Source organism: Pituophis catenifer, unplaced genomic scaffold, assembly GCF_029215685.1.
Source record: "Pituophis catenifer annectens isolate HBS135680 unplaced genomic scaffold, rPitCat1.0.hap2 SCAF_7, whole genome shotgun sequence".
Classification (NCBI taxonomy): Eukaryota; Metazoa; Chordata; class Lepidosauria; order Squamata; family Colubridae; genus Pituophis; species Pituophis catenifer.
The window spans coordinates 38270350-38342438 of NW_027256887.1; the positions used below are offsets into that span (position 1 = coordinate 38270350).

A 72089-nucleotide genomic window follows, 5' to 3' on the forward strand; every position below is an offset into this window, starting at 1 on the left:
GAGCGACGTGGCGCTCCCATGTAACACCTCTCCTGCGCGAGCTGCACTGGCTCCCGGTGGTCTTCCGAGTGTGCTTTAAGGTTTTGGTTATCACCTTTAGAGCGCTCCATGGCTTAGGACCTGGTTATTTACGGGACCACCTGCTACCACCAATAGCCTCCCACCGACCAGTACGCTCCCATAGAGAGGGGCTCCTCCGGGTGCTGTCGGCCAAACAATGTTGACGGCGGCTCCCAGGGGTAGAGCCTTCTCTGTGGGGGCACCTACTATCTGGAACAAGCTCCCCCCGGAGATACGGAAGATCCCGGATCTGCGTACCATCCGTCGCGCGCTCAAGACTTTCTTATTTCATCAAGCTGGCCTGACCTAAGTCTTTCCCCTTTTTAAATGGAAATTTTAAATTTGGTTTTAAATTATTGAGGTTTTAAATTTGTTCAGCCAAATTATTTAATTCGTTTTATTTTATTTTAAATTTTGTATTTATATGTTTTATTCTATGGCTGTTCACCGCCCTGAGTCCTTCGGGAGTAAGTATATAAATTCAATTAATTAATTAATTAATTAATTAAATAAATAAATAAATAAATAAATAAATAAATCAGAGGCTTTTTTTTTTTTTACTTTTAAAAGCATTTTTTTGTCGGAAGAGGTTGTAGAAAAAATGCTTTTAAAAATAAAAAAAAAAGTCTCTGATGATCCTGCAGCTCAGCTGGGCATGGGGGGATGGGGCGCGCACGGATTTTTGCTACCAGTTCTCTGAACCACCCACCATCGCTACTGGATCGGGTGATCCGGTCCGAACCAGGAGCATTTCATCCCTGGTCTTGAGTATGTTTCTTATATTGCCTGCTTTATAACTGGGATTTCAATCCTTTCCATCACTACTTCATTAAGTTTTTCTTTTTTATTTCTTCTTTCTCTTTACTCCCTACATCCTTATGTGACTGGTTATCTAGTGGTTTTTGTTTGGAATTAGGTTCTAAAGGTTGTGAAAATTGCCCCCCATCCCCCCTCAATCTTGGTTTACCTTTTGATAAGGTGAGCCAGTCATTTTCTGAATATATTCTTTCCAGTTCAGGTGTGCAAAAGCTTGAAAAATCTGATTTGTTTTCCACTAAATTTTCTTCAGTGTACAGTATATTTGCAATTTTCATTTGAATACATTTACCTTCACAATACTTTATAATCATTTCCCATTATTTAATGTACATGCAACTTTTATACTTAACTCCTAGGACTTTGTGATCCTGTTGCAAGATGTTGTTCTTGCTCATTTAAGTTATATTTACATGAAACTTGGTAAATCAATGTATAATTTAATTTCTGTGGGAATAGCAGTTTAGATTACACCTTTCTGAGGTATCCACTAGTATCTGCAGAATAGGGGAAGGTGCAAGATCATGGGCCAAACCTTAATTCCTTTTTAGGTTTAGTCAAAGTCTTGTATCAGTTTGAACTATTATGTAATAGATATTTTAGATGGAAGTTATCACTCCATCTAAGAGTGGATGGAGTCATTTAGAGTCATTTATTGGGCTATGTTGGTGCTGCATGTCAAAACAAAATTGAAGTAGACACACCTATCGCATGATGTAAATAAATCTCACCAGAAATCCAATCATTTAAAAAAGGAACTTGTGATTTTTCTGTAGTTTAATTGTAGTAAATTATAAACATGGTTTTACACTCTTTTTCACAAATGGGGAATTGGAATATCTGAAACCAGCAGGTTTTTAAACAATAGTCAGAATTTATAGAAATTCCCAGAATTGCATGATTAAGTAAGGTGACTGAAAAAATAATTTGCTTCATCAGAATTTTTAGACAAATATACAGCTTTTGAACTTGCTAGATATAAAGAAGCTGGAAGAATGCATATATCAAGAAATATAGCTGAAATCTGTATTAGATGTATTATTTCAGACTACAGCTGAAAATAGAGCTGAACTCTGTTGGAGAAAATAACAGTTGTTTAGAGTTGAAAAAAAATTGCTTGTAAAAATGGTATTTGGTAAAGATCATACAAAAACATTTGCCTTAAGAGAACTGCACAGATACCATGTAGAAATACTGAATATATGTTTGCTTACAATTCCCTTGTTAGGCATTCTCTGTATGTTCTTCATTTTGTATGAAGAACAGTGAAGTAAGAAATGCAAAGAAAAAGAAAATTGACATAACCAGTTTCCATGTATGCAGATGTCTGGAAGTGTGCATATGTCAGTCAGATCCCCAAGTGTATGAGCATGATCCAGAGATGCACATAGACAAGAAATGTCCATCTTCTCCTGTGAAAATAAATATTGAACACCCAAGTGGCATATGAGCCTTACCTGAGGAGAATCATTGTACCAGAAATCAAAATATATTTGGAAAACAGATTTTGTGAGCAGGAGAAAGGTATTTTGCAAAGTTTTTTTTTTCATATTGCTACTTTATTTAACCTAATTTGATCTTTTGATCTCATACTCACGGCACTTGGCCCCAAATTGGGAGAAATTGGTGAGAGACTTAAAATTACAAATATTTCCTCCCTATTTTTATATTGTTTATACTATATCTTCCCTCCCCTCTCCCCTCCCCTCCCTCCCTTCCTTTCCATTCAGGAACAATTTTCTCAGTGTTCACAGTTGGACACTGATGAAGGCATGGAGTTGGTCTGAAAACTGACGATAAAATTGCTTAAGCTAAGTTTGGGAATACTTGCTATTTTACTGACTGATTTGAAACAAGTCAAACTAATGTGAATGATGTAGGAATAGTACAGGGTCAGCTATATGACCACTGAAGGACCCTCTTTATTCACATTTTTATAAGAAACAAATGTGCTTGTTTAGAGATTACACTAAATCAGCTAAATTCCATTCTTGGTAATATATATCTTCTGAGGGGCCTAGCTGTCAAGGATGCAAGGACATCCATATGTAATATATATCTTCTGAGGGACCTAGTTGTCAAAATGCAAGAACATCCATATGGAACAAAAAGGTTACTTATTATCCAAAGCAGTCATGAATCTACGCATCAGCAAACACAGAACTGAGGAAGGTTGTTTAGCTAAGATAATCTTATGAACTAGAAAATAATGAAAGAATTTAGTAATTAGAAAGTGTCAATTATCATGTAACAAATGTATGTTAACCATGTATGGAAAACTGCTGTGCTCGCAAAATCCTTTGTCTTGGAGATGTATAAAAGCAGTTGTATCAGAGCTCTTCTTGGTTCAGAATTGCAGATACAAATCTGGTTCTGAAACTGCGCAATAAAACTGTCTCTGGCTGATCCAGGAATGTTGTTTGGTCCCATCATTCCATAACATTTGTGGCACCCCAGATGGGACTAAGAAACAGAGACCATTGCTCTGCCTGATGACCTGCCCCAGCGGGGACCGACACCTTGCCAAGGAAAGTCCATTGGCCGGCCATTAGGACTCCATTGAAGTCTACGGAATCTTTTGATGAGGAGGTGCCGTGAACCTGCTGCAGAAGCAGATCAGTCAAGGATCCACAAGGTCAGCCAGACCCAGAGATCTCAACAGAAGTCCAGGAGGAAAACGCCTGCAGGCAAGTATATGTAAAAGGGGTACCCACCGATTTAGTGGTGGAAGAGGGGGCCCGATCACCCCCCTAGGAGACAAGGCATTGTCCTAAAGTCTCCAGTGAGGAGTTCAAGTCTCCTGTTGGGAGTTCAAGTCTCCAGTGAGGAGTTCAAGTCTCCAGTGAGGAGTTCAAGCCTCCTGTTGGGAGTTTGAGTCTCCAGTGAGGAGTTCAAGTCTCCTGTTGGGAGTTTGAGTCTCCCTGTTAGGATTGTGTGGGTGGTTAAACCGCTGCAGTTCCCATTGGTGACCTTTGAGTTTCAGGCGCCATGGGTCAGTGGTAGTGTTGTTAGGTTGGGTGGTCGTAATAGTGTCCCCAGGACACCGTTACAATGCATGTTAGCCAATTTTAAGAGTGCCTTTAGTGAAGACTATGGTGATCCCCCGTGTGATCCTGATACCTTGAAGATATATTGTAGAAATGAATGGCTTATCTTTGGCGTAAGGTGGCCAGAAGAAGGATCGTTGAATCCAATAGTGATATCCAAGGTACATCAGATCATTACGCTGGATGGCCATTGGGACCAATACCCATACATAGATCAGTGGCAGTTCACTCAAAAGGCAGCTACTCCTTGGCTTAAGAAATGTCAGATGGAAAGTGTGAGAGTGTTTGATGAAAGAGAAAAGTAGGACCTCAGAGTAGGAGAAACAAAATACTGCAGTGTTATAAAGATTTTGATAATTTACCATTCTTAAAAGATCCAGAGAACTCTGAAAGAACTAAGAATAAAGAAGAAATTGTTTATTGTTCTTCCCACCTAGGGTTTAGCGGGTAATAAAAAGGTAAAGCCTGTCTAAATGAGAAGACTCAGATAATTTGAATTGATTAATTTGATGTGATTTCTGTTAAAAATTATTTTGTTGATGTGCATCTATAATGATAGTGTGTAGAATTGAATGGGATTGAATTGATTGTGATATGTTTGACCGGCCAGCAAATTAAGTAAGCTTGGGCTTGGAGCTGTCGGAAATGTTTGATGGTTTGTTTGTGTATGTGTATGTATGTAATCATTTCCAAACCTGCAGGAAGGATGAGACCGGCTAACAACAGTACACAAAAGTTATTTAGAAAATGGAGCTCATTGGCTTGTGAAAAAGCTCTCTGAAATAATTGATTGGTTTTCATGGAGGAACCATTAAATGTATGTGAAATTGGTTTATACAAAAAGTCTGATTGCAGTACAAATGTGAATGTGTGTGTGAGATGTCCCGAAGCTCATACGGAGTGATAAGGCAAAGTGATCCTGAGACCTGTGAATGCATGTGTGTTGAGGATGTGGGAGATAAATTTGTGGAAAATGTCTGTGAGTTGTTGAGGCTAGAGAGAAATGCAGAGGGTTGTGTTGTTGAAAGGATGCTGAGAGGTGAAAGGAGGTGAGAATTCTATGTAGTTTAAACATTTTTTTTTACACAAGGACACCCCCCCACCTCCCTTGGAGGAGAAAAGCAGGAAAAGGGGGGCTGCGGGCTTTTGTTCTTTTCACTATTTTTTTTTCTCTCTGCTGAACCAGCCTGAGAAAGGCAGGGTAAAGGGTGATATCTGATACCTGCCTTTGCAGTTTCACTGTTTTTGGCTCGGAATTCAATTTTGATTTTCTTTTTCCCCTGGAAATTTTTGAGGTTTAAAACGCTTAATTAAACCTATATAAAAGAAATGATTTTGAAAGATTTTTTTGAATCTGACTTGCATTTTACTAAAGGCAGAGAATTGATGCTAAAGTTTGATCCAAATATATTTCAGAGCATTGATCCAAAGTACTTCATTTAGATTGTTTGTTTTATTTTTGAAACTGTTCTTCTTACCTCCATTTTTTATAGATGGATATACAATAGTAGAAGGGAGAGAGGAAGTTTTAGTGGAAGCCAGAATGTTGCCTTTAAGTTGGTCTGCACAGACTTGTGCTGACTTGGAAGTCAGGATGGCAGTGGTAGGAGGAATTGAATGTTTAGTGTTATAAGAAGAAGGAGTTAGAGAAAGTAGAATTGATGGAAGGGAGAAGGTATGTGATTTGTTTTTGGAAGGTTATGGATGTTGTGGATGGCATAACCTTTGGACGGGGAAGGAAGAAAGGAATGTGAGGGTGGAACCAAGTGATAATGGGAAGAAGAAGTGGTGATAAGGGCAGGGAAGACAGCGTTAAAGACTGCCCGATCCAAAGAAGGGAGGCGTAAGTGTATAATATGATGGCAGAAGATGAAAGTCAGTACTAGTGGTGTTGGGTGATTCCTTTTTGGGTTCCACAGAGAGCCCTTGATAAATTTAGTAGTGGGACCTAAAGAAGAGGAAGTGGTGTTTTTAATTGACAGAGATCAGATTAAGTGGACAAAGCATTAAAATACACTTAATTAGTGAAGGGAGTAGGAAAATCACTCCTGATAGAATAGAAGGGGTGGCATCTCAGCCTCTACCTAAAAACAAGCAAGAATTAAGGAAATTCTTAGGTTTGGTTGGATACTGCAGATTCTGGATTGATGGGTATGCTGGATTGTTGGGTATTACCAAACCCCTGTATGCAAAATTAATTGAATCTGAACCTTGGAATTTGAAATGAAAGAGGAAGCCTTGAAAATTTGAAACAAGCTTTAACCAAGGCTCCTGTATTAAGTTTACCAAATTTGGAAAAGCCATTCCATCTCTTTGTAAACACAGAAAATTTAATTGCACAAGGGGTGTTGGCTCAGGACTGGGCAGGACAAAAGAAATCCGTGGCATTCCTGTCAAAAATAATGGACCCAGTAATAAGGGGATGGCCAGTATGTATTCAAGCAATTGCTGCTACTTCAATATTAGTCCAAGAAAGTAGGAAATTGACCTTTGGGGGAGCCCTTACTGTAAGCACTCCACATCAAATCAGAACCATCCTTCAGCAAAAAGTGGGGCGGTGGTTAATTGATTCCAGAATTCTAAAATATGAAACAATTTTAATGCAGGAGACAGACTTGATTTTAACTACAGATCACAATTTGAATCCAGCACAGTTCTTAGCCAACACCAGATCAATGGATCAGTATGGATTAGAACATTATTGTGCTGAAGTAATTGATTTACAAATGAAAATAAGACCTGATTTGGAGGAACACCCCCTGGAGAAAGGAGAAGCAATTTTATAGATGGTTCCTCTAGGGTGGAGGAGGGAGTACAGAAAAATGGATAAATGGCACAAGAAATAGAATCCTACATTGAAAGATCACATCCCACCTATACTCATGTGGAGAAGGAAAAGGCCGAAGGAGATCTGAAAGCCACTCTTGTGAAGGGATGGTATACCCTTTCAGACAATCGCCTAGTGGTACCAGTTTCACTTGCCTGGCCTTTAGTATCAGAGGCACACCAAACCTCACATATTGGCAAGACTGCTTTGGCCCAACAGTTGCAAGCAACATTCTACATACCTAACTTGCAGAGCCTGGTTGCCAAAGTAACTTCCCAATGCTCTACTTGTGCTCAAGTGAATGCTAAGCAAGGACCGCGTTTACCACCAGGACAGCAGCCCATCTCCTACTTGCCCATGGACTACTTAGTTGTGGACTTTACTGACATGCTCAAATGCAATGGTTATAAAGCCCTGCTCATTTTCATTGACACTTACTCTGGATGGATCGAGGCCTACCCTACCAGAAATAAATTAGCTATACAAGTGGCACACTTTCTTCTAAAGGAAATAATCCCTAGATTTGGATGTCCATCTACCATCAGCTCTGACAATGGTCCAGAATTTGTGCAACGTATAAATCGCCACCTAGCTGAAGCAGCAGGCCTGAAATGGAGATCTCGTTGTGCTTTTCGGCCATAATCCGTGGGAAAAATTGAAAGGGCTAATAGATCACTGAAAGCAATTATTACCAAACTGTGCTTAGAAACCCACTTGCCATGGCTTCAAGTTTTCCCCATGGCCTTGTACATTTTTAGAACAGCCCCATGAACTAAATACCAGCTGTCTCCTTTTGAACTCCTGTATGGTAGGCCCCCTGCTTTGTTTAAGCACCACTTTCAAGGCTGGCCAGACCTAGTTCAAAAGGGGTGTGTGGAAGCAAGGAAATTACTTTTGCAACTACAACAGCACAATAATCATGTCAATCAACTGAGGCAATATATGCAAGAATGTAGACCTCCCCCATTACGACTGCAGGTCACAACTACAAGCCAGGTGATAGAGTATGAATCAAACATTGGAAAAATGAGCCCTTAAAATCTAGATGGAAAGGACCATATACTGTTGTGATGTGTTCACCTCTTGCAATTAAGACCTTAGAAGGAAGATCTTGGGTCCACTGGACGAGACTGAAGCCCGCAAACCAGAGTGATCCGGTCACATACCAGGTGACAAAAACTGACAAGCCATTGGTGCTGAAGTTCAAGAAGAATACACCCTGCTGAGTCCTACTGGCAACGGACTCTCAATGCATGGTGGTGATCGTCAGCCTTGCTGAACCACCTCGGAAGCTGGTTCCCAGCACACGGCCGAAGCTCGGAACGGAGGAAGACAACATTCCATGACTGTAATTTGTAATGTAAAATCCATTAACTGTGATAGAAACTAGTAAGAAATTCTTAAAGATACTAATGCTTGAGGAAGATTGGGTGTGGGGACTCTGGGCAGCTGCTATCCTAGCCCTACTATTGGTATTATATTATAACTATAAGGACCGGTTCTGTGGGAAGCCTAGGACTGAAGTTGATACTGCTCTTTCCCAGGTTACACATACCCCTAACCCTCTTCCTGACGTGGTGAGTTTGTAAACTAAGGGTGTTGTGATATTAAGGCCCTGTGTGTGTGTTGAAAGGAAGTGATTATGTTTTTTTTAATGGCTTTGGATGTTTTTAGCAGAGGGTCTATTAAGTGATAATATCTTGAACAATAGTTCCCACTGTTGTGAAAATGCCCGAGAAATCCCTCTTGTCCATGAGGAAGGATCCAGAAATGTTGAGAACCCCGAGGAACCAACCAGCATCAGGTCACTAAGTAGAGACACTTTAGGTCAAGTCCGCTCCCGCCAACGATGTATCATCAGTAGGTGGGGTCGTTACTTTAGACCTGAGCCAACTCCAAGACCTAAGGTCAAACAATTGACAATCCTGGTAAAGGGGGAATACAAGAACAAAGAGAGAACAGACCCCTGCAAGAATTGAAAAAAGGGAATTACATGTCAAGAATACTGGAATTAGGTCAAAGCCTCGTTAATCAATCTGATTCTGCCTTGGGTCAAAACTGCTGGTTGTGTTTGTCTGCTAGTCCTTCATCTTATTATGCTGTCCCAGTTGAGCAAGATCTCTGGGAAAGGACAAAAGCTACCCTAGTCCTTAAAAAGGATATTAGAAACAAAGCAGCAACATCAAAGTTGCAAGGAGATTTTTATGACGCATTCAAAAGACTGGGAATAAGCTGCCTTCCAATAGCTGGCCCTATAGCCACTGGTGTAGAAATCATAGGAACACCCTCTCTGTGTGTAAAGAGACATCAAACATCTGGTATTCCTGTAGGGTCCCTGACAGAAGAACAATGTCCATCAGAAATATACTTTGGCCCTAGAATGAACCTTATGGATGTAAAATTAACCAGAGATTTCTCCTTCTGCCTACCACTTATTTCAACAAAAGGTCACTTTCTCAATACCACCAAATATGACCATTAAAAAGGGAAGGTGGGGAGGATGGAATATATCTTTGGAAAAATGTCCGAGGCCATTTCAGCCAACACGATTTCCATTCTGGTTCATCTTAAAGTCCAAATCAGGTTTATGTGCTCTCTTTCCCCTGGAAATGTAACCTCCCGTTATCTTCTTGAAGGCCCAACTCTCAGAGATAAGCAAAAGGACCCTTCACTAGAAGTCCCATTACAGCCGCTGACTGGAATGCTTGTGGCAGGGACTTTGGGGGTCTGGACTAATGAAAAGAACCACCGAGCTCATGCCTTTTCCATAAATATAGGTGTATGTCTAGGGGAAAATGGAGTTTTCTTCTTGTGTGGAAAGGATGCATATTTGTGTTTACCAACAAACTGGACAGGGACATGCACATTAGTACACCTTTTTCCTAAAATAGGTGTTGTCAGTGAAGAACATACTATCCCTGTTCCTCTCATGGGACATGTTCAGAAACGGGTGCCAGTCCTAGTCCCACTATTAGTAATCATGGGAATAGGAACTGCAGTTAGAACAGGTATAGGTGGAATGACACACTCTGTAATACAGTTTCGGCAATTGTCAGAAGAGCTTCAAGAGAGCCTGAACCAAATTGCTGGAACCCTGGTAGAGGTCCAAGACCAGACAGATTCTTTGGCAGCAGTGGTCCTACAAAATCGACGTGCCATAGACCTCCTAACAGCAGAGAAAGGTGGTTTGTGTGTATTCCTGGAAGAAGACTGTTGTTTCTATATGAATAAATCAGGCATGGTCAGGGAAGTTGCCAAGGATTTACAGGATAGGGCTTCCAAGATAAGTCAGAGGTTACAAACAACTGACGTGGTTTTCTTGGATGCCTGGATCCGGCTGGATTAAACAGACATTATTCTTGTTGATATTCTTGTGGCAGGCCTAGCCTTTATTCCTTGTGCAATCCCTATGCCCAAACAGTTATCTATAAGAGCCGGGAAAGAGATACAGACTGAGAAAGAGTTAGGTTTGATGGAGCGCCTCCTTGATCATCAGGTCAGCCCCAATTCCCTTGATGAAAATAAAGACTCTGATGCAGACACATATGTAGAAATTAAACCTGGGAAAGAATGGAGAGTACCTCCAAGGATTAAGGGAGTGAAGATCAAGAAATACCTATCCCTTGCTTGGACTAGTCATATTTTGCTAGATATTATATGTTTGCTTTGTTTATTAAGAAGGAATAGAATGTTATCTACTAGAGAATTGAACTTGTAGTGGAAGTTTCTGCATAGAAAAACTTCCAAAGGGAAGAATAATGTGAATGATGTAGGAATAGTACAGGATCAGCTATATGAACACTGAAGGACCCTCCTTATTCACATTTTTATAAGAAACAAATGTGCTTGTTTAGAGATTACACTAAGTCAGCTAAATTCCATTCTTGGTAATATATATCTTCTGAGGGGCCTAGCTGTCAAGGATGCAAGGACATCCATATGTAATATATATCTTCTGAGGGGCCTAGTTGTCAAAATGCAAGGACATCCATATGGAACAAAAAGGTTACTTATTATCCAAAGCAGTCATGAATCTACGCATCAGCAAACACAGAACTGAGGAAGGTTGTTTAGCTAAGATAATCTTATGAACTAGAAAATAATGAAAGAATTTAGTAATTAGAAAGTGTCAATTATCATGTAACAAATGTATGTTAACCATATATGGAAAACTGCTGTGCTCGCAAAATCCTTTGTTTTGGAGATGTATAAAAGCAGTTGTATCAGAGCTCTTCTTGGTTCAGAATTGCAGATACAACTCTGGTTCTGAAACTGCGCAATAAAACTGTCTCTGGCTGACCCAGGAATGTTGTTTGGTCCTATCATTCCATAACAAAACAAGCACGCTTTTTTGAAATGTTAAGTAGGAATTGCTAAACAAAGAGGAGGAGAAGAAAAAGAAGCAAATGAAAGAAAAGTAAAAATATTTGTATATAGCAGCTTTCCCAATTTTTATCATCTGCAACCACAGCAGAAAATATTTCTGAATATATCAAATTCTTCACCGGAGCAATACATTTTCTTTGATCAGAAGAAAAATGTTTAAAGCAAACTGTCTATTACCAAATATTTTTAAGCAGGAAATGTTGAGCTTATCACTGTGGAACATATGGGTGACAGATAGGATTGTGAACCTTGTGTTTTAAATCTTAATCATGCATGAACTTATCCCTTCTTCTGTGCCTCAGAATAAACAAATCATAGCATAGATCAGTGACAGATGGGACAAAATATCCCTCCGTTAATAGAAAAAAATAAAAGAAACTGTATGATGCAGTCAGTATTAAATATATAAATATTCCATTGATTTCAGCAAAAAAGATAACACATTTTCTGGGAAGTAAACATTACAGAAATTGTAAATGAGAACCTGCAAACCATTGGCTCATATAAAAGAATTTTTAATTTAAAAAAAATATTAATATTGGTGATTATGGCAAAGCCCCCAATTGCCTGAATAAACCACCGACATGGACAAACGCATGCCCATTTCTTAAAAATACTAGCTAGAACTCCTTTTTAATTATATTGAAGATATAGTCTAGGAAAGGCAAACTTTAGTTTTTCTTCCCATATGTTTTCCTGCTTTAACCCACCTCCCTCCAATTCTCGATGCTACTTAAACTCCCAGAAGGAAAACCCCATGGACACAATATGGTTTTACCAGTAAAGGAGGAAATGCAATACAGAAGTAAAATGGGACAAATGTGTTCCTATATTTTAAACAAATAAAAGTAAAGGTAAGGGTTACCATGTCCAGTCATTTCTGAGTCAGGGAGCGATGCTCATCTCTATTTCTTAGCCAAGGGAATCAGCATTGTCTGAAGACATTTTTGTGGTCATGTGGTCAGCATGTCTATATGCCAAGCTGCATGGTTTAAATAAATAAGGGGGGGGATACACAAGAAGTGTCGCGGCGAGACTGGCTGGAAAAATAGCTGGCTCCAACGAGCTCTGTGAAAATCCAGCCAGAAAAACTGTTGTTGGGGGGTCTTCAGACCGGAACCATCCTGTAGGGATGGTGAAGAAGGAGAGGCGTCTCGGAAGACCAAGAGGAACAGGCAAGTTCCTCAAAAGGTCAGAGGCAGCTCTTCGGACTGGCAGCGGGGGTGGTGGCCATTGTAAAATGACCGCTCTGAAGCTGAAGTTTTTGTGCAGGAGCAGTGTTTGAATGAAGTGCTGGTACTAGGTGAGTGATTGGCCAACTCACAGGTAAAAGAAAATTTCAAATTGGATAAAAAGGTGTCCCGGAGTTGAAATGAGTGGCTAATTGGCATTAGGGAAATTCTATTGAGGGAGAAGAACAAAGAGGAGGCTAAAATGACGGGCCTGGTGGCTCAGCAGACTGATAGCATTGTGATTAACACCAGCTGTCTGCAATTACTATAAGTTTGAATCTCACCAGGCTCAAGGTTGACTCAGCCTTCCATCCTTTCTAAGGTAGGTAAAGTGAGGACCCAGTTGGTGGGGGCAATAAGCTGACTTTGTATAAATATACAAAAGTATGAAGACTATTGCTTAATGCATTGTAAACCGCCCTGAGTCTCAGGAGAAGGGCGGCATATAAATCAAATTAAAATAAATAAATAAATAAAATACTAAAGCCCAAGAAAGTTTTTTTATCTATAATTGGATTTGGGGAAACTAAAAATAATTAAAGAAAAGAACCCAAGGAAAAGTATTTTTTATGTGGATTTAAATATTTTTGACAGCTTTGGCATTTAGTTGGTTTGAAAATATTGTGGATTGGAGAGAGACATCTGCTGGGTGAAAGAGAGTACTGCAATATTTACTGGAAGAAAGAAAAGAAAGTACAACTGTGACCTTTACTATTAAAAGATAATTTGGAAACTGTGAGAACTTTTAAGGAGTATCTGTCTTTTTACATTGCTTGGTCTCGATTCTCAACAGCTGTGGAAGATAACAAATCTTTAACTTGGAGTGGACTGGATAAATACTTAAATTGGACATTATTTGAAAACAAAAAGAGACTATATGGATTTTAAATTTTAATTAAATGTGACATAATTTAAAAGTTTTAACACTTTCTTAAATTGGCAATATGGAGTCTTAGATGTGTGAGGAATTAATTGAGATGTTCAAAAATATGCGTGAATCACTAAAGGGTAATAAAAAGTCAGAAATTTTGCTGGAACACACAGAACAGGAAATAGGGGAGAAGGTGCTAGAAAAGAGCATAAATGAGGAGCAAGGAAAAGGAATTGAATGCAAAAAGCAGTTAGATGATTTCACTGGGATTTAGTGGCAAAAAAAGAGTGGATACGGGGGAACATCCCCCAGAAAAGAATCAATCAAAGGGTAAAGAGGGAAATAGTTGAAAGAGATTAGGAGAAAATGTGGGGAGAACTATTTGAATAATATACCTAAATGTGAGAAAAAAGAGTCAGAAGAAAAGATATAATAAATATAAAAAGAAGAAGAAGTTAAGAGAATGGGATAAAAGGAGAAAATTATCAAGAAATGGAATTTTGGAGAGACTAAGAGAAAATGGTTAAAGAAGGGAAGATCAGTGGAAAGGAGGAAGGGAAATAAGGTAAATATTAGTAGATTTAAGGGAACTGTATTAATATTATTAATTGTAGATGGTCAATTAAGTTAAAGGGTTTTAATGCAAGATTTGAATATGATGATGTATATTGTTTATAGTAAAACAGAATAGCAGATGAAATGTGAAATGGTAATTTGGTTTAATTCTGAAGACAATTTTAATTATGAGACAAAGTTGAAATATTAAAAAGTGTGATAGGGATTTTGAGAAATATATTCTGTAATGGAGAAATAAGATAATTAATTGATGTTATTGTAAGAGATTAGGAATTAAGGGCAGATAGTGATACTGTTTATGTATTATGTATTAAGAAGAAATTAAGCTAAAACAAAGTATGGAAAAAGAATATTATGGCTGAAATGGGAAATATGTAAAATGGACTTGGAAAAAAAAAGAACAATATGGCAGAAGTTGAAATAACAAGATATGGTGAAAAATGATTAATTTGTGATAAAGAACTATATGAAAGAGATGAATATGGAAAAAATGGGAAGATTGGAATAGATTAAAAAGATTAATATATATAATATATATAATATGTGACCCGGTCAACACTCTGTTCATAAAATATGTATGATGAAAGAAAAATTTTAATAAAACTTGTTTACAAAAAAATAAATAAGGGGAATAAAAAATAATTCCAAACAAATCCACAATGCAGATACCCCCCACTGATTTCAGTTTCGCTAGAGATACATAGCTTGGCTACAAAAATGAGGAGACACAGCTGGGGCTGACACTAGATGGCAGTAGAGCAAGTTTTCCTGCAGTCTAGTATTGTCAGCTGGGTCCTCTCTCCCCTCCTATTTAACATCTACATGAAGCCGCTGGGTGAGATCATCCGACGACACGGGGTGAGGTATCAGAAATATGCGGATGGTACCCACCTGTATATCTCTACTCCGCATCAATTCAGTGATGCGGTGGATGTGATGTGCCGGTGCCTGGAGGCTGTGAGGGTCTGGATAGGAGTCAATAGGCTCAGACTTAACCCAGACAAGATGGAATGGTTGTGGGTATTGCCTCCTAAAGACTATGTTGATTGTCCATCCTTGGTTCTGGGGAGGGCGGAGAAATTGTCCCCCTCAGAACGGGCTTGCAATTTGTGTGTCCTCCTAGACTCACAGCTAAGATTAGAGCAACATGGTTGCTCTAATGGTTATGGTTAGATTATTGCAACGCGCTTTACATGGGGCTACCCTTGAAAAATGTTTTGGTCTTGTCAGCTAAACAATGCCGGCTGGTGGGCCCGTGGGGGGAGGGCCTTCTCTGTGGCGGCCCCAGCTCTCTGGAACCAGTTACATCCTGAGGTCCGGACTATCCCCACTCTATTGGCCTTCCGAAAAGCGGTGAAGATCTGGCTTTTCCGGCAGGCCTGGGACTGTTGATTTCGCTCTTGTGATCTGGCGCAATCTGGCCATGAATGGCGTGAATGAGTTTTTAATGTTTTTAATGTTTTTAATTTTTAAATTTTTTTTATAATAATTTTTTTAAAATGTATTGGAAGCCGCCCTGAGTCTTCGGAGAGGGGTGGCATATAAATTGAATTGAATTGAATTGAATTGAATTGAATTGAATTGAATTGAATTGAATTATTAAATTAAATTAAATGTTATATTAATGGAGATAAATAATGACTGTCTGTTATGACTTCAGTTAACATACTTTAGCTTGCATGCATTCATAGCAACACCTTGCCTGAAATAAAGGCAAAGAATGATATATCCGGAAGGAACCAGTTCAGTGGTGGGTTCCTCTCGGTTTGGCCCGGTTCCGCTGAGCCAGTAGCGGTGATATGACATCACTGAACCGGTTCTGCCCCCCCACCTCCCCACTCCCCCATCCCCCACCCCCCGCGTTATTCTTACCTTTTATTTGGCCCCACCCCCAACCATTTAGGACTCTGCTAAATCCTAAATAATTGTCAACATGACCATTAAGCCACACCCACAAAATAAGCCACGCCCACAGAACCGGTAGTAAAAAAATTTAGAACCCACCCCTGAACCAGTTATAAAATCATCATTAAAAAGCAACATTTGGAGCTAATTGGCTATGGAAATTGATTGCCCAGTCTTTAGAACTAATATCTGGGCTGAGAAAATTCATATGAATTTTCATATGATGGCAACAAAGAAATTCTATGTCAAATTTTGCTCCAGGGTATGAGTAGCAACATTCAGACAGCTACACAGCAAGCATTATCAATGCTCTACAGGAAGTAGAATTATCTGGATAATCAAAGCAAAGAGTGGGTTCTAGGTTCAGAGCTGTAGAGCTTCTCTTCTCTAAACTGCAACAAAACAAAATTAGAACAGATTTCTGATCGAATGTCCCCCAGCTATATTAGACTTCAACTCTTAGAATGCCTTATCCAGTACATTTTGAGAACACTGGGACTGATGGGCATCCAAATGTTCTGAATGTTAGCCCCTTCATTCAGAGAAATCACTTCCTCGGTAAATTTCAAGGTCTCCTAGAACAGAAATTCATCAATGGCTGTAAGGTATGAGGGTTTTTCATAAAGGCAATTTAACAATGACATAAATAAATAATATGGCATTAAAGGTGTAAACGAGACATTTGTGTTTGCCTTTGTCATGTTTGCAATAGTATCTAGTCTTAGCAGCACAAACCTTTTAGAAACAGGATGGATACAAAAATAGTGAGACCAGTCATTTTTTTTCCTTCCACATTCTTTTTTTAATAAGTTTTTATAAGTTTTTTATTTTTTTACAAACATATCATTGTGTGAACAGTGTGGTACCAGACTGTCTTACATGTTACTAAAAATAAAACAATATTCTTCATATTTAATACAGTTGGCAATCAAGTTTTAGTAATAGTACACATATTTTGTTGAATTATAATCTTTCATTCTTTGATTATTCGATATTTCAGTATGTTATTTTTATTGGTATGTTATACCAATCTACAAATTCTAAATGTCACTACTTTTACTACAAATAAAATATTAATAATCATATTTGTTGTGTTTAACAAACTTATATAGTTCTAATAGCAATACACAGATTTATATTAAATTATAATCTTCCATTGTTTATCCCCTTTCTAATTTTTAGTTATGCCACTGTTATGTTTAAAAAATATCCACTTTCTAATCACATTTTAATACAAATAAAATAATATTCATTATATTTACATTTGACAACTTATATAATTCTAATAATACACGTTTTTGTTAAATTATAATCTTTCATTATCTTGTTCAATATTTCCATATATTATTTTTATGTCAATCAAATTCCACATATCATTCCTTTTACTACAAATAGAATGTTAGTAATCATATTTGTTATATTTAACAAACTTACATAGTTCTACTAATAATACACATATTTATGTTGTTATAATCTTCAATTGTTTAATTATTCAATATTTCAATATATTATTTTTATAACTATCACCATATTGTTCAAACATATTCAAAATTACCATCATTAAGATTCTAGGTTCCTTGCAGAAATGGATAAGATGACGTTGGAAATTAAGGAGAGGGAAGAGTCAGAATATTATAGAGTGTGGAATAAATTATATGAATGGTTAGAAAAAAGGAATCAAAACAATAATTCGGGTTGAAACTAGGAAGTGTAAATTACTGAATAGTCTTAACCCGACAATGATGGCTGTGTAAATAGATAAAAATGTAAATATAAGTACGTAGATGAACAATTGAATAAAAATAGAGAATATATATACATGTCAATACAGTAAACTGTAAAATAATATATGATGTAATGTTATGTTTGTTATGTGTTTTTGTTTTTGTTGTATTTTTCTTTATTTTGTTTTTAAAAGTCAAAAGTTCAATAAAAATTACTTTTTTAAAAAAGATTCTAGGTTCCCTTCTTATTAATTCACTTTGTAATGTAAAAATACATATTCCATTAATTCCTCTTTCTCTAACTTCCAACCCTCTTTTAACTTATTTCACTATTGTTTTTAAGAAATGTTCCTTTTATCCATCATCTTTCACCCGCTTTAAAGCTTTAATTATTCATTTCTTAGCTTGTCTCCCATACTCCTCTCATGGATCTTTATCTCTATATGCTTCCACTTCTTGGCCAATCCTCTTAAACATTTCTCCCTTCTCTACCCTGTTCCATTGTGTAATTTTCAAGTTGTCTACTCTTATCCCTTTCTCTCTCCCAAAAAAGGTCTTCCTGCAGTTCCAGTTCTTTTTTAATTTCCTTTAAAATACTATCCCCTTGTTTTATTTCATCAATCATTATTATTTTTATTTTTATCTCCTTCTTGTCATTTCTTTTTATTTGTTGTTTTGTCTGTTCTATTTTTTCAGCTGCTCTTTCAGTTAGCTCCTCCTCTTCCTGGGCAACCTGATTTCTTCCTTGTCCTTTGTGTCATAATTTCCAGCTTTTCATCTATGCTCTGCATTTTGTTCATAATCTCCTCGCATCTTCTTGTCAAGGTGTCTTTAATGATAACTCTGAGTTATCAACACAATTTCTTCCCAAATCCCACTCATTTTTTGTTTTTCTTTCGTTTCTTTTTGTCCAATAATCCAGTGATTTTATATTCAAATTTAAAGCCTCAAAAAATTCAATATCCAATGCCCAAGAGTCTTTGTATCCCAAAATTAATCAGTCAGGGGTGGGCAAATGTGGCTCTTTTACAACCAGTGGACTTCAACTCCCAGAATTCCTGAGCCAGCTTGGTTGCTCTAGATAATCCAAAAGTGGAACCTTCACCTCTGCCAGTTCAGTCTTATATTGAAGCTTTCAGAGGTCTTTTTAGTAATGACGTTTTTCTTATTCTCATATTTAGATTTCCAAAAGTCAAGTCTTTCCAGAATTTTGGGAATATGTTGTACCTTCCTTTGACAGCAGGTGGCTCTCTTAAACCTGATTTCAATCTTAACCATTCCTATCCAATTTTACTAGAGTACTCCAAAATATAAATATGATATAGCTTTTTATGTAAATAGCTCTAGCATTTCAAAATGCCTAGCCCAAGCCAATGCCTGTCCAATTAGAAAATCAAATTTTCTATATTTTTAACAAATTTTCTACTTTCTTCCTTTAATTCTTTTCTCTTCTGTTCTAAAGTTTTGCTCAAGGTGTTAAGTCGCATGCACTTTATAAATAACTATGACATTCTTTTTTCCTGATATTCTTTTGGTGTTACAATTTCAATAAAAAGGATTCTTCTCACCCAGTTCCAAACACTGTTCACCAAATCTGCTCCAGCACTCTTCTTAGATGTTAAGCTGTCTCTGCTCTGTGGCAGCCATCTTAGGCTGCCACTTCTCCTCGCCGTGGCATAGAGGAAAGAAAAAGCCCTGGAGTTCTGCAGGAGAGTTGCACTCTCACCTACGACCTCACAGGATGTCCCTCCTTAGCTTTGCCGCCCCTCCAAGATGGTTTTGGCTCCTTTCGGAGCCCACCAACAGGGAGAAGCCAGCACAGGGACAGAAAGCTTCATTCCCTTGCGACTAGTATCGCTGTGACGTCCTTTTATTCCACATTCTTATTTTCCTAAGGCTGATGGATTGTGATACAGAAAAATACAATATATAATGTAAATTCTAGCAAATTTAATCCCATAATAGGATTAAAAGTAAAGAAACTCCTCAATCCCATGTTCCTCCTCCCCCAAACCTTGAGGGCCCTAGCTTCATGCATAATTGATTTGATGACTATAATTTTGTTTTCATTTGCAAACATTTTATGTGACCCTAACCACCAAGTGTTTGCTATGCCTGATACAGATGGAATGCAGGTTGCTTTAAAACTAAATGTGAATATTATGGTCCAGAAAGGACATTTTTGTTTTCATCTGCAAACATGTTATGTGACCCTAACCACCAAGTGATAGCTATGCCTGATACAGATGGAATGCAGGTTGCTTTAAAACGAAATGTGAATATTATGGTCCAGAAAGGACATTTTTTTACTTCCAGATCCTCTTTTTCAAATATAATTTGAAAAATCATAGCAATTGGCCATTGTGATTATTCATAGAATTCTTTTGCTGTTATCCATTCATTATCAACTTGATTTTTTCTTTACCGTGACAACTCAGTACAAACGGAATGAAGATGACTTCCTCAAAGCTATGCTGTGCAATAGAAATATATGTCAAAGTGGTATTTTTAGGAATTAGTGCTCATTCTCCATAGTTGACACTGCCCCTAAATATTTATGTAAAATGAGGAATTGTTATTTTCTAATTTAAAAGGATTACAGATGATATTATTGATAATGGCCTGCTAAAATCTGCCTTTTAATTTTGCAAAAGTTGTCTTCTACAGTACAATGGCTTTTAGTATTATAATCCTTCCCTGGAATCTGAGTTTCTATTATTGCCCTAGGGCAGCGATGGCTAACCTTTTTGTTGTTGTGTGCCAAAAGCGTGCACACGCAAAAGCATGCCTGTGTGCCGGCACCCATAATGCAATCTGCACGCCCCCCACATGCCCCACTCCTCTGCGCATGCATTCATGACCCCCCTTGCGCTCATCCCCACCCCCACGCATGTGCACACAAACCCTCCGCACCCGTTTTGGGCCTAGTAGGCCTCACTTCAGCTATCTGGGCACATAAACGGGCCACAGGGGGGCACGCCACACACACCCCATGCCCCTGTTTGGGCCTAGTAGATCTCCCTGAAGCCCCCTAGGATCAAAAATGGGCTGCGGAGTGTTCGCTGCACCCCTGTGCTCCTCCTATCCCCCGCCCATGCGTGCGCAAACCCCACGCCCATGCACACATTTCCGCATGCACCTCACCCCCGTGCAGAGACCTGAAAATCAACTGACCGGCGGGAGGCATGCATGCACACACGGTGGAGCTGAGCTGGGTGATGGCTTGCGTACCCGCAGAGAAGCCTCTGCATGCCAGCTGTGGCACCCGTGCCCTAGGTTCGCCATCACAGTCCTTGTGCCTAGGCAAAGTGATTAAGCCTTTAGGATATTTTCATAAGAAATTATTGTTGTACTGGTATTGGCTACTCAATACCAGTAGCTAAAATTGTACATTAAGTTCTATTTCTTGAAACTATTTATTTTTTCACCACAAAAGAAAACATAGCCATCTCTCCAAGCATGCAGAAGCTGCCATCTGCACATAGACTCAGAAGAAATGCAAATCCAATGAATGATGACATAGCTCTCATGTTTTTTGAAGCAATGTTCCATTGAAGCACACATCAATGGAAATTTTGTACATATTAGGAAAAATGTATTCCATGAACATATTTAGTAGTCTTATGAGAAGATAATACATATTCCATGATCTTTTATAAATGACATGATAATATCCAATAATAAACTCCTTATGTATTGGAAATCATGATTCACTCCAAACTCAGTTGATTTATGAAATGCCAAAAGTATAAGCCAAATGTTAGCATGGTGCTGAGAGATTAGGCAGCATTACTGCCAAACAAGCCTTCTCCAGCCAAATGACCTCCAGGGTATTTCAGGATTATAGTTTGTAGTTGCACCAAATTAAAAAAAAATCATGCCTCTTTCTACTTGTTGAGTTGCATGCATCATTAATTATGGAAGTTGCATAGTGGTCCATTTTGGAGAGTCTTTAGCCTAATTTAACTTTGAAAACACAGGAACCTGAAGGAGCAGCTATATATGAGTCCTTTCACTAATGTTTGTGGTTCCCACCCACCCCCTCCATAATTGTGTAAACTGGAGGCCATGTTTAAGTTGCAAACATGGTCTTTCTTCAAAAAATATTTTGTAGGTTTTGCTACAAAGCACCCAAATTGTATATTTAAATGAAATGACTAAATATAGTCAATAAACAGATAGATGGAGGGGCAACAAAAACTAAAACATCAGTTGGGACCTGGATACCATTGGACTCTATTTGCAATGAAAATGCATCAATTTGTCTTTACACAATTGTCTTCCAAAGCTACTAAACTCAAATAACGCATATGGGAAGCTATCCATAGCTCATGTGATTTAATTGCTTCTTCATATTTAAAGATGAATCATTCAAATATGTTTAAAATAATATTTCACTTGAAATTAAATAAATAATATTTCATAAATAGGAGATAAGCCCCATTATAGTGCTTTGGATGCTCATGAAATTTTCATTTGAAAAATAAATAATAGCTGCTTAACTAATATCAAGGATAGTATAGTAAAATATTTTTGAAAACTATCATCACCATCAGCAGCAGTAGCCAAACACTTAAGAAACATTGCTTATCTCTTTATGGTACAACTCTCGACTGTATACAGCCACAGGACAAATTATTTTGCGATCCTCAGAATACTCTCTTACTAAAAATTAGCAGGGTGGTTTCTTGTAATTTTGAATCAGGAAGTAATGAAAATTGCATTGAGGAGCTTGAAACCCATGGTTTAGTAAAAAATTTAAAAATGTTTTAAATTATGAATACTGAACAACTTATCTAAACAGAAAATTGCTGTTCTTTTGGCTGTTTTTTAGACCAGGTAAATCTTTTGTTATATTTCCTTATCCTGTTATCTTTAAAATAGATTTGAAGTAGAAATCCCATCATGGCTACTGACTATGAAAATCTTTTTAAAGAGACTTCAGCCAAGAAAATTTACTTTATTGCCAAGGCAATTCTGTCAATGCTTAGTATGTTTATCTACTATTCTGGCCCCATTGACCTGTTATCTTGCTTTATTTACAACTAGCTGATGACCTGGCACTGGCCGGGTATTTTTTCATCCTAATCCCCCCCCCCCGCCTCCCACGCATGAAGGCATGACACCCCTCCCGGAGGCCAGTTTTTGGCCTAGCACACCTCTCTGCAGCCAAAATGGGCCATGGGGTGCTCGCATTGCATCCCCTGCTCATGTGTGGCAGAGACCTGAATATCAGTTGACCGGCGGGAGGCACACGTGCATGCACGGTGGAGCTGAGTTGGGTTCTGTGTGTTACCTGCGTGCCAGGACACACACACACACACACACAAATACCGAGAGGTGTTAGGAGTGTCTTACCCCCGCAGTATTTTTTTCCAGGGAGTAAATCATCTGTGTACCAAGTTTGGTTGGAATTGCTCAAGGCGTTTCAGAGTTATGCTTCAACAAACATACATACATACATACCTCCTTATTTATATATATAGAAGATTCTCATGGAAAGGCAGGATAGATGGTTAATGCTGACCATTACACCAAATTAGTTAAAATCACTTTGTTGACATTAAACTTATTCATAGCAATAGAGCAAAACTATTCTTCTGCACATTTGAAACTTTTGAAGATAAAGTGGTGACCTGAATCTTGTAATATACTCTTAGATATTGCTTACAGGTCTTATACACTATACTTTGATCATATGCATTACATACATTATGCTATTCTGTAATGTATCTTGTTTTGTCTTAGCATTTCTGATCTCAGCTAATAGGGGTTATGCAGTAAAGCATGGTTGAGCAAACTATGATTAAACCATGGCTTAGCATAATGTGTGATGTCAGTTGCAGAATTTTTGTAGACATTTTGCTTTTGTAGACATTATAGCCAAATGAATAAATATGCGCAGAACAAAAGGAACAAAGCAGTACATACCGTTTTTCCCTGAAAATAAGACCCTGTCATATATTTTTTGAACCCTAAAATAAGTGCTTGGCCTTATTGCTATGCACTCAAATTGCGATTGGGCTTATTATCAGGGGATGTCTTATTATCAGGGGATGTCTTATTTTGGGGAAAACGGTAATTATTGAAGATTCATTTTACTTTATTTCATTTTTAATTTAATTGGTTATTAATTGGTCACTTACAAAATCGAAGACACAGGGATTCAAAAATTTGTTTCAAGATACTTTATTGTTGAACCAAGACAACATGAAAGTCACATGGAATGTAAAGGTATAGAGAGCTTTAGACTTATATTTATTATAGATTTGTAAACTGGCCTATTGCACATAAAACTCTTACAAATGCAAGTTCTTGGCAGGGTAAACTTCTCTGCTTCTCCTTTGCTTAAGAGGAAGAACTCAAGCAAAGAAAATAATTTAATTTACACTAACTACAGAGAAATAGCATTTTAGATTTGGTCATTCTAAGCCATTTCTGTAAGGACTGAATGTCCCTGAACTTATATAGCAAGTAGCAAGTGATATTATGTAGCAAGTAAGGGCTTCAAGGCTTTGTACAAAAGGAAATACAGCTGACCTAGGATATCAACAATCATTGAATAGTAAAACTAAGATAGCCACAACTTTATCAAGTGTAGACCAAGGGAGACCATTTAACATTCTTTCATGTTTCAGAACAGATAGAAAATGAATATAGTAGACAGCAGTATTTGCAAGAATAACTAAAAAAATAAAAGACAAGCTGATGGTTGTGACAGTGTTACTGAAGCCCCTATACAACACATCTGTACATGTGTCAAGATTCACACATGGAGAAAGTGATGGGGTTTTTATTGTGCTGTTGTGATCATCATCATCATGGTGGTTTTCAACTCATTCTGGGGATGTGGGACTAAGGAGAATAGACCTATGAAACCTTCTTAAAGGTTGTTTTCATCTATACTTCTATGTAGTATAGATTAAAACAAGGTGTTTTTCATCTATACATCTATACCAGGGGTGTCAAACTCCAGCCTGCGGTGTGCTTAGATCTAGCCCGCAGGGCTGCCCTAGAAACAGCAAGGACTGGCCCGCAGTGCCTCTACCAACGAAAAAGGAGCTTGGGAGGGCCAAGCATGGCCCTCCCAGGCTCCGTTTTTGGCTGCAACGGCTTCCTGTTGCCCTCCACGTGCAGCTCCCACCAAGCTACATTTTCACTGGCAGAGGGCAACAGGAGGCCATCGCGGCTGTAAATGGAGCTTGGAAGCCCATTTTCGCTGCCAGAGCGCTCGGGCCACCACAAATGCTAACATGAGTGACATAAAGCTGGCTACCCTCACCCCGGCCCACGAGGTCAAACACAACCCTGATGTGGCCCTCAATGAAATTGAGTTTGACACCCCGATCTACACAAAGGAATATACTTCTAACAAAAGGCCAACATCCAATGAGGGAGCAAAGGATTTTAGAAACAAACCACTGACTTAAAAACTGGTGTGTCAACAGAACTCCGGCTTCCTAGACCATGTTTGTATTAACTACAAGAAGGACTACTGGAAAGGGATGGACTGCACCTCACAAGAACTGGAAAGAATATATTCAGAAAACAATTGGTTCATCTTATCAAAAGGGCCTTAAACTAAGATGTGGGGGGCAATCTTCATGACCTTTAGAACCTATTTCCAATGATGAAAGGATGGAAATCCCAGTTATAATGTAGGAAATATAAAAAACATACTCAAGACCCATGAAGGACTCAAATGCATATACACTAATGCTTAAAGTTTAGGAAACAAACAGGGTGAACTTTAAAGTATTAGTACATGAAGGCAGATATGATATAGTTGCCATTACTGAAATTTGGTGGGAAGAAACTTATGAGTGGAACGCACTGATGGAAGAATACAAACTATTCAAAAGAAACAGACCTAACAAAAGAGGAGGTGGAGCTGCATTATATATAAAAGATCACTATATCTCTACACAAAACTAAGGATGAAAACCTCCTAGAATCCATATGGGTCAATATAAAAGGGAAAAAATGACATTGCTATAGGTGTATACTACAGGCCACCCAACCAAGCAGAAGAAATAGATGAACTTTTTGCTAATCAATTAAAAATGTATGTAGGAAACATACCACAGCAGTAATGAGAGGCTTTAACTACCTTGATATCAACTAGGACACAAACTCTGCACAAAGTGGGAGATCAAACAGATCCCTAACCAACTTAGCTGACAACTTTGTCATCCAAAAGGTAGAGGAGAGAACTGTAAGAAAAGCTGTATTAGACTTAATTCTTACTAATAGAGAAGAAGTGATAGAGGGAGTTGAAATTGGGTGAAAGTGACGACGTCATTTTGGAATTCAATATAATGCAAACACAAGCAATAGAATATAACCCAATTAGTGTCTTATACTTTAAAACAGCTGATTTTAACAAATTCAGAGGGAGACTAAGGAAAAAAATCCATGGATAAAAATCCTAAAGGGGAAAATAACTCAAGAAGCGTGGGAAGCTTTGAAAAATATCATAAAATCCCAGTCCAACACAATACCACTAAAAAAGAAAAACAAGAAATCCAAAAAGAAACCAGCATGGTTGCACAAAGATCTCTCTGATAAACTGAAAGACAAAAAGGGTAAGTACAAAAAGTGGGAAAATGGACACATAACTAAGGCAGAATATCAGCAAATAGCCCAAATCTGCAAAGATGAAGTCAGAAAATGAACAAAGGCTTGAACAATGGGCCCTATCCAACATGAAATTTAATGTGGAGAAAAGCAAGTTTTTATACCTAGGCAGGAAAAACCAAACCAGAGGCGTAACCTGGCTCAAAAACGGTAACTGTGAGAGGGATAGCACTAGCAATAGCACTTAGACTTATATACTGCTTCACAGTGCTTTACAGTCCTCTCTAAGCAGTTTAGAGAGTTAGCATATTGCCCCCAACAATCTGGGTCCTCATTTTATCGACCTCAGACGGATGGAAGGCTGAGTCAACCTTGAGCCAGTGAGACCTGAACTGCCAAACTGCTGGTAGCCAGTGATCAGGAAAAATAGCCTGCAGTACTGCATTCTAAACATTGTGCCACCACAGTTCTTGGAATCCTAGTGGACAATCACTTAAACATGAGCCAGCAGGGTGCAGCACAGCCAAAAAAGCTAATATAATGCTTGGTTGTATAAACAAAGGCATAGAATCAAAATAACGTGAAGTATTAGTACCACTTTATAAACCCTTAGTAAGACCACACCTCCCAGTTTTGTTCACATTTCAAAAAGATGTTGAGACTTTGGAAAAAGTGCAAGAAAGCAACTAAGATGAATAAGAGCCTGAAGATAAAAATATATAAGAACGGATGCAGGAATTGGGTATGGCCAATACAGTCTAGAGAAAAGAAGGACTGGGGGTGACATGATAACAGTATTCCAGTATTTGAGGGGCTGCCATAAAGAAGAGTGGGGTCAATGTATTTTCCAAAGCACCAGAAGGCAAGACCAGAAACAATGGATGGAAACAAATCAAGGAGAAAAGCAACCTGGAGTTAAGGAGAAACTTCCTAATGGTAAGGACAATTAACCAGTGGAACAGCTTGCCTTCAGAAATTGTAGGTGCTTCATCACTGGAGATTTTTAAGAAAAGAGTAGACAGCCACGTATCTGAAATTGTATAGGGTCTTCTGTTTGATTAGGGGGCTGGATTAGAAGACCTTTCAGCTCTATTCTGATTGATGGTTGCAGTTGACAGCCAGCAGAGAAAGGAAGATTCTCAATAGCCTCCCACCAGCCAGTACGCTCCCATAGAGAGGGGCTCCTCCAGGTGCCGTCGGCCAAACAATGTCGACTGGAGGCCCCTAGGGGGAGAGCCTTCTCTGTGGGGGACCTACGATCTGGAAAGAGCTCCCCCCAGAGATAGGGAGGATCCCGGATCTGCGCACCTTCCGTCGCACGCTTAAGACTTTTTTATTTCATCAAGCTGGCCTGGCCTAAATCTTCTCCCCTTTTTAAATGTAAATTTTAATTTGTTTTTAAATTATGGGGTATTTTAAATTTGTTCAGCCAAATTATTTAATTCGTTTTTATTCTATTTTAAATTTTTGTATTTATGTGTTTTATCCTGTGGCTGTTCACCGCCCTGAGTCCTTCGGGAGTAGGGCGGTATAGAAATTTAATAAAATAAATAAAAATAAATCTGCAAGTTATACACGACACCAATAAATTGTAATCTATGCCGCATGTCACTGCAGAACTGTCTACCAATTTGACCTGAACCCAAATGGGACAAATAATGCTATGCAAAATAAGCAACTTACAAGTAACTTATTGTTTTACGTATTTCATTTACTAACACAAAGCTATGCTAAAATATATTTGACTTGTACATAGCTCCAGCTTTCTAATGGAATGGATCATCCTGAAAGTATGACTTGTCAATTTTATATCAAAACCTCACAAGGTGGAAGCTTCATGAATTGTTGCTTTGATATTTGCATATTAAACAATGACTAACAGAATTAGCTTAACTAGTTTGAATTTTTCTAATAAAGCTCTAAACAATCAAATTCAATGAACTGAAGTTCTAGGTTCTACAGAAGGTAAAGTCTAGATATTCATGCCATTGATGTGAAAGCAACGTTTATCTTGGGATCAACAGTTTGGATTATGGCTCTAAATAGGTCATCAAAAATAGTCAAAGTGCAAAGTTACTTCCGGGTTGGCTCCGCAGCGCCATTGACGGTCTTTTTAGACCGCCGCCCCCGTGATTCCGTTGAGCCGTTCTGACAGCGTTAATGAGCTGTCAAACGGCTTGAAAATCTCCCCTTCGGGAAAAGAAGGGGAGGAGAGCAGGTGGGTGAGGGTAGAGCTCCCCGAAAACCCCTGGATTAATTCCAGGGGTTAGGAGGGTGAGAGCTCCCCGTTCAGCCCACTGAAGCTCCGAATCCGGGGGGACTCTGTTTTTTTTTTTACAGAGCTAGGCGTTGCGTCCAATTTCTGCTGTCGAACAGAAGATTAAATGATTTCAAAAAAGCAGGCGGAACAGAAGCAGGAGGACAAGCTTTTTGCAAGTATAATACTTAACTCCGGGGATACAATGTTTCTAATTGGATTTTCTGAGCTGGAAGTTAAGATGGCGTTTCTTTGTTGCGATTTTAAAACTGAAAGTTAGAAAGGAAAGTCTTTGCTAATAGACTCGTGCTCAGAGACTGGCTTTAAGTTGCTGGAATAGATTTTGAAGAGCTGTTTGGGAAAAGATTATTTCGTTTGGTATTGCTGAAAGCTGCTCAAAAGGATGGCTCTGACTTTATGATTTTATGGTTGTGGGAAGAAAGAAAATTTCTTTAAAATAAAATGGCTTCTAAGAAAGGAGATCTTGAAAGTGCTGGATGCTATTTGGAGGTGTCAGAAACGAAACAGTTGTCTGATTTACAGAGTTATAAGGATTTTGATGCAGAACTTACAGAATTTATAAAAGAAGCCATGAATAATCATACTGCAGCTATAAGTAACCAAATAGCAATTCTTAAAGGGATAACAACAGAAATGACTGAGGAAACAAAAACAACTACGGAGCATGATGACAATTCAGGAGATATTGCAGCAGAGAGGGTGGAAGAATCTTCTCAAGAATTTTCGAGCTTACTCTCTGCTCTTTTCGGAAAAATTGATAGAATTTTTCAAAATTATGACTTGGTTTGGAAAAAAGTAGTAAATGACCAGGCTTTCGAAGTTTCAGAAGATGAAGGAGATTTGTCAGTGGCATCTATACATTTAATAGAAAAGAAACAACTGAACTTTTTTTCACAAACTCTTGATAAACTTTGGTTTTACAGACGAAGGAATGAACTGATTTATATAAGCATGAAGAGGCGATTTGGGGGCTCTAAATCAGAGGAAACTTTCTTAAAAAGGGGACAATCTTTGCAGTTATATCAACCTCAAATTAAAATGAAAAACCTCCTCAAAATAGAAGTAGGAGGGATGCAGAAAGACTGGAAAAAATATAAAAAGAAAGCAAGAATGGAAGATTAACCTTTTCTTTTGGCTTTGTAGTTGTTCTACTCATGGTTAAAAATGATTATGTTTTAGGTGTTATAACTACTGAGGGGGAAAAAGTATAAAGTTGAATATTGATTTTTAAATATGATGTATTAATGGTTGATTAATCTTTTTTGGTTTTCTAGTTAATGTACTAATGGTTAATTATAAAAATGTAGAAATTTAATTAGTGAATATCTAAGGTTTATTTTTTGTTATGAGATTTCAAAATATCTGAACTTTGAGAAAAGTAGGAGGGGGAAAAATGTTTTTAGGTTTGAATGTTTAATATTTGTTAATGGTTTTAAAATTCTTAGAGTTATTGGATTACATGTTATTTTGTGTCTATAAAAAGGGAGGTTGATGAAATTGTAAAAGGGGAGTTAAGGGGTCTTGGGAGTTATTAAATCTTGCAGTTAGCTAGTTTATTTTAGTGAATGTTTGGTGAAATCTATGCCCTGTTTTTGTTCTGGGAAGTCGGGGGTGGGGGGTGGTGAGGAGGGGTTGAAGATTAAGTTTACCAAATTGATTTTTTTTTCTTTTTTTCTGATGATAGTTTGAATGATTGTTTATATTGTATACTTGTTTGATCAGAAAATAAAAACTTTTTTATTAAAAAAAAATAGTCAAAGTGCAGTGGAATTTATATAAAATATCTAATTGCACAAAACTAAATTTTATAAAACTAATTATATGCATTCTTTTTTGTAGACATTTTCTGCTCAGTCCACACAGCACACATATATAAATTTTAATCCAAACAAATAGGCTGGATATACTTCTACAGTATCATGGCTCTTATCCCTTTAAGACCTGTAAAGACAGACATTCCAATAGTGCACCTCTCCCCTCACCATACAGTAGATGGAAAAATAGTACTTCTTAAATACTTTTGGACTATGGATTTTTTAACAAGACTAAAGTGATATTCTTCTGAAATACAGAACTTCAAGGATTAATTGGTTTAATAATCGTATCTCTGGACGGTATGAGTTCCGTAAAAGTTATCATTTTTGAAGGTTATCTCTTACTAGATTTACCATACATTCCATTCCTAGATTTTAAAATTCTTTACAGAAAAAGAAAACCTAAATCCCTGTCCAGTTTTGAAATTTATCTACACATTAAACATTATTTGGGAATATTCTGGATTATATCAATTTATTTGCTTCTTTATGTACCCTGTTTCTCAAGGCAATGAACAGAAATTGAATAAATGGCTATTTTGTTCTTCTATAAACACTATAAGACATACTTGATTAAAAGTCTCATCCCTGATAATACAATCCCACTGATTTTATACAGTGAAATAGCTAGGGGCCTAAGCCGATAGGACTTCTACTGTGTAAGCTTTCTTCCACTGAATGAGAACAATGATCAAACATGTTCCTCCATAAGGCTACCTAATTCATTTCAGAGGAAGAATACAAGTGTGTTATGTTTAGTGGAGTGTTATACTCCACTCATATAACAACGAGCTCCTCCTGAATGTTGCAAGATTAATGCATGTTCTTCCCACTGAGAAGGAACAAGAAGATAACAGCAATTAATTTCAACCTTCAAGATTTCCATTTTCTTAAAAAATCAGAAGTTTTCCATGACTTTTCTTTTAATATTGGATAAAGCCGTGGCCAGTGCTGAAAGGATTATGACATCTGTGCAGGAGGAACACTTAAGATGATGGCATGAAAGGCATGTCTGAGAATGGTGAGTTTGTGGAAACAGAGTCTGATTTTGTGTGGGGTGTTTTCAGAATGCTTTCAGCAATTAAAGTCTCATTGGGAAATATTCTGATTTTGCCATTTTGACCTGGTTTAGGTTCCTTCACAGGTTCAAGAAACACCACCCTTTTGCCACTGCTAGCTTTCTTCTCATCTAATGGAAGATTGAGGGGTGTGTTGGAGGTTAGCATGGATGCATGAGATGTGCTATTTTGGTTTAATTGCCTTTTCCTTTTCTTTGACTTGCACTTACAAGGACAGGGCGTCAAGTAGAGGTAAAGAAGTACCAAAATAATACTGGCTACACAAGCTGCAAGAGTTGTAAAAGCAGTGTTAAATGTTTCATGTGAGTAAGATTTGTCCACTGTGAAATTGCTGACATTTATTCTTACTTCAATTGTTTCATTCAGTAATCTTTTCTTATTTATTGCAATGCAGGAATAAAGTCCAGCGTCTTCATACTGAGCATCATCTATTTCCAGGCTCCCATTATGAAATACTTTGAACTGTTCAGTTGTCTTTCCTGGCTCTAAAACTTGATTATCTGGGCTGATCCAAATAAAACTAGTCCCAGCATCACTGATTTTGGTATCACAGGGTACTATAATTCGCTCACCAATTTGTGCTTCGTGAATAAAACCAAAGGCATGGAAAGAACCATTAATGGTGCTTTCTGAACAATTTAAATAATTATTCTGCAATAAAGGCAGTTTTTGGGAGTCTTTATTACATGTGTATTCAGTCTTGAAGTTTTCCACTGAAGTAAAATGTCGAAGGTACCACAAGTTCAGCATAGAATAAAGTATGCAGTTACAATGAAATGGGTTTCCGTGAAGATAAATTCCACTTAAGTGTCGGGCTGGTACTAATCTCATGCCATTAACTGGTATTGACTGGATCCGATTATAAGAAAGATCTAAGAATACAAGTTCAGAGAGCTTGTATTTCCCAGTATAGAGTTCAATTGGGAAGTGTGTGAGAGAGTTGTAACTTAAATACAGCTTTTGCAGCGTAGGAATTCCTCCAAAAGCAGCAGAATCAACCTGTGCAATATGGTTGTTATAAAGCAACAGAACCTCCAGCGTTCTCAGTTCCTGAAATATAGGACTGCCCAATGACTTCAAATTGTTGGATGACAGGTCTAGGTACTTGACATTTGGAACAACTGAGAAACTTCCAATAGAAATACTGAAAATGTTGTTATGATTGAGGATGAGGGTGTTCAACTTCTCAAGCAGCATGGGTATCCAGTCTTGATCCAAAATCCCAATTTTGTTGTGACTCATATCCAGTCTTTTTATGTGCTTGAAAAGAGTTGATGGCACCCTTGAGAGGTTTCTGCTGGTACAGCTCATAATGTCACTGGCACAAATGCAAGTGGTGGGGCACATTAAAGAGGCACTACAACATACACTTACAGTGAAAATTAAGAGGCAACCCAACCTCTTGTAGTTCCCATGAAGAGAGAGAATAGTGTGCCAAACAGAAGACATGACTGTGTTTTAGCCGTCTTCCAATTTTCCTTGCCACCCTTTAGGCATGTAGGTCACTTTGTACCAATCACTGTTAAGACAGAAAGGGAGAGAGATACACTTTTTTTAAAAAAAAAGGATATTAATATATAAAAGCATTAACATTTTACCATATTCACCCAAAATGCTCATAGATTTATGATCACTGCTTCTTGTTGGGATTAATGGACAGACAATTAAAAGAGAGTCACAGACAAATATTTTTATATATATGGTATCTTAGTACTCATCATTAATTGGTTCTGGGAGGCGTGATCTGGAACTACTAAAAACAAGGAGTAGCAAACAAATTTTTCCTGTAAGGAATAATGTAGAGTCACAAGGCAGCCAACACAGACAAGTTCTAGCTTGTGCGTCGAGTACCAAACAAACAATGAGCACCGGGACACATCAAAATGTGCTGAGTACCAAATTTGATGAGTTTCAAAGCAATTGAATACCAATTGTATTATCACTGTTGCAAGACCAGAGGTGTAATGCTCCCGGTTCGGACCAGATCGCCTGATCCAGTAGTGATGGCGGCGGGTGATTCGGAGAACCGGTAGCAAAAATCCCTGCACCCATCCCCCATGCCCAGCTGAGCCGCGTGATCATCAGATGCTGGTTTTTTTACTTTTAAAAGCATTTTTTCTACAATCTCTTCGGCCGAAGAGGTTGTAGAAAAAAAAAATGCCTTTAAAAGCCTCTGGCAATCCCAGCTGAGTTGCCTGATTGTCAGAGGCTTCTAAAAGCATTTTTTTCTGCAACCTCTTAAGGTTGTAGAAAAAATGCTTTTAAAAGTAAAAAAAAAAGTTGGTCACGCCCATCCAGTCACATTACCCCCCCCCACTAAGCCACGCCCACCGAACCGGTAGTAACAAATTTTGGACTTCACCCCTGTGCAAGACTATTGTTGTATATGAACAAAAATGAAAAGACTTTGAAATATCCACAATAGAAGAATGGTTGATGAAGATGATAAAAGTAGGAAAGATGACAAAATTAACTTACAGACTTAGAAAAGATAAACTATTATATTTATTAGTGACTGGAAAACATTTAAGAGCCTGAGTGGCATAGGAGACTAATGCCTCCTACTAAGGCAGCATTTAACATCTAGCTGCCTGCAATTACTGCGAGTTCAATTCTCACCAAACTCAAGGTTGACTCAGCCTTCCATCCTTTCTAAGGTGGGTAAAATGAGGACCCGGTTTGTGGGGGCAATAAGCTAACTTTGTATAAAATATACAAAAGTAGGAAGGCTATTGCTTAACGCATTGTAAGCCGCCCTGCGTCTCCGGAGAAGGGCGGCGTATAAAAATATATAAATAAATAAAATAAATAAATAAATAAAAATTATGGATTTTTTTTCCTGAAAAATAAAAAGAACTTGTGATTTATGGGCTTGTCAATTAGAAAGGATAGCTTATGGAAGATAGAAATTATGATGTATCCTTAGAGAGGGAGGTAAAATATAAATGCATTTATAGCCATAGTCAAAAAGATTGGAAGCTACTTCTTTAAAATCTTTTCTTCTGTTTTTTCTTTCTCTACTTTCTTTTTCTACTTTCACATTCATTATTCTTCTATATTTTCCGTTTCTTTTTTTAATATTTGTATTGCTTTTATCATTAATCTTTTAAAATAACAATTATATTTAAAAAGTTTATTATCACTTTTTTTTCCTTTATGCCCATCCTTCACTCCCATGGGAAAATAGGTAGAAAATAATTATACAGCTGTTCTCACTAAGCAACTCCCTTATTCATCAATATTAAATTACTAACAATGCTAGAAGTTAGCATTGGACATGCTAATATGAGGAAATATACCTCATGATGTCAGAAATGGTTGCATTCATAGAAGGAAATCATTAATGTGGTATCTCAGATATGGGTCAACTGGATCAAACGTGTGGACTTGGTGTTCAAAATGCCAACCACAAAAAAGTTGTAGTGCTCGATCCACTAATGGTCCGTGTACCACAGGTGGTCCGTTAGAAAATTTTGGTGGTCCACAGAAAAATTATTTGCATTTTTTATATTGCACTAAATCAAGGGTCCTCAAACTATGGCCCCTGGGCTGGATACATGCAATGAACGTTTGTGTTGCTGCAGAGTTTCCACCTTCAGGGTCTTTTTGTGCGGGTTGGAGGGTTGAAATATATTCTATGCATAAGTAAATCCATTTTTAAATGGATTTAAAAATGATACTAATTCATCTGTTAAAGCCTAATGCATCAGATTTATTTTTAAAATACAAAGTTAGTTTAGATCCTGAATCCTCTGAAGCGGATCATAATAAATAAATAAGGAAAAACAACAACTGAAGTATACTTCCATTTCTAATTCTTCTGTTGACAAAATCAAACAACCTTTCCAATGAGAAGCAAATAGTATTTTTGCAGTAAATGTCTATGGAGATTCTCAGTTATCCAGATCTTTGGGACTATCTTTGCAGTAGTTATCATATTAGAAACCTAATTCAGTTTACTGTGATGAGATACATGATTTGGTGAAGTTTAATAAGAATTTCATCAGTTGAAATACAAATTAAAAGTGTTTAACATTTGTTTTATCATTGTGTAATTCATTTTCCATAGCTGTTGTTCTTTACAATGCTATCACCCAACTGGAAAAAAATGACCTGACCATTTTTTTTCCTAAGTACTATACTTTAATGCTGTTTCATTGAAATAAATGAATTTAATGCTGTTTCATTCAAATTCCCACTGTTGCTTCTCTTTTCTAAATTCAACTTCTAATCCATTTATTCACACAATTTTTTTTTAAAAAATATTTATTAAATTTCCAAAGATTCCAAAGAAACATAATACACAAAGCAAGAAAACACACACACACACACACACACACACACACACACACACACACACACACACACACACACATATATATATATATATATATATATATATATATATATATATATATATATATATGTATATGTATATGTATATGTATATGTATATGTACACACACACCCACACCCACACCCAAAAACAAACATATCAAAATTTCAATACTAATAACAACTTTTCTGCATTGGTATCTCTAACCTATTTAACCTCTTTACACAAATTCTACTTCTAAATATCTCTATCTTAAACTTACTTCTTTATTTAAATTATCTTGATTTCTATTTACAATTCGATCTCACAACATAAACATCCCTTAAATTTTATGTTTACTCTCCAGCCAGGAATACCATTTATTCCATATTAAATAGTATTCGGTGTCCTCCCTCTCCTTCATTTCCATAGATAATCTGTCCATCTTTGCACATTCATTTTTTTTTTATTATGATTTGATCTGGAGGGGTGTCTGGTTGTTTCCAATTTGTGCTATCACAATTCTACTTGCCCTTAGTATGTGTAATATGATATACTGTATACTTGTCTGCATTTTCCCTTCCAGAATACCCAGGAGAAACAGTTTCGGCTTTCTTTCTATCTTCTGCCGTTATTTCATCCAGCCATTTTTTAATCTTGCCCCAAAATTTCCTAATCTTAGGACAAGTCCACCACATGTGGTAGAATGTCCCTTGTTTGTGTTTACACCTCCAACAATTCAGAGACCTATTCAAGAACATCCTGGCCAATCTCACTGGTGGCAAATGCCATCAGTAGAACATTTTGTAAAGATTTTCTTTATAAGCAGCTGACATTGTTAGTTTGTAATTTCTCTCCCATAATCTATCCCATTGATCCAAATTAATATTATGTCCAAAAATTTTTGCCCAACTAATCATTGTTTCTTTCACGGTTTCCTCTTCCATTTTAAATTTCAACAAAAAATTATACCTTTTTGTGATCATTTTTTTAACAGTTTTTGATCTCATTAGTTCTGAGTCATACTTTACCAACAGTCTATAAATAAGGCCTAGTGAATTTCTAAATCTTATCTAGATCCGTTCCAGTCGGGTTTCAGGTCTGGGCACAGCACAGAAACGGCATTGGTCGCGTTGGTTGATGATCTCTGGAGGGCTCGGGACAGGGGTTGTTCCTCTGTTCTGGTCCTGTTAGACCTCTCAGCGGCTTTTGATACCATCGACCATGGTATCATGCTGCACCGGCTGGAAGAGTTGGGGGTGGGAGGCACCGTGTTGCGGTGGTTCTCCTCCTTTCTCTCCGACCGGTCGCAGTTTGTGTTGGCAGGGGGGCAGAGGTCGACCTCGAGGCCTCTCATTTGTGGAGTGCCGCAGGGATCGGTCCTCTCGCCTCTCCTGTTCAACATTTATGTGAAGCCGCTGGGTGAGATCATCCGTGGCTTTGGGGTGAGATACCACCAGTACGCTGATGACACCCAGCTGTACATCTCCACCCCAGGCCACCCCAATGATGCCCTTGAAGTGATGTCCCAGTGCCTGGAGGCTGTACGGATCTGGATGGGGAGGAACAGGCTCAAGCTCAACCCTTCCAAGACTGAGTGGCTGTGGCTCCCGGCATCCCGATATAGTCAGTTGACTCCATCACTGACTATTGGGGGCGAGTCATTGGCCCCCACAGAGAGGGCTCGCAATCTGGGAGTCCTCCTGGATATGCAGCTGTCCTTGGAGGAACACCTGACGGCTGTAACCAGGGGGACCTTTTGTCAGGTTCGCCTGATCCGCCAGTTGCGGCCCTTTCTTGATCGGGATTCCCTGTGCACAGTCACTCACGCCCTCGTCACCTCTCGCCTTGACTATTGCAACGCTCTCTACATGGGGCTCCCCTTGAGGAGCACCCGGAGGCTCCAGCTGGTCCAGAACGCAGCAGCGCGGGTAGTGACGGGAGCAGCATGGCGCTCCCATGTAACACCGCTCCTGCGCGAGCTGCACTGGCTCCCAGTTGTCTTCCGGGTGCGCTTCAAGGTGTTGGTTATCACCTTTAAAGCGCTCCATGGCATAGGGCCTAGCTATCTTCGAGACCGCCTGCTGCCACCGACGACCTCCCATCGACCCGTGCGCTCCCACAGAGAGGGCCTCCTCGGGGTGCCATCAGCCAGACAATGTAGGCTGGTGACCCCCAGGGGGAGAGCCTTCTCTGTGGGGGCACCTACCCTCTGGAATCAGCTCCCCCCAGAGATACGGAGAATCCAAGACCTCAGTGCCTTCCGTCGCGCCCTTAAAACCCATTTATTTAAACAAGCCGGGCTGGCTTAAGATGAAATTTTTAACTGTTTTTTAAATGTTTTAAACGTTTTTAATTGGTAATGAGTTTTAATTGGGCCAAATTTATATATCTTTTAATTGTTTTTAATATTTGTTCTGCATGTTTTTTAATCTGGCTGTACACCGCCCTGAGTCCTCAGGGAGAAGGGCGGTATAGAAATCCAATATAAAATATAAAATAAAAAAAAAAAATAAATTATTCACCATTGTGAAGTAGGAGTTTTAAAGAGTTTCAAAATATTCTATCTTTGCCTTATTAATAATTAAATCTTTACTAAGCAAATTCATTAATGTTCCTCTTTGTGAAATCTTACAAAATCATTAATAAGTAATGTATTGAATATACAAGATAGAGGGAAAAAACCAGTTCAGTTTCTCCCCTGTCATATTGTTATATATCCAAACATAAAATAACAATATGACAGGATATAGAATTAATGATTTCGTTATCTTTTCGACCTTTAAAAACTTAGGATAATTTTTTTTCTGTAATGTTCAAGATAATGTTCTGGTCCTTTTTAAAAATATTGATTTACTACCTGATCTAGGCAGGAATATTAGACATAACAATCCCCTCCATTTAATAATAAAAGGCTTATGCCAGAAGAAAGAAATAATAATAATAATTTAAAATTACTTCGATATAACTGTTCCTTATCATTCAAAAACAGGATATTAGAAAATAAATGATAATCTCACATAATAAGAAAAAATAATGGTGTGCTGCTGTTTTCAAAGTTTTTGAGTGGTTTTCTATTCAATGATGATGATATACTAAAGACAAAAGAGAAGACTCCATTTTTCCATTTCCGATTACTCATATGTTTGTAAGATCCCAAAATGTACTTGAGTCACCAGAATGCCAGAGAGAGAGACCCAAGAACAGGCTTGGAAAAAATAACAGCTTTTATTTGTACAAAGAAGAGCTGGGTAGACCATTCCACAACATACAAAGAGCATGCAGTGAAAGGCCACATCTTGGGGAAGGTATGGCGTCATTTTATACCTTCAGAGACATCAGCTTAGTATCCAATTCTGCCCCCCCCCCCCCGGTCCAGGCCTTCCTTTGGCAGTGCAGCAAGGAACAGGTGGCTGAGAGCTTAGCAACACAAGTATTTGCCTGATGTAATCCTGTCAGGCCATGACATACCTCGCACCAGGCACTGAGTTGTACACAAAAACAAGGTAACAAGAGTTAGATCACTGGTAGAAGTAAAGGCAATTCTAATTCTTACAGGAGCAAAGCAATTCTTACAGAAGCAAAATAGCAAGTTACCTATTCTACTATTATTATGTCCCTTCATTTTCTTCACACTGATAAGATACATTCTACTTACCAACAGTCTGAATTTTATAGAGAATTCTGTTTTATAAGTAGCATTTTCATTATAGCAAATGTGCTTTGATTCCCAATGTCACATATTGTATCAGGCGCTTTACAGGTAAAACAGGATAAATCTTTTAACAAAAATGTAGTACAGGTTTATTATTTCGCATTTAAATAATAGCCTGATGTACAGTCTGATTGTTTCCCTAAAATTAGAGGAAGTAAATTCATAGTTATATATTGTTAACTATGAATCTTTAAGAAAAGACTGAATGCTTCATAGAAGCTGAATGCTTCTCACAGAGACATCAAAATACCATTATCAGGGTCTTGATAGCTCTAGACCCAAGGTTTTCCAAATTCTTTAACTTATCAAATTCTTCATGAAATTTGAGATCGTTTATCAACTCCCAAGCATTATATGAAAATAATGTAAAACTAATACTTTAACTAATAGTATTACAAATAATGATTATGGTTATAATGGTAGTCCCATCAATGGTTGGGGTTCAATACTGACCACCTTGGAAGAGTTCACTGTAGACCAGAGGTGTCAAACTCAAGGCCCAGGGGCTGGATCTGGCCCACTGGGTGCTTAGATCTGGCCCGTGGGGCTGCCCTGAAAACAGCAAAGGACCAGCCCGTGGTGCCTCTGCCAGCAAAATTGGGGCTCGGGTCCAAGCTCCATTTTCACTGGCAGAGGGTTGCAGGAAGCCGTCGCAGCCGAAAACGGAGCTCAGGAGCCTGTTTTTGCTGGCAGAGTGCTCGGGCTGCTACAGGCACCACGACACAAGTGATGTCAAGCTGGCCCCACCCACCCTGGCCCCCTGAGGTCAAACACAACCATGATGCGGCCCTCAATGAAATCAAGTTTGATTCCCCTGCGGTAGATAGTAGTTTGGAGTCTGTTCCTAAAGATGCTTTGAAACAAGTCTGTCTGCAATTCATGTCATGTCCTGGGATCATCTGGCCTCTGCACATGGGTTGTGTGATCTTATTAAAAGATAAGACTGCCTTAATTAAAGCAATGAAAAGGCAGGAACTACATTGCAATGTATCTTTTCAGAACTATTATAGAAGCACTCTTCATCCCTAATGTCTAGTTATGTACAGCATAAAAAGAAGATCTGAACTTCATAACCCAGTAACCAAAACTGCAGGTCCAAAGTTAAGAAATACTGGAGCTTAGTTCAGCAGTTCCTCCTTTAATCTTCCATGAAGTACACTGAACATTATCAAAGATGCCCTGCCCATGTCTTCTTTGAACTACCTGATGGAGCAAAAATTATGTTTTATTAGTATTTATAAATGATGGTGAGAAATTATGATTTGCTTGATATAAGACTTGAATTCTTTTTTTTCCTGGCAAATGTCTAGACAAGGATCTGCAATTTACTGGCAAGATTTTCAGAAGTTGTTTTGCAAATGCCTCATGGGTGAGAGATAGTGGCCCAAAGTCATCCAGCTGATTTCATGCCTAGGCTGGGATTAGAACTCAAGACTCCCAGTTTATGCCTTTAACCACCACTACACAAAACTGGCTCTGAATCCATATCTATCATGCCCAAATCTAAATTTGCAAGCAAGGGGGAAGGAAGCTGAGATGCCAGCAGCATGAATTCAACCTCTAGCAGTTGCTAAAACCCTTTGTGGCCAGCATTGACAAAATTACATGATGTAGCAGCATTAGAGAAAATACTAAGCTTCATTTCTAACTACTATATTTCAGGACAACCTGAAATATATTGAGAACTGACCAATATTCCAGTCTTACATTTTGTAAAGTATGTCTAGGATTAGAATAGAATAACAGAGTTGAAAGGGACGTTGGAGGTCTTCTAGTCCAACCCTCTGCTTAGGCAGGAAATCCTACACCACTTCAGACAAATGGTTATCCAACATCTTCTTAAAAACTTCCAGTGTTGGAGCATTCACAACTTCTGGAGGCAAGTTGTTCCACTGATTAACTGTTCTGTCAGGAAATTTTTCCTTAGTTCTAAGTTGCTTCTCCCCTTGATTAGTTTCCATCCATTGCTTCTTCTCCTGCCCTCGGGTGCTTTGGAGAATAGCTTGACTCCCTCTTCTTTGTGGCAATCCCTGAGATATTGGAACACTGCTATCATGTCTCCCCTAGTCATCCTTTTCATTAAAGGGATTAAAGGGGTTTATGTTATTATTCTTTTTCAATTAAAAATATTGAAAAGAAGTACTTATATTTTAGATCATCTAAGAATAGAAATGATGTTTTCTTTCAAAATGCCATGAGACAAAGAAAGAGCAAAGTTATTAAACATTTTTGCTTTTTTATTTGTTATATCCACACTAAGCATCAAAATCCACAGGCGGAAAGATTTTCCTCCAGTTTGATCAGATTTTTGACTTGCGCTTTGAAAAAAATCAGTAATATTATGACTTGATTTTTTCTGCTTTGTTGGGCAACGAAATGAGTCATATGTATTTGCACTTTTTAAAACACGAGAATATGCAATTCTTTCTTACAAAAATCAGAATCAATCAGAACAGAGCTGGAAGGGACCTTGGAGAATAGAGCTGGAAGGGTTTCATGTATAACTTGCAGATGAGAATCTTCCTTTCTCTGCTGGCTGTCAACTGCAACCTTCAATCAGAATAGAGCTGGAAGGTCTTCTAGTCTAACCCCTTGCTCAAGCAGGAGACTCTATACCATTTCAACTGGGTGGCTGTCTACTCTTTTCTTAAACATTTCCAGTCATGAAGCACCTACAACTTCTAAAGGCAAGCTGTTCCACTCATTAATTATTATCATCTTTAGGAAGTTTCTCCTTAATTCCAGGTTGCTTCTCTCCTTGATTGGTTTCCATCCATTATTTCTTGTCTTGCCTTCTGGTGCTTTGGAAAATAAGTTGACCCCCTCTTCTTTGTGGCAGCCCCTCAAGTACTGGAATACTGCTATCATGTCACTCCTAAGGAAAGTTTCTTATATAGTTTTGATTTTATTTTTTAAACCATTCTGATTACACTTACATATCATGCTAAAACAGGGGTGTCAAACTCAAGGCTCACAGGCCAAATCCAGCCCACAATGTGGCTAGATCTGGCCTGTGGGGATGCCCTGGGGACAGCAAAGGACCAGTCCCAATGCCTCAGCTCCGGCCCAGACCAGCTGGGCTGGCCTTAGATCCACGGGGCCATCCTAGAGCCAGCAAGGGCCAGCCCACACCCCCTGGGCAGACACAGGAGGCAGTGAGTGTGCATGGGGCCTTGTGGCACTGGGGACTGTCTTGCCCTGCAGGCTGACTGTGTTCTGAGCGCTTCCCTTTCCCAGGATGTGTGCCCTCACCGCCTCCCGTGCGCACACCCAGGGGGCAGGGCCAAGGCATCTTGGCAGTCTCTCACTGGCTCCAGGGCAGCTGTGGGGGTCGGATCTAAGGCTGACCATGTTCCGGCCCAGATGGCCACAACAAGTTGTAGATCAGCACCCGCACTGATGCCTCCAGGCCCTGCTTACCGGTCTGGTCTTGCAACCCTCTTTCACTGGGACCGCCCTGCCCCATGTGGAAAAGCCACGGCCAGCGGTGGCACAGCCACCGGCAGTGCTGCCAATCTCTCCCCCTCCCCTCATCCCTTTCTGAGCGCGGAGGAAGGAAGGAGATGGGACTGAGACGGACTATGACCTTTAGGACCATGGTGCTTCTGCCTGCCAGCACGTGATGGGCGATGGGGCAAATGCAGAGGTAAATGGCGGTGGCATGTGGCTTCTGGCATTGTGGGGTGGGGGTGGAAGCAAAACTGTCCTTTCAGCATCAGGCACAGAGTCGGTCTAGGCCTAGATGCAACGAAGAGGAGGGTGGACAAAAAGAGAAGCCACCAGTCTGCAGGGGTTTTTTTTAAGCTGCCAGAGGCTCTGGGCAGAGGCTTCCCATTTTGACTCCTCCCCCCTGTTGTTGCCTCTGCATGGCTCTCAGCTCACCTCTCCCAAACCCATGCATGCATTTGTGTGTGTGTGGGCACAGGAGGGGGGTTCCTCTCCCTTTGCAGCCCTGCGCTGTGACATTGGGGAGGAAAAGAACAGGAGAGATAAGAGAAACTGAGATGGGACTTCTTGCAGCCTTCCCCAGGGCTGGGGCAGGAGCTGGGGGCAGGGCGCGATGCAATTGGCAGGTTGGGGTGTGTGTGCAGTCCACAGTACCTTGAGCATACACCATTGAAGTGGTAATAGATGAGAAAAAGAAACAAGCACTCCAAAAAAAAAGTTTTCATTAGTTTGCAGCCTGCCATCTCAGAAGGTCTCTCTTGAGGGGGCGGGGCTCCAAGGGGTGAGCTGAGAGCCACATACACATAAACAAACATGTGTGGGTCTGGGAGAGGTGAGATGAGCTGAGCTGAGAGCCACACAGAGGCCCATGAGCCTCTGTCCATCGCTGCCTGCCTGTTGCCAGCTCTCTCCAGATCCTCTGTCAACTTTAAAAAAAAAGCAGGGAAGGAAGGAAGGAAGGAAGGAAGGAAGGAAGGAAGGAAGGAAGGAAGGAAGGAAGGAAGGAAGGAAGATTGATTATAATGAGAGAAAGGGAGGGTCTGAAGGAAGTCCTGCCTTAACACTTGGCCACCAGCAGCCCTGCTGCCCTTTTGCCATCCTCTTGTCCCCTCCTCCTGACCTCTCCTGGTGGTCTCCAATCCTATCACTGAGGATGCTTTGGTTACAAAGCTGGGTCTCCTCATATGGAGAGGGACTCACACACTTTGCCCTCCCATACACACTATAAGCCAAGGAGCATGAGCATAGCAGTAGTAGCCTCGAGGAGGAGGTAAGTGCAGCCGGGTGCCCCCTTGGGGAAGTGGGGCTGGGCTGGGCTGTGGGATCCAGGTGCCCTGGGAGCTCGAGGGCCAGGTTGGGTGCTTGCCCTCCACTGCCCAGAGGTCTGGGTGGCCTGCACCACCATCCGAGGGTCCTCTGTGTGGTCTGAGATGGATGGCGAGGTTCCTCTGGTGGACAAGAGTTTTGACGCTCATCCGTCTCGTCTTCCTCCGCTGGAGACAATGGGTCCCCCCAGCCCCGCCTGGGCCACCACAGGTGCCCCGACAGGAGCAATGTTGAGCTGGCCATGCCCAGTCTGGCCACACAGCCCCGCCGGAGGTCAACCACAACTCTGATGCGCCCTCAATAAAATTGTGTTTGACACCCCTGTGCTAAAACATAATGTAGTTTGTTTGGTCTGGGCTTATTCTGAGTTTAATGAATTGAACACAGTACTGTAGTCTGTAAGCCATGATTTATGACAGTGGATGCAATAATGAAGGCATAAAGAAATTGCAGTTCAGTATCCTCTTCTTTTTTTTTTATAACTGACATGATCTAAAGGAAGTAGAGGAAGTATTACATCACGGGAAGTAATGAAAAGTAATGAAAAAAGGAAAGGTGACACCCACAAATATGCAATCAGTCCCCTTTAGGTATAGTAGCAGGTGAAAAAAAGTGCAAGATTTCAATTATGCAGAAATGGCTGCCATTTTTTTGTTTTACTTCTCTTTACATTGGCCTGGTGAGATTATAGTTGTTTATAGCAGGGGTCCCCAACCCCAGTCTGCGGACCAGTACCAATCTGTGGCCTATTAGGAACTGGGCCATACAAGTGAGTCATGCTTCATCTGTGCATTCACAGGATCTAGGTAGCACATGAAACCATGCCTCCCCTGGTCCGTGGAAAATTATTTTTCCATGGAACCAGTCCCTGTGCCCAAAAGGTTGGGGGCACTGGTTTATAGCATTCATAATCCAAACTGTAAATGGTCTTTTTTTTTTAATTTATGAAAAACATTCAAAATTCTTTCTTTCTAAAATTCCTTTCCTAATATATTCCTAGCAGCAAGAACAAATGGAACCATAAAGGTCTGTCATCTTTTTATATTAGTCATTTCATGTGCTCAGCAATAATGACCTTTCTCCCTCAATATATTAAGAACTAGTACTTTCACTACTGAAAACACAGACCTAGAATGTAAGCAGATTATAGCATGCCGCTGATTACATATCCGAAATTTACATTATATTTCAAGCTTATTGCTTCAGGTCAGCAATCTAGCCCATGGAAATGTTATCACACTAATATTGAAAGGTAAATTTGGTGAAAAGCAGCAATTAATCCAATAAAATTTGTGGCAGGCTTAAAATATACCAAATTATCTTTGAACATTGTTAAAGCCACATTTAAATGCAATTCTTGCAATGCTTCTCAAAGATTTCTGGGCCATTTTCTAACACTCCCTTCTTCTTAACTGGAGGAGGTAGGGTTTCTGTTGGTGTCCCCTCTCAAACATGAGTCAGCTAGACCAGGTTTTCAAAATAATGCTTCATAGAATCTTGCAAACCTTGATAAAGTTCCATGAAAGACTGGGGGTGGGGGTGGGATGAGGCGGCACAAATACAGCCAAGGGCACCATAGCATTTTTCCTAAGGTTTGTTGGAGTTAGGCGTCACCAGGGAACCAGACAAATTTTAAGATGGCTCCATTTCTGTGGTTAATGTTCATTCTCTTTTGTGCCTAATAGGTTTTTAATATTTTAATAATTACTGTTTTTATATATTTAATGTTTTAATTGATTGTTGTATATCACCCAGAATTACTTTTTTGTGAACTGGGTGGCCATATCAATTTGATAAAGAATAGTAATACTTTGATAAATATAATTTTGAGATTCAGAGTTTCTAAATACACATTCTATGATTTGAAAAGGTCAATGTTTAAGAGAGTCAAGTGGCGCAAAAGAAGTAGTTCCTTTTGCATATGCTGTATTCAAAGCATGTCAAAACAAAGCATTTCTTAGAAGCTTTGCAACCATACAGAAACCAACTATTTGTGTTGAAAAAAAAAATCTTGGGATTAAATGTGATCTATAGAACAAAATTTCAGAATTAGATTAATTAGTTTTCACAGGCCTGGTTACTTCAGCTACTTTTTCAGACAGCAGTAGGATACAATATATATTCAACTGCATTGTACATAACCATTATAACCTCCTAGGAACTTGGTTTTTATGTCCACGTTCAATAACCATGATAATTCTAGTTCATAGGTTTACAATTAAACTCATTTAAAATCCTGTCTGACTTTTATGTGGAAATTATGCATTTTTGAACTATAGGAATAGTACAGAATTTGTAAAATGGTATCAGCAGCTAATTCCAATAAACAGTAACCAGAACATAGGAAATGTGTGGGTCACACATTACATTACAAAATGTAATATAAATTGCTGGTGGAGGATCTTAAATAAAATTATTGGCTAAACCTCTGCCATTGACTAGATTAATACATAGTACTGAACCATTGCTTGCTTTAACTGTGTTGTATTAAAAACTATAATTGATTAAGTTTACAGAACATGCAAAGCCAAAATCAAAAGTAATATCTTAAGCATATTGTGACTTTGTACAATGTCTGAATTCTAAGACTTCCTGTAGATGAAGTCATTACAGATCAGTCTTCTTCAAACAGGTGCTCTCCAAAAGTGCTACTGTAATATGTGTTATTTCTGGTTGCGTAATCCAATAATCTGGAAGTCATCACATTTGAGAAGTTTATTGTAACTACAGTAGATCAAGGAGAAACCTGTATGATTCTAATGGGTCACAGAGATGTGATTTAATATACACCTTCAATTATGAAGAAAAAATGTGGCATCATCGGGATATATAAAACTGTGTAGAATTTTGCTAGAACATCACTGAAGAGGGAAACTTTATTCAAGCAATAAATTGACTGCTGTATTTTTGTTACACTATCTCTCTCTCCATTTGATGCTATCTAATTTGCACATTAATTTCACATTCCACTTCAGCTATAATTTAGTTTTAATAGCAGTCCCATTTTGTCTTTACCTCACTTTTTCTGAATTTTTTTTATCATTTTGCCTGAAGAAAACAATTTGGATACTAAAAAGCTTGCAAACTGCTCTGAAAAAATATGAATTTTTGACTACATGGTTATTTTTTTAATAAATTATTTTTATCTTTTCCAAATTGTAGCCTATGGGCAATGCATTTAGGGAGGTTAGAAGAGGAATAAGAATAAAAACTCATCAGAATGTTTAAAAGACATTAATCCATAGTAATTAATTGAATAAATATGTTATTTATCCATTACTAAATCAGCAAAAGACAGAATCTTAGAAGACAGTTTTATGGAGAAATTAATAAGGGAACTATTTCAATTTATCTGTTAGCAGCAGATTCAACTCTCTTTGACCAAAGCCTACAAAAGGCAAAGCAGATCTTGTTTGTAAACACATTTTCCCATCTTCATTTGAATAAGATGCTCGGACATTATGAAACACCTTAATTTAATATTCAGATGCAGAGATAATTACCAACAATTACAAGAAAAGTTACAAAAAGCTTATCAGCGCTGGAAGTTATTCTGCAAGTATGTGCTGGTTTAAAATGGTTTCAGACATACTACCATCACCCCTCCCATGCTTGTCCATTCATCTCTGTAACTACTTAATGCTAATTAAGAATTAGAATAATTCTTAATAATAATAATAAGAATTAGAAAAACCCAATCCTGCAGTTCTGGCTTGTTTAGACATTATCATAATCTGTAAACTCCAGAGTGATTTGAGAGGATTAAATAAAAAAGTAATTCTCTTTCGTACTGCTTTCCTTTATTAGTTTGCTTTAAACATAGAAGAATGGATATAACTAATAACTAAATTATTGGTCTTTAATGCACAAACATTCATGTTTGCAATAAACTAACACCCAACAACTTTTTGCCATTGTTTTCTCAAACAGTCCCCAAGTTTCCTGAGGCAAAGAGGGTTGAAGAGACAAAACTATTAAAAAAATAAATATATAAATTTAGATTCTAAATCCTATGTACACCTATTAGAGACTTACAGTCATTGCCACCTTAGGACTTGCTTCCAAATAGAAATGAACTCAGTGTTGAATCAAAATGTAATAAGACTAAATTAATAGTTATAAAACATGTTCTTGGCAGACTTATTTTATTGCTATGCAAATAAAGTTGACTTACTCTGTTAAGAGGAAAACAGAGATTATATTGAGTAAACGGCTGGAAACTTATCTTGTTAAATAAATGGTTTCCTGGTCTACTGCAGCTCTAGGGAAACTGTTAGAAAATACAGAGTTGTCTACACATTCTGAATGAGCTTTCTAACTCTCAGATTCACTGTCATGCCCCCAGGTAACATTCACACTTGAAATGCAGATTCATTTTTGGGGGGAAATTTAGACATAATGATAGATTTCTTTATGAGGCACGAGTTACATTACTGAATGTACAGAATCTCATTTGGAATCTGGGTGTTCCTTTAAAATAAGAACAGATATGAAAACAGCTGATCTAATTTTCTGGTAGTTTGAAGTGGTCCTTATCACCAGATGAGACTGATTTTGAAAGAACTTGTTATTTTTTAACAGTGATATGTTAGAATTTACATTACCATCTTTCACCTCTAATTCAAAAATGACAGGAAAATATAATTGTTTTCAGCAAACATGGTTAATTGGGAATTTGTGCCCTGACAAAGTATAGCCTTCACAAGTTGCTCTTTAAGTCAAATAAATAAGTGTATTCTGCAATTCTGTTTTTGAGTTATACTGCCTGATTAAGATGCATCTAAACTGAAACCACAAAACTCAATCTACAATGGTTTCAGAATTTCTTATCTTTCAGTCTGTGTCATAACAATACTCCACTAGGTGTCAATCTCCCCTGATCATGGCTGATCTCAAAATCAAAGAGGTTCAAGTCTGATTAGTATTTACTTGGAAGAAAACCAAGGTAGATTTTGAAGTTTTAAGAAAATAATAAACCCCATCTATACTGTTGCTAAGAAAAATAGGAATATATCCATGAGGTTGCTAACAGTTGATCTTAGCCTGAAAAAGACTCTCTCCTTAAATTCACTCCAATGCCGTGGAAAGGAACAGTTATCTATTGGATAATCCATTGGATTATCTACAAACTAGATAAATTTAGTTTATTTTTTCTTTTGATATTGATCACTATGGTATCGATTTCATGGAGTGTCTTCCTCGATTTCTGCACTAAAGCCCTTTTAGACTTTCCAAAATGTGGCACAAGCTCTCTCTCTCTCGCTTTTATACTAAGCATACAGGCAAGGATGAAAAAGAATTCCATTTAGGAGTAAACAATTGCGCAATACCAAGAATGCTTAAGTGCACACAAAGAACACAATTAATTTATATTCAGATATGGAAACATGTTTTTAGCAGTACAGAATGTAAAAAACAGGATGCTTATAAAAAGCCAGCATTTAGCATATGCAGTACTTTATATGTAAAATTAGAGACATACAGATATAATTCTAAATATAAAGGGCTGATCAAAAATTATTTTTACAATATTACAGTCCTTTGCTTCAGGATGGCAAACATCTATCAGGAATTCAAAACTCTGTGTTGAAAGCCAGACCTCCAAATATTGTTTTCTAAGGTGCTAGGGAAAACATACAAAGTTGTAGTCCATTTTAAAGTGAGATGTGCGCTCTCATGGCCAAATGGCATGACCTCTGTAATGTACATGACCTGATGTAACTGACTTGTAACTTGTAAAAGGGAACTTCCATTTCAAGGCAATTGTTTTTTCTGAAATGGATATATTATGACAAAAAATCTGGAATTGCCTGGAATAGGTACCTGATCTATTGCTAATTATTTATACTCAATTTAAATGTGATTAAATTGAGTATAAATTAAGAGATTAAATGTGGGCTACCATATGTAGAATGGCTTTCAAAGAAGACACTCATGAGAAGACAATATTGGATACATTTTACACTGGAATTAGTAGAGTTGAGAAACAAAAAGCCTGATTATATGAAACAACCCATGCTTTTTCTCCCCTCTTATTTTGTTGTCATTGACAGATTGCCATTAAAAATCAATCCGGATAAAAGAGAGATCTTGAGAGCATCCTTGTGAACTCTGGAAAGTTCACTAAGTAAACTGTAGGAACTGAAGTTTTTGCAGTTGGCTTATGAGCCCTTGACTTGGAGTTGAGGGGCTCCAATTAAGCTCATAGCTGCAATGTAGTTTATTATGTGGACATAGCATTCTGCCAAACCTCATTTCTTAATCACTTTTGGAAATTGCTTTTTAATTATTAGAAACCTTTGTTATGTAAGTTTTAGAGCAGCAGGTGTGTTTCCTTCAAATCCTAGTGAAAGAAGTTTTAAATGCAAATTTAAGGATTTATTTTCAAAATCTTTTATTTGGAATAAACAAGAAAGGAGTGGTTAAAACATTGGTTTTGGAAAGTTTCAAATGAACTTACTGTCTAGATGACTTGAAATAAGATTTTAAAGTTAATTATAAGAATCCTTCCTATTGGAAAATGTTGTTTTGAATTCCTAAAAAAAACCCATGAAGGATTTGAAGGTTACACACTAGAGGAAATCAGAAGGAAATAAGATTACAATTAAAAGATAATATTTACACTTGATTTTCTAACAGAGAATAAAGCAAAATACTTTAACATCAAAAATATTAAAGGATATTTGTGAAAAATGAATCTAGATTGTGGTTAAAAGATTTTATGGAAGAGGAATGGGATTTACCAGACAAGACACTCATTTGAATGTGGATTTAAAAATGACAAGCTACAAGAATGATATGGAAAATAAGTATTTCTGCTTTCTTAACTGTCAATCATTCCAGAAAAGGCTGGTAAAAACTAGAACCATTGATAATATTGATTTTATTTTATTTTTTATTATCTAACAAGAAAAAATTGTTAGAAGAAAAAAAGACAAAAAAGAGAAACTAATACATTTCTGGCATTCAAAATTATTTATCAATGACACAGATTTGAATTTAGGATAAACATCTAAAAGACAAAAATCCCATGAATCTGATTGCTGAGCCACCATAAAAGATAGATACTAAAGTATGAGATCTAAATTATTTCTTTCGTCTAGGCCAGAAGTCTTTGCACCTTTTTAATTTAAGTTAACCAAACTGGTCATAATTATTCTTAATCAATGTATACATTGCATTTAAATGTATGGGTTTTATGCAATTTTTGAGAGAATTTCCTTGCACTTTCCCTGAGGTATCTGATAACTTACAATTGTTTTTAATCCTTTTTAAAGCATTTTTCAGTCTAATGAAAGATCCAGAAAAAACAAAATAATGTTTATTTCAGCTAGTACTGTCAAATTCAATGGTTTGCAATTCTTATTAGTAGAAAAACAAGCACAATTGCTTCATTCATTCCAAAAATGCAAAATATCTACTAGCCTTGGATGAAAATGAATGAAAATGTACTATTGTTTTTTTGTGTTAATATTTACATAAAGGGCAGGCGGTTAATCTGTATAGTTAGGAATTTGCTGATGAATGCTAGTCTTACTTACTCAGCATAGGAAGCATTTTATGTCTACCAAAAATCTAGGCTGCAATTGAGCATATTTCATTAAAAGTAAATCTATTACAATTACTTTCATATTCAGAAGTTCATTGAAAACTGCATTGTTAATTTATTGATGTACCCAGCAGATTCAATTAATCAAATTTACTAAAGCAAACACATCAGCATTTTAATTGGCTCAACACATTCTCTACCAAAATTAAAAATAAAATATAGACTCTTCACATGTCTATTTAATATACACAGGGAACTGCAGACATTTATATATACTATAGTATGCTTCCTAATAGTTTTGCTATCAGTCATAAGTGACTGTTAAGGTTGTATCAGTTGCAAAAAATGCCATCTACCTTATATTTGTATTAGGTGGACATACACTGGATTTTCTGAAAATATAAACATGAAACAATTCTAACAACTTACATTATTAATTTTAGTTAGATTTACCTTTTTTTTTACATTTGTGTAGTCTGCTGTGACATAGGTTTTTGATTCATTTCGTGTCTTCTCCTTCTACTATGAAGTCATCTCACCATGTAATTTTGACAATCTGATTTTCCCAGTCATTGCAATTACTGTCCCTACCATTCTACCTGATTCAGACAATTTCAGATTGATTTTTTTCATATGTGTTTACCAAGCATTTCTCTCTCTCTCCAACCTTTTTCACTTCAGTGTGCATTGATTGTAAAATTGTATGAATGTCAACATAGACCCACGGTAAATTATACAACTTACTCTTACAGAATTATGTGTAGGCCTACAATCTATACATAATTGTAGATATCTCCAGCAGTTCAATTAAATACGTACAGTAAATTCTTCATCCATTTTTTTTCTTACTGGGTTCATTATGTTCTTTGATTTATTGGTTCATCTTGATTGTGATACCTCAAATTCCTTACCTTACACTTCATCAACATTTTTTCAGTATTACATTTCACCACTCCTTTTTCTCATTCTGGTTCATGCTTAGCAATTAGTGTCAGAAAAACACCATCCAAAAAGCAGAGTGGATGTTTATATTCATAATATTTATATAGGTTGGCTAGTATTTATAGATGAAAATATACAAAGAATGGCTGCAATTTAAATACAAATTCATTCCATCATAGGACAAACTATGATTACCTTATCAGTGACCATCCTTGACTCAGTCTCTGATGCCGTGCATATTTCCAAAACATCCTTTCTTAGGACTTTATCATTAAATTAAAATAGATTTGGGAAAGATGGACATTCCAATAGGGCATCACTACCACCAAGCACACCTGAACTCCAAAGTTTCTAGAACAAAAGTGATCCTGTGGAGTTGTGGTTCCTCAAGATTCTGTTCATTGCTACCCTGGATGTCTGAGAGATATTCTGGAGCACCATTCTCAAAAGAATGCTAAACCCCCTGCTCAGCAAGTTTGCTTAAATGATTGATGCTTCCGTGCCAGGCTTGGGCAACCTCTTCCACTCTTGGAATAAAATTTGATTATTCTCCGCCACTGCATGAGCCCTCCTTTTTAGACGGCAAATACAGGTTTCAAAAATAAGCAGCGCCACATTATTAGAAGGCCCTGTAGTAAAGGGCTTATCGGGTTGGATGATTAATTATGAAATCATAAGGACACGACTCGCTGCTAAAGGATCACGCGCAAAGGACAGAGTTTTGTTTGTTAAGCGCGAAAGAAATCGTGAACATCCGTGCTCTCTTCCCATTCCATTTAATACATAGCTTCATGTACAATCTCCGGGCTGAGAAGAAGCTCCCTATGAATGATTGAGTCTTGCAAAGCGACCATCCTTTCTGTAAAGCTTACCTCGGTTTACGATGGTGCAGGAACCAATGATTCATGGCAAGTCCAAGAAAAGATCCGAATCTGGATTGAGCCTTGGACTTTACCACGTCGCTCGCTTTTCCCAGCCGCCATACATGTTCCTTTGCACAGGCTCGGTCCACGTTTGAAGTTTGAGGTCTGAGGCAACTAGAGAGACAGAGGCGGCGGCACCAGACCAGGCTCTGGCCGTGCACTCGACCCACCCTGGGCATTTGCTCTACCGCCTCCGCCCACCTCTTGACGGTGGATTGGCTCGTGGCGCCTGAGCAGAAGCTTTTGGATTGGAAGAGCGGCCCAAGCGCAGACGATCCTAGCGATTACTTGAGCTAGAAATACTCGGTTCTCGAAGAGACCGAAGCGCATAGATTTCCTCGTTGCCGCTGGCCACTTTCCTTTATCAAGGGCCCAATACATGCCGTGCCATCAAGCTAAAAGAGGTGGAGCTGAACACGTGGAGGCGACGGAGCAAGGAAATCGATAGGGATGGGCAGAACCTGCGTTACTTCCCGGGAGAAATTTTCGAAGGATTGGAAAGGAGCATAAGACTTCTCCCCCTCCCGAGTTATTTCGGAGCAAGAAGAAAACACGAATATGTGGGTTGTTTGGACACGGGCTGTGGATCTCCTTTGTTTACAAAAGCTGCAAGAGTGCTGGCAGCAGCTGGCGCCGCTCTTGAGCATGTTTATAAGAGATTAAGCCCCGTTTAGTATGGTGGCTGGAATGCCATGCACTGAATAAAAGGGTTCCAATATTGTTGCACAATGAATGAAATTTCCTGATGACTAAATGAGTAGGCATATGCTTGAGTTAAGTGTAGAATACAGTTCTGACTACCTAAAAGGTCAGGTAGTTTAAAGCACATTTCCTTAATCCCTGCCCTTCCTATGTGCTTATGTCCTGATCTCTCTAGTCAGTGTGACATCCTAACTGGAACGTGGGAATTAAAAAGCAACACATCTGGAGCATACCAGATTAGAGAGGCTGTGTTTAAATTCGCTTGATTCAGCAGATGCTAGTCTTTAATTAGGAGCCTTTTAATTAAAATTACATCCATTTGATTAGCATTCATATAATACAGGCATGCTGACTGCACATTAGATGTTCATATTCTATAAATATGTTTTCAGATGTATAAATTTTTGTACAAAGCACTTGAATGAAATTATATTATTAATCTTACATGTAATAAATTCTTTAGATTTGAAGCTCATTTTGATATTTAGTAGGAAAACAGCTCTCCTTAAAGAAAACACATGAAGCTATTTTTCATTTTAAAGGTAGTTTAGCATGTGTATTTTTCCACTTCATGAAAGACATGCAGAGTTACTTAAATCTGTAGCATATATCCATATTAAGACTGTGTTTCTAAGTCTTCAGTTTAAAGCTGAAGTTCAATTTGTAAACAAAAATGAAGATCTCTGATGAAACCATTTAAACTTGACTGACAGAAATGACCAAATAATACCAATAAAGAAGAATATTTGTAGCTCAGGGTTGAAATGAGGGGTCCTTGGTCCTCTGTGCTTGCTTGCTTGCTTGCTTGTTGTTGTTGTTTTGCAAACATTTTATTACCCTAACTAGGTAACATCATCAGTCTTAGTAAGGAGTGCTGTTTGCTGTCAGTTTATATTCTGGTGTCTTGCCTGTCTGTGTGGGTGGTTTTAGGGATTATTTGGTTGGCCTGCTTACTAATGGCTTTTTGGCAGTTTCAGTAGACACATAGACATTAACATCTATAGACTGAAAAAGAGACGATCAACCACCCCCAAAGAGAAAAAGACTCCAGCACCTCTCTACCAGTAATCAGCACAGATACCTCCAAGGTCAACTTCAGACCAACAATCAACTAAGAAATTAGAAACTGCCAAAGAGCCATTAGTAAACCATCCAACCAAAGAATCCCTAAAACCACCCACACCCACACAGACAGGCAAGACACCAGAATATGAACTGACAGCAAAAGCACTCCTTACTAGCACTGATTGTAGAAAGTTAGCACCCACCCCTCTCCTAGAAGAATGAAATATTCTAGGAAATATTAAAAAGGCAGAATATTTCCCCTAAAAGAGAAATAGAAATCTTAAGGGACACAGAAACAGCCCCAGCAGATATTTTGGTGCCAGTTTATCTACAAGACAAAAGACCTTCAGCTCCAGGGTAATAGGATTAGCCCTCATTCAAGATCCAAACCAGGACAAAGCCATTAAGCCATAATAGGAATTGCCCAAAGCCCCCTTAATGTAAATTGCATTGCATCATTGCATCACCCAGCAAGATTTAACCAAGCCTGGGTCTCAAGACAATCTATAAAGTTACCTCTGCATGGCCCCATGGGAGTCTGACAACCAATCAGAATACATTTCTTTCACAAGAACAGGAAGCAAGTTCAAAGCCCAAGAGAGGGTATAAATCTCTCTCTCTCACCCATGTGCTTGATTGCCCAGGACCTCAAACCATGTGGTCCTGTCCACCATTAAACCATCTTTCCAATCAGCCTCCATGTTTCCAGTGTCTTTCTTCCCACTTGGAACTGAACCCAGATGGACATTTCTTCCAACATGATGATGTTACCTAGTTATGGTAATGAAATGTCTGCAAGAAAACAAGCAATTTTTCTGCTATGGAAAGTTACTTCATAGAATGACTTTGGAGCGTTGGAAGAAATATCCTTCTGGGTTCAGTTCCAAGTGGGGAAAAAGTCACTGGAAACATAGAGACTGCTTGAAAAGATGGTTTAATAGTGGACAGAATCACATGGTTTGAGTTCCTGAACAGAAAAAGAGGTGAGATGCTGCAAGTCCCCAGGTTTTATGCCCTATCTGGGCTTTGAACTTCCTGGGGCAGAGGAAGAGTATCCTGATTGGTTGTCAGACTCCCAGGGGGTGGGGGTCTTAGATAGCCTTGCTGGTTGATGTAATCTTCCCAGGTGCCATGTGGTGAGTTTCTGTTGCTATATGGGTCCTACTGTGTTGCAAATGATGGTCCATTGACAAAGGGGGGGGCGGAGGGAATTGGGTTTCTGCCTCTGGCCCATTGACAAAGGGGGGGGGGGCAGAAAGATGGGAGCTGTTTTGTCTTTAAAACATGTTTCTCCATTTCTCATCCAGGGAAATATATTCTGCCTTTTTAATATTTCCTAAAATATTTCATTCTTCTAGGAGAGGAGTGGGTGCTAACTTCCTACAGGAGTAATGATTGCATATTAACTCAGCCTACCTCAGAGGTGGTTGTAAGCAAAACTGGATGAGGGAGTACTATGAATCCCATCTTGAACTACTGGAGAAAAAAATAGTATGAGATTTTTATTACTCTAAATAGAATAGATGCAAAGGTTATTTATGAATGACTCACCTGTCTTCTGTAGTCTACTATCTCTCTGTTTCCCAAAACTTAGAAAACTGAAAGGAAAAAAATTGTGGAAGAATTCCCTCTGGAAGTTTTCCCGTATCATGAAACAGGGCAGTTGAAAAAAATTGCAGAATAAAAGAGAGGTGCAGAAGAAAGACTACCACAGCCATCAGGAAAAAGTACTACTGTTAAGATAACTTATAAAGCATCCTAAGAATGAAGTAGAAGCCCATTTTGGAGAGAGAAAGAACATTTTGTATAGTTGAAGAGAGTTTTCATCAGTGTATCAATTTCAATAAGCTCTCTGAATGGATATTCTGCTTTTGCAATCTGATTTTGTGGAATTGAAAATGATTAAAAACATGGCCTACTATCCTGCCCATCTCCCAGGTTGTGACTGTTTTTGAAAGTACACACTTTTGAACTAAGGAACATTTGGCCATCCTCCAAATCTGTTTATTCAAGGATATTTCTGGAGGGTAGAAGGAAAGCTGAAAAAAATGTTTTTATTTGCTAAACAGGGAATGTCACTACTGTTGCTGCCTTTTCCTTACCATCTGTTTTGAAGGCTGTTCATATTTTAGGTTGACTAACTTTTTTTTAAAAAAAATTGTAATTTCTCTCACTCTTCCACTCAGCTGTTGCTGACTGAATGGGGCTTCCCCTTGTTCCTGAGAATTAACTGAATCAGTGATGCTTCTTAATTTTCTATGCAGTTTCCCTTGTGAGCCTGTAAAAACAGAAATATAGTCTGTCCTTGCTGGAGAAAAAAGCTGCAAATATTCGCACTCTATAAAACTTGACAGTGTGTTGGGGAATCTCAGTTTTTAAAGGAATTTGTTATCTGATATTAGCTGTGTAAAATATTAGCTGTGCAAGATGTTCCATGTTCCAGAGCATTGAACAAAATGTAGGAATAATGATCTTTTTCTCTAAATTGCCATTCATCCCAAACAGGGCCTCTTGTGTCAGATGAATGGGCTCTGAAGGAACCCTTCCCTCATCCATGTCTACAGTCCAACGCTGGGTATTTGGGCTTCAGCTCCTGTAACATAACATTATGGGTTATATAATAACCTCCATAATATCTTAACCATTATGGCTTTATGTATGAACTGGTCTTATCTGAGTCCAATGAAACTTCAATTTGAGATCTATGGAGGCCATGACATTAACAAATGCTGTGCTCATCAATATATTAAGAAAAAAATGTGACCTCTTCTGATCAACTAAATAAGAATACCTGACAACTCTTGAGGTATTTGTTGATCTGTGATGCCTTCAAAGAGTGATGTATTTTACTGACTGAATATATTTATATTACATTCTTTTCACTTGTCAACACTACTCTATAAGCCAGTTTTGCTCTCTCAGAAACAAGAATAAGCCGAACTTTTAAGAAAGCATTTATTGGGGGTTTTTTGGTTAGGTTTTCAAAACAAAAACTCCTGAAACTAACTATATTATCATGATCTCAGCCCTTATCAGCTAATTGAATCCACTCTGCCCTAGACAATAGCTCATCTTTTATTATTTATTTATTTATTTATTTATTTATTTATTTATTGAATTTATATTGCTGCCTATTCGCCCATGGTGACTCAAGGTGGCTTACAGAATATAAAACCACATTAAAACAATAAAAACTAACAAAAAGAATCAAATAAATTAATATAGTACAATATAATAAAATTACCCACCACCTCCCACCCACCCCCGTCCTGGCTGTTGAATGAGGGTCGAAGGAAGAGGCAGGACTCCAACTAGTGATTTCAGCTCTTTATTCGGAGGCTTGGAAAAACTTCTTAGCCTGCTGACCGCAAGTGCCCTCTTTTAAAGGGACCTGTCAAGCAGCCCGGCCATTAACATCGCTTTAATTTCCCGCTGCTTGAATAGACCAATGAGGAGTGGGTATGTTAATGTCTCTGCTGAATCGGACCTGAGTGAAGCCTTTGCTCCCAGCTTCACTCCCAATTTACATATTTAACACCGGCAACAGCAGATCACACGAGCCATCTAATGGGCTTCATTCTGCTCTGAGTTCCCAGGCCCGCTGGCAGAACCAGGTCTTCAGCGCCTTCTGGAAGAGTATTAGAGTGGGGGCCATTCTAATCTCTGAGGGAATGATGTTCCAGAGAGAAGAAGTCACCACAGAGAATGTCCTTCTTCTGTGTCCCACCTATCTCCCTGGGGGATAGGACCTGCAATATTCCTTGCCTCCCCACTCTGATGGGTCGGGTAGATGTGACCGGCAAGAGACGGTCCCTCAGATAACCTGGTCCCAAGCCATGAAGGGCTTTAAAGGTGACAATCAGCACCTTGAATTGCACCCAGAACCAAATCAGCAACCAATGCAGCTCCCGCAGGAGAGGTCTGCATAAAAAAATGCGGGCTGCTGCATTTTGCACCAACTGGAGTTTCCGGATGCTCTTCAAGGGCAGCCCCATTTAGAGCGTGTTGCAATGGTCAAGACGGGAAGTGACTAGGGCATGAGTGACTGTGAGTAGGGACTGTTGGTCCAGGAAAGGACATAACTGGTGCACAACCCACAGTTGCACAAAGGCCCTCCTGACCATGACCACCACCTGCTCTTTGAGCAGGAGCCGTGGGTCCAGGTAAAGCCCAGATTAGGCACAGGGTCTGTTTGGGGTAGTGTCATCCCATCTAAGACCAAAAGTGGCAATTCTCCCTGAGCCAACAAACCCCAAACCCACTCGGTCTTGCAAGGGTTTAGTTTCAACCTGTTGCTCCCCATCCAGCCCGTAACAGCCTCCAGGCACTGCGAGAGGGAGGACATGGCATCACTTAACTCACCACGGACCAAGACATACAGCTGAGTATCATCAGCATATTGGTGATACTTCAGTCCATGATGATGGATGATCTCACCCAGCGGCTTTATATAAATGTTGAACAGGAGCAGAGAGAGTACCGAACCCTGCAGAACCCCATAAAGCAGTGGGCGAGGGCTGGATCTCTCCCCTCCTATAACACTGACTGAGAGCGGCCGCAGAGGAAGGAAGTGAATCAGGATAGCACAAGGCCTCCCACTCCCATCCCCCGAAGCCACCCAAGGAGAATACCATGGTCGATGTTATTTTTCTAGCAATTAGCTATAAAAGCTGTTCTAATTTGCAGTGAAGAAGAAAAGTAGGTTTCTTTTGTGTAATTAAAATTTGTATTAAACTCCTTTAAAAAAAGTTTATTGTGTTGAAAATGGCCAAAAGCAAATTGAAGGCTCTGCAATGAAATTCACAGCAAGTAATAGAAGTCTCTGTTCTGATCTAGAAAAGCAGCTGTTTGAAACTTGGCTGTGGTTCAAGAATGTGATTTCTGAGAATTTTGAAGTTAGGATGGCCACTGCTGAAAATTCTGGGAGTTGAAGTCCTCACATCTAGAGAATATTCAGAAAGATTGAACTAATAATCTTAAGCAGGCAACAAAGGTGAGATGTGCCATAGAATTGTGCTGTATGGAAATACAGTGTGTGAAAAGAGGAATGATATTATTTCTGTCAGTTTGGGACAATCTATTAGAAGTCATATGTAAACAGGATTAATGGGCAGACCTAAAGTGAATTAGAGGTGGGCTTTGATATATCAGAACACTTGGTCTGTTTCTGGTACTCTTCCCTCCTCCCATTTCTCCCCTCATATTTTTATATTCTTGTCTTGCAAGCAGCAGGCTTGAAGGTAAGGAAGAAGACCCTGACTATGTTTTAATTAAGATCAAAAGCAATTAGAATGCTTTTAAAATCCCTTTCTAAAAAAAATCACATAAATCTGATTAATTACTTAATATATTAAAACTTATACATAAAAATGAATGTTATAAAATTTAATAAAGTTTTTGCCTACTGAGAAATTGCTCAATATTTTTTCAGACTCAAACATTAAATGGCTTGGCAGTTTCTTACTTGTGGATATAATCTAAATCTCTCTTATTCTTGAATGTAGCATATTTGATGTATAAAAGCTATGTCCAGTTGAATTAATTATTGCAATGACAGGTAGAGAAACGTTATATGATATAAACATATTCAAAGGAATTAATTGCCCATTTGATTAATGAAGTATATTTTCTTTATACATTGTTAATCGCATTTGGCCAATCACATTTCATTGCATGTTTGTGGGTTTTTTGTTTTTTGTTTTTTTGTAGTATAGAACTTGAATATATCACTTATTTTTTTGTGTGGGGGGCTGCTACAGTGAATTCATTTGACAATGATATATGTACAGTATTTGAAACTGAGGCCGGACAAACTAGACTGGACTCCTTATGTCTAAATTTAGTTAATCTTAAATGAAACTGCAAAAGGTCAATATTAAAGAGCTGTGATGGTGCAGTGGTTAGAATGCAGTATTGATTGCCGATTGCCAGCGGTTTGGCAATTCAAATGCCACCTGGTCAGAGTGGGATTCAAATCATTTAACAACCAGTTCTCTGCCCTAATGACTGGCTGTGTAGGCATGGCTGGGTCATGTGACTGGGTGGGTGTGGCCAACTTGATATCACTCACATTGAGGGATGCCTCGTCTGGCTTCTCCTTGCCACACTCGGCCATGCCTCGCCACTCCCCGCCACTCTTTGTCACGCCGGCCTCGCCTTGACAGGTGGTTAACCTAACCTGGCCCCTCGCCTAAAAGGCCTCAACGAGATACAATTTCTCTATTTACTACTACTGAACATCCAAAATACACTATTTAATCCTATGTATATATGCCATATGTGTACATACATAGTATAGAGCAGTGATGGCTAACCTTTTCCGGACCGAGTGCCCAAAACGTGCCCGAACCCCCAAAATGCAATGCATGCATGGCACCCGCACTTGTGTCCTGCCTCGCACATGTGCATGCGTCCCCCGCGTCCCTCCGCAATGTCCTGCTCCCGCGCATGCACACACATCCCCCATGCATGCCCTGTGCATGTGCACACAGCCCGCCTGCACACACCCCACCCCCCCATGCATGCATGGCAGAGACCCGAAGACCAGATGGCCAGTGGGAGGTGTGCACGCCTGCAGAGCAGAGCTGAACTGGAGTGATGGCTCATGTGCCATAAGAGAGGGTGCTGCGTGCCATCCTTGGCACGTGTGCCATTGGTATGCAATCATGAGTATAGAGTGTGTATAGGCACACAAAAAGATACATGTTATGTACTGTGGGAAGAAATATCCATCTGATTCAGTTCCAAGCTGGGAGAAAGACACTGGAAACATGGAAGCTGATTGGAAAGATGGTTTAATGATGAAGCAGAACCACATGGGTTCTGAGCAACTGACCATGTGGAGTTGAGAGTGAGGTTTTTTAATACCTTATCTTGGGCTTTGCACTTGAGTTTCCTGTTCCTGTGCACAAACATGCATTCTATTGGCTGTTGTCAGACTCCCATGGGGCCATGTAGGAGTTATGTAGGGGTCATAGCTGGCTCTATAGGCAAAGTACAAATCCTAGGTATGAGCTAAATTTGGTTGAAGTTTGGACTGCTGATGCAATGAAGGGGCTTGTGTTCTGAAAGGGTGTTGGGCAATTTCTACTGTGGCTTTGTCCTGGTTTGAATCTTGAGTGAGGGCTAATCCTACCGTTCATTTTGTTTCAAAATATCCTGTCTTGAATGGATTACCAAATCTGCATTCTAAAAGCTGCCTGCAGTATCTGCTGGGGCTATTAAGAAAAGTGGGGGTTGTTTTCTGCCTCTTAAAAAAACATATTTCTCCATTTTTCTCTTTGGGGAAATATAATAATCTGCCCTTTTTAATATTCCTCAAAATATTTCATTCTTCTAGGAGGGGGGGTGACTTCCCATAGTACTATATATACTGTATGTATATGTACACACACACACACACACACACACAGAGAGAGAGAGAGAGAGAGAGAGAGAGAGAGAGAGAGAGAGAGAGAGAGAGAGAGAGAGCTCTTGTAAAACTATACACATTCAACCTCACTTACTGCATTTGGAAAAACACACCCAGAGTCCACTTTCTGCCACACATTTATAACTTCTGTACATTAGAACATTACACACGCCTTCAGATTTACTTTCCTAGCCTGCATATGACTGTTAGAGCCAGGAAATGTCATGTGCATTGCCAGGGAACTCTGGTTGCAGCAATGGCTGAAGCCTACACAGCCACCTCCCCCTCATCTTAATGAAGCCGATGTCCTTGGCTGACTGGCGGAAGCACTAGCTGTTAGATCGGCGCCAGAAAGAAACACAACTCAGCTCTGGTCCGTTCAGCACTTTATTAGAATTGTAAAACAGACTGCCGGCAGTGGCTCCCGAGCCTCCTTATATTCTGCTCGGGCCAGCCAGCCGGCCAATGACAGTTGTTCAAACTTCCCACCAGTGGAAGTAACCAATCCCCCGGCGGATGTCCTTATAAGGACATAACACCCCTCCCCTCTTAGTCCTCAGTCAATCATCCCGTGGCGTACGTGAGTCACGTAGTCGCACAGGTAGGCGGGACGAACAATGGTCCTACCTGACCTGCGTGGTTCAGTTCGTTCTCCGTTGCTGCTCCCGATGGGTCTGGCTCCTGCTGGCTCTCGTCCCCCTGGTGGACAGCCCCCGAAGTCAGCTGTTGAGTGTGCGGGGCCTCGCTTAGCGCCTCCGGCTGGAGTGGCCAGTCCGCCCCGCGGCTGGTGGATTACCTTGTTGCTGCCGGGATTATTATTTATTTATTTATTTATTTATTTATTTATTTATTTATTTATTTTATTTCTATACCGCCCTTCTCCTGAAGGACTCAGGGCGGTGTACAGCCTATTTAAAAACACAGAAACAAAACAACAATTAAAATTTAAAATCATTAAATAATTAGGCTCCAATTAAAATCCCAGAAATTTAAAATACCCCAATTTAAAACATTATGTTAATAGCCCGGCCTGGCGGAACAACAGGGTCTTCAGAGCGCAGCGAAACACCTGGAGGTCGGAGATCTTACGTATTTCCGGGGGCAGTTCATTCCACAGGGCTGGGGCTCCCACAGAGAAGGCCCTCCCCCTGGGTGTCGCCAGCCGACATAACTTGGCCGATGGCACCCTGAGGAGACCCTCTCTGTGGGAGCGGACTGGTCGGTGGGAGGCTATTGGTGGCAGAAGTCGGTCTCGAAGGTACCCGGGTCCTGTGCCATGGAGCGCTTTAAAGGTGGTAACCAACACCTTGAATCGCACCCAGAAGACCACTGGGAGCCAGTGCAGCTCGCGCAGGAGGGGTGTCACGTGGGTGCAACGAGTTGCACCCATAACCACCCGCGTGGCCGCATTCTGGACCAGTTGGAGCCTCCGAGTGCTCTTCAAGGGGAGCCCCATGTAGAGAGCATTACAATAGTCCAACCGGGAGGTGACAAGGGCGTGAGTGACCGTGCGCAAGGCGTCCCGATCCAGAAAGGGCTGCAACTGGCGAATCAGGCGAACCTGATAAAAGCCCCCCCTGGCCACGGCCGTCATGTGCTCTTCTAAAGACAGCCGTGCGTCCAGGAGGACACCCAGATTGCGAGCCCTCTCTGTGGGGGGCAAGGATTCACCCCCAATAGTCAGCGATGGCACCTGCTGACTATATTGGGGCGCTGGAAGCCACAGCCACTCGGTCTTGGAGGGGTTGAGTCTGAGCCTGTTCCTCCCCATCCAGGCCCGCACGGCCTCCAGGCAGCGGGACATCACATCAAGGGCATCATTGGGGTGGTCTGGGGTGGAGATGTACAGCTGAATATCGTCAGCGTACAGATGACACTTCACCCCAAAACCACGGATGATCTCACCCAGCGGCTTCACATAAATGTTGAACAGGAGAGGCGAGAGGACCGACCCTTGCGGCACTCCCCATGCGAGATGCCTCGAGGTCGACCTCTGTCCCCCTGCCAACACAAACTGCAAGCGGTCGGAGAGGAAGGAGGAGAACCACCGCAGAACGGTGCCCCCTATTCCTAACCCCCTCAACCGCTGCAGCATGATACCATGGTCGATGGTATCAAAAGCCGCTGAGAGGTCTAATAGGACTAGGACAGAGGAGCAACCCCTGTCCCGAGCCCTCCAGAGATCATCCACCAACGCGACCAATGCCGTTTCTGTGCTGTACCCCTGCCTGAAGCCCGACTGGTACGGGTCCAGATAGATAGCTTCATCCAGGTGCCGGGGAAGTTGTCGTGCCACCACGCTCTCAACAACCTTCGCCACAAAACGAAGGTTGGAGACTGGACGATAGTTGGCTAATTCAGCTGGGTCCAGGGAAGGCTTCTTGAGGAGGGGCCTCACTACCGCCTCTTTCAAGGCGGCAGGAAAGGCACCCTCACTCAAAGAAGCACTTATAATCCCCTGGAGCCAGCCTCGTGTAACCTTCCGGGAGGCCAGCACCAACCAGGAGGGACACGGGTCCAATAAACACGTGGCGGCACTAATCTTACCCAGAACCCTGTCCACATCCTCGGGAGTCACAGGATCAAACTTCTCCCAGATATTGGGTCGGTTCCTGTCGTTCCTGTCGGACTGGACAGCTGAATCCCAGTAGGACCTCGGTTCTCTCTTTTGGTCTCTGGCTTGCTTCTGGTGGCTTCTGCAGTCGATGGTGGCGGATTCCCTCCCTGGTTGGGGACCCCCGCTGGGGTGTCGTAGTCCTCTCCTGCAGGTACCCTCGGTGTGGTGGCGCTAGTCAACATTGCTGGGGTGGCGGTGGTCGACTCTGGCGGGTTGGTGTGGACTCGGGGGGGTGGATGGTCGATGGTCGAGGGTTGGTGTTGGTTTTCCGGGTCGGGTTGTCCCCGGTCTACCTCATCCTGGTACTGGTGCTGCCATGTCCCGGAGGGTCGCTGACCATCGTCGTCATGGCCTGGTGACTCTTCCCGCTGGGTCGGCCCTGGTCTACTGCACTCTCGCTGTGTCGGTAGTCCCCTTCGCCGTGAAGTTGCTGGCCTACCCTGTTGGGGTGTTGTAGGCCTACCTCGCAGGGGTGTTGTAGGCCTACCACATCTGGGTATGGCAGGTCTACCTAGCTGGGGGATGGTAGGTCTACCTCAATGGGGAGTTGTAGGCCTACCTCATCGGGGTGTGGCAGTCCTACCTCATCGGGGTGGTTTCCTTCGACTTCCCTCACCCTTTTGCGGAGTTGGTCGATGTGCCTTCTGCATGACCGGCTGTTGTCCAGCTCCACCTCGTACGATCTCAGGCCCGTCACTCTTCCGATTCGACCCTTGATCCATTTCGACTGACCCTGAAAGTTAAGCGTGAACACCAAGTCTCCGCTAATGAAGCTTCGCGTTGGTGGTGGGTTGATCGGCTTGTCTTTCGGGTTGTACTGTGGATGGAGTCTATCTAGCGGTGAGCGGAGCCTTCTCCCCATCAGAAGTTCAGCTGGGCTTTTCTTCGTTGTGGCATGCGGTGTGATGTGTTGTGCCAGCAGGAACTTGTTGATTTGCTCCTGCCAGTTTCCTGGGCCCATCCTGGTGAGCGTGTCCTTCATGAGCCGTACCATTTTTTCTGCCTGTCCATTTCCAGCTGGCCTGTACGGGGCGATGAGGGCATGCCGGATGCCTTGGCTTGCCAGGAAATCCTCCATGGTTTTGGCTGTGAATTGTGGGCCGTTGTCGGAGACCAGGACGTCCGGCAGCCCGTGTGTGGCGAATAGGCGGCCTTGATGGTGGCCTCTGTCTTGGTGGATGGCATTGCAATGATCTCCAGCCATTTTGAGAACACGTCCACGACTATGAGGAGGGACTTCCCGTTCATTGGACCAGCGAAGTCGATATGTATTCTTGATCATGGGCCGCTGGGCTGTTCCCACTCTGTCGGCTGGGCTTGAGGGGGTGCTGGTCTCGTCGCTTGGCACGGGTCACATCTGGCGATCCATGCCTCTATGTCTTTGTCCAAGGCGGGCCACCAAACGTAGCTCCGTGCCAGCACCTTCATGCGAACTATGCCCGGATGGCCACTATGGAGGGTTTCCAAGGTGCTCTTCTGCAATGTGGGAGGGATCACGACTCGGTCACCCCAGAGGAGGCAGCCATTCATGGTGGCCAGTTCGTGCTGCCTCCGTATGAATGGGGTGAATTCTTCGCCCACTCTTCCCGTCGGCCAACCCCTCAATAGAGCCTTGGTAGTACAGTGGTTTAAAGCACCCTGTTATTAACACAGCTGCCTGCAATTATTGCAGGTTCGAATCTTACCAGGCTCAAGGTTGACTCAGCCTTCCATCCTTTCTAAGGTAGGTTAAATGAGGACCCAGTTTGTGGGGGCAATAAGCTGACTTTGTATAAATATACAAAAGTATGAAGGCTATTGCTTAACGCATTGTAAGCCGCCCTGAGTCTCCGGAGAAGGGCGGCATATAAATCAAATTTTAAAAAAAAAATGTCCATGAAAGTACCTGTTTGAGGGTCTTGTCCCTCAGTGTGTGGGTTGCCACTGTGGCAGATGACACCGGGCACGTCTGGTCATCGTCTATGTGATGAAGTCCAAGGGTAGGTGCCGGGTCAACGACTGGTTCTCACAGAGGGCATCTGCTGAGGCCGTCAGCATTGCAGATGTTCTTGCCGGGGCGATGGATGAGTCTGTAGGCATAACCGGAGAGGAAGATGGCCCAGCATGTCATCCTGGGCGACATGTAGGGTGGCGTCGGCTTGTCCCCGGCGAGCAGTCCAAGTAGAGGCTTGTGACAATTGTAAACGACCTTCCATACAGGTATTCATGGAAGCGTTTAATGCCGGCTACGATGGCGAGGGCTTCCTTATCGAGCTGGCTATAATTCCGCTCCGCTGATGACATGGTTTTGGAGAAGTAAGCAATGGGGGCTTTGGTACCGTTGGGCAGCTGGTGGCTGAGGACAGCTCCGACTCCATACGGTGAGGCATCACAGGTCAGGATCAGTGGGAGCGACTCATGGTATTGGATGAGGACGCTGTCAGAGGAGAGAAGACTTTTGATTTTCCGGAATGCTGCCTCTTCTTCCTCTTCCCACTTCCAGGGTACCGCCTTCCCTAGCAGGCAGTGGAGCGGTTCAGCAACGGAGGTTTTCTGGTTCAGAAAAACACTATAAAAATTCAGCAGATCCAGAAATGCCTGAAGCTCCGTTTTTGATTTGGGGGCTGGAGCCTCGTGTATAGCCCTGACCTTGCTTTTGGTGGGGTGGATGCCCTTTGGTATCAATTAGATAGCCCACGAACTCAACCTCGTGGACCCCAACAACGCATTTATCTCTTCTAACTCTTGGGCCCTTCGCCTGGAACCGCTGTAGGGCAAGCCTGAGCCGTTCCATTAGTTGGGCTTCCGAGTTTCCAGAGATTAGTATGTCGTCGAAGTAAGGTACCACCCCAGGAATGCCTTGGAGAAGGCATTCCATCATTGATTGAAAAATCCCCGGGGCGGCGCTGACTCCAAATTGGAGATGGTTGCACTTAAATGCTCCCCTGTGTGTGACGATTGTTTGTGCTTCCTCAGTCCTTTCGTCTACTGGCAATTTCTGGTAAGCCTGGGCCAGGTCCAGTTTCGTGAAAATGGTCCCGCTGCCAAGCGAATGCAATAGATGTTGCACCACTGGCACGGGATATGCGCTCTGTGGCAGTGCCCGGTTGATGGTACACTTATAGTCGGCGCAGATGCGCACAGATCCATCATGCTTCATGGGAGTCACAATGGGGGTCTCCCATGCCGCATGATCAATTGGCTCCAGAATGCCCTGGGTAATTAATTTATCTAGCTGGGCATCCACCGTAGGCCTGAGGGCAAACAGAACTCTGCGGGGCTTGAGCCGAATGGGTACAATTTGGGGGTCTAAATTGAAAGAAATGGGTTTCCCCAGAAATTTACCTAGGCTCCCATCGAAGATATCCTTGAAGTCCTCTAAGAGCTGGTTGAGTGCGCTAGCCTGAATTTTATTGATTCTGCCAATCGTGAGCCCTAGGGGCTTGAACCACTCCATGCCTAATAGGGTTGGATGGGCTTCCTTAACGACAGCGATGGGGAGGTGTCCTTCGAAGTCCTTGAACTTCACCCAGATGTTGGTCCATCCCAGGATGCCGATGGAGTGCCCTCCGAAGTCCACCAACCTCGCTTGGAACGGCTCTAGCTGTTTCCTGGATAGCCGCGGTTGAATTCTTTTTAGCTGGTCCCAGGCTATGATGGAGTACGGTGAGCCTGAGTCTATTTCCATGGGGCATGGGGCCCCTTCCACGTGGACGGTCACATGGAACTTGTCGGACCCATTTGGATGTCCTCTGGTATTTGCGGTCTGTGGCTCTGGGAGGCTCGAAACTTGGCTCTGCCGCCCTGCAGGCTTCCACAATGTGGCCCTTTCTCTGGCAGCGTCTGCAAGTTGCATCCCGCCAGCAACATCTGGCGCGTGGATGGTCCCCTTTGCAGCTGGCACAGCATTCTTCCCGTCTGCCATCTTGGGGTTTTTCCCGCCGTTGGGGTCTTGTGACCTTATGGACGGCCATCTCAGACTCAGAGCCTGACCCTGAGGAGGTCTCGTCCAATAATGGCTGCGGGTTCCTGCGGACCTTGTGGATCCCCTTGGATCTTCTCATTGCGGCTGCTGCCCTGTTGGAGGACTCGGCGGCTCTGGCTTCCTCGATGACCTCTTCTAGGGACACTTTCTTTCGGCTGAGGAGCTTTTTCTGGACTGTGCTGTCCCTCATGCCAAAGAAGATGCGGTCCTGCAGCTGAACGTCCACATTTTCAAATTCACAGCTGGCCGTGATCTTCCGGAGTGCCGAAACGAATTCCTTGACCGATTCTCCTTCTGCTTGATTCCTCTGGTGGAAGTTGAATTGGTTGGCCAGAGGCATGCTTACTGGGGCATAATGGTCCTGGAGCACTTCCTGCAGCTCGGACCACGGCATCTGCTCGATATCCAGCGGTGCCACGAGGTCCATGGCCATCTCTAGGACCTCCGAGCCGCAGTGCGCCAGGAAGAGGGCCCTCTTTCTGCTGTCATCTAGGTCTGTTAAGCTGCTTCCCGCCAGGAACTGCCTGAAGCAAACCATGAAGGACTTCCATTTCTCAGTGCTCGGGTTGAATGGAGCCATTGAGATTTGTGGTCCAGACATGGTTGTGATTTAGCTCATGCTTCAGCTCTTTTGCTTGATGTGGCAGTTGGCTTGCATCTCTTTGTCGGTTCTTCTCTAGTCCTTCGTCGCCAGTGTTAGATCGGCGCCAGAAAGAAACGCGACTCAGCTCTGGTCTGTTCAGCACTTTATTAGAATGATAAAACAGACTGCCGGCAGTGGCTCCCGAGCCTCCTTATATTCTGCTCGGGCCAGCCAGCCAGCCAATGACAGTTGTTCAAACTTCCTGCCGGTGGAAGTAACCAATCCCCCGGCGGATGTCCTTATAAGGACATAACACTAGCAACATATGTTGAGACCGTACTTGTGCATCAGTCTGTGCATTAGGCTGTGAGAGGAAGAGAGGCTGGATGAGCTGGACCCAGATGCTTCCTGGCTTCCCTTGTCCCAGAAACACTAATCTCACACTCTATCCTCTCTGCTAGCGGCTGCCCCCTTCTCTCTCTCCCTCTCTGCTGTCAGGTGATCCCATGTTCCCTGCTGCTGCCAGGCCCAGTTGCAGAGGCAGGTGTGTGGCAGACAGCATAGGCGCTGTGCCCGGAAGAGGCCAAAAAGAGTGAGTCGGGGAGGATCGGAGACTTACCAGGAGCATGAGCCCTGCCCAAACTTCCAGTACAGCTACTTGTGGCCCATGGCAGTAGTCGCATGGCTTGGATGCTGAAAAGGAAAAGGAAAGGCCAAATGGTGCAGGAACAGAGAAAGGGAGCAAGCAAGCCTCCCTGCTCCCATTCCCTTCCCCTTGGGTAATGTCATGGTGCAAAATGACTCTAATAAACTCAGGCTGGGTGGCAAGGAGAGCCCAGGCGAAGAGTGGCTGGGAGGGAAGGGGCGAGGCTTCAGTGGGTTCACCGAACTGAACAAACAGCTACTACTTCTACTAAACTGGTGTGAACCGGCTGATCCCACCACTGCATTTTAGGTTCCCAAACTGCATGAGTCAGCAGTGTGTGGCAGCAGCCAAAAAAAAATAGTACAATCCCTATGCCTCTGTATAAACAGAGGCATAGAGTCAAAATCTGGATTTGGACTCCGACTGGGTAGTCTCAGGGGGAGAGACAGGGTCAGATCTTGAGAATGTTATCTGGGATGAGTTTGATCCTGTGACCCCTGAGGACGTGGACAGGATTCTGGGTAGACTGAACGCGACCACTTGTTTATTGGACCCGTGTCCTTCCTGGTTAGTACTGGCTTCCCGGGAAGTGACACGAGGCTGGCTCCAGGGGATTATAAATGCTTCTCTGGGTGAGGGTGACTTTCCTGCCGCCTTGAAAGAGGCAGCGGTGAGGCCTCTCCTCAAGAAGCCTTCCCTGGACCCGGCAATGTTGGTAAATTATCGTCCGGTCTCCAACCTTCGCTTTGTTGCGAAGGTTGTTGAGAGTGGTCATGCAACAGCTCCCCCAGCACCTGGATGAAACGACGTATCTGGATCCGTTCCAGTCGGGCTTCAGGCCCGGGTACAGCACAGAAACGGCATTGGTCGCATTGGTTGATGATCTCTGGAGGGCTCAGGACAGGGGGTACTCCTCTGTCCTGGTCCTGTTAGATCTCTCAGCGGCTTTTGATACCATCGACCATGGTATCATGCTGCACCGGTTGGAAGAGTTGGGGGTGGGAGGCACTGTGTTGCGGTGGTTCTCCTCCTTTCTCTCTGACCGGTCACAGTCTGTGTTGACAGGGGGACAGAGGTCGACCCCAAGGCCCCTCATATGTGGGGTGCCACAAGGGTCGGTCCTCTCACCTCTCCTGTTCAACATTTATGTGAAGCCGCTGGGCGAGATCATCCGTGGTTTCGGGGTGGAGTACCATCAGTACGCTGATGACACCCAGCTATACATCTCCACCCCGGATCACCCCAACGATGCCCTTGAAGTGATGTCCCGGTGCCTGGAGGCCGTACGGATCTGGATGGGGAGGAATAGGCTCAGGCTCAACCCATCCAAGACTGAGTGGCTGTGGTTTCCGACGTCCCGATATAGTCAGTTGACGCTATCACTGACTATTGGGGGCAAATCATTGGCCCCCACAGAGAGGGCTCGCAACTTGGGCGTCCTCCTGGATTCACGGCTGTCTTTAGAAGAGCACTTGACGGCCGTGACCGGGAGGATTTTTCATCAGGTTCGCCTGATTCGCCAGTTGCGTCCCTTTCTGGATCGGGACTCGTTACGCACGGTCACTCATGCCCTTGTCACCTCCCGCCTGGACTATTGCAACGCTCTCTACATGGGGCTCCCCTTGAGGAGCACCCGGAGGCTCCAACTGGCGCAGAGTGCGGCTGCGCGGGTGGTAATGGGAGCGACATGGC

General features: G+C 40.7%; 1 protein-coding gene across 1 annotated transcript; it reads right to left on the reverse strand.

Annotated features, from left to right (window-relative positions):
* Positions 1-31099: 31099 nt before the first annotated feature.
* On the reverse strand, positions 31100-32641 carry AMIGO2 (adhesion molecule with Ig like domain 2). Its single transcript, XM_070947642.1, has one exon. It carries the CDS (start codon positions 32639-32641, stop codon positions 31100-31102), a length of 1542 nt encoding a protein of 513 aa, XP_070803743.1.
* Between the last annotated feature and the right edge of the window lie 39448 nt (positions 32642-72089).

Coding starts and splice junctions, on each gene's coding strand:
- AMIGO2 (XM_070947642.1), bottom strand. CDS start 32,641: ATGTCTTCTGTTTGGCACACTATTCTCTCTCTTCATGGGAACTACAAG.